Source organism: Erythrolamprus reginae, chromosome 9 (assembly GCF_031021105.1).
Source record: "Erythrolamprus reginae isolate rEryReg1 chromosome 9, rEryReg1.hap1, whole genome shotgun sequence".
Lineage (NCBI taxonomy): Eukaryota > Metazoa > Chordata > Lepidosauria > Squamata > Dipsadidae > Erythrolamprus > Erythrolamprus reginae.
The window spans coordinates 28,633,533-28,705,621 of NC_091958.1; positions in this window are offsets into that span (position 1 = coordinate 28,633,533).

The following is a 72,089-nucleotide window of genomic DNA, read 5'->3' on the forward strand; positions in this document are numbered from 1 at the left end:
ACAGTAACGCTAACCCTAACCTATTCCTAACCCTAACCCTAACCCTCATCCTAACCCTAACCCTAACCCTCACCCCAACCCTAACCCTAACTTAAACCCAAACGCTAACACTAACATTAAGGCTAACGCTAACACTAACGCTAACCCTAACGCTAACCCTAACCCTAACCCATAAACCTAACCCTAAAACTAACCCTAAACTAATACTAACACTAACACTAACACTAACACTAACCTTACCCTAACCCTAACCCTAACCCTAACCCTGAGCTTACCCTAACCCTAACCCTAACCCTAAAACTAAGCTTACCCTAACCCTAACCCTAACCCAAACCCAAACCCTAACCCTAATGCTAACCCTAACCCTAACAGTAACGCTAACCCTAACCTATTCCTAACCCTAACCCTAACCCTAACCCTAAACCCAAGTTTACCCTAACCCTAACCCTAACCCTTACCCTAACCCTAACGCTAATCCTAACGCTAACCCTAACCCTAACCCTAAGCTTACCCTAACCCTATCCCTAAACCCAAGTTTACCCTAACCCAAACCCTAACCCTAACCCAAACCCTAACGCTAAAGCTAACGCTAACGCTAACCCTAACCCTGAGCTTACCCTAACCCAAATGCTAACCCTAACCCTAACCCTATCCCTAAGCTTACCCTAACCCTATCCCTAACCCTAAGTTTACCCTAACCCTAACCCTAACACTTACCCTAACCCCTAACCCTAACCCCTAACCCTAACCCTAACCCTAGCCCGAACCCTAACCCGAACCCTAACCCGAAACCTAAGCTTCCCCTAACCCTAACCCTAACCCAAATGCTAACCCTAACCGTAACATTAACCCTAACCCTTACCATAAACCTAACTTTACCCTAACCCTAACCCAAACTCAAACTCAAACCCAAACTCAAACCCAAATGCTAACGCTAACGCTAACGCTAACCCTAACGCTAACCCTAACCCTAACCATAACCCTTACCCTAAACCCTAACCCTTACCCCAACCCTAACCTTAACACTAACCCTAATAAGAACACTAACCGTAACCCTAACCCTAACGCTAAGTTTACCCTAACCCTAACCCTAACCTTAACACTAACCCTAATAATAAACCTAACCCTAACCCTAAGCTTACTCTAACCCTAACCCCTAACCCTAACACTAACCTTAACACTAACCCTAATAATAACCCTAACCCTAACCCTAACCCCTAACCCCTATCACTTAACCCGAACCCTAACCCGAGCCCGAGCCCGAACCCTGACCCTAACCCTTACCCTAACCCTATCCCTAACCCTAAGTTTACCCTAACCCTAACCCTAACCCTTACCCTAACCCTAACGCTAATCCTAACGCTAACCCTAACCCTAGCCCTAAGCTTACCCTAACCCTATCCCTAAACCTAAGTTTACCCTAACCCTAACCCTAACCCAAACCCTAACGCTAACGCTAACCCTAACCCTAACGCTAACCCTAACCCTGAGCTTACCCTAACCCAAATGCTAACCCTAACCCTAACCCTATCCCTAAGCTTACCCTAACCCTATCCCTAACCCTAAGTTTACCCTAACCCTAACCCTAACATTAACACTAACACTTACCCTAAACCCTAACCCTAACCCCTAACCCTAACCCTAACCCTAGCCCGAACCCTAACCCGAACCCTAACCCGAAACCTAAGCTTCCCCTAACCCTAACCCTAATGCTAACCCTAACCCTGACCCTGACCCTAACCCTAACCGTAAGCTTACCCTAAACCTAACCCAAATGCTAACCCTAACCGTAACATTAACCCTAACCCTTACCATAAACCTAACTTTACCCTAACCCTAACCCAAACTCAAACTCAAACCCAAACGCTAACGCTAACGCTAACCCTAACCCTAACCCTAACGCTAACCCTAACCATAACCCTTACCCTAAACCCTAACCCTTACCCCAACCCTAACCTTAACACTAACCCTAATAAGAACACTAACCGTAACCCTAACCCTAACGCTAAGTTTACCCTAACCCTAACCCTAACCTTAACACTAACCCTAATAATAAACCTAACCCTAACCCTAAGCTTACTCTAACCCTAACCCTAACCCTAACCCTAACCATAACCCTAACCCTAAACCTAAGCTTCCCTTTACCCTAACCCTAACCCATATGCTAACCCTAACACTGACCCTGATCCTGACCCTGACCCTCAACCTGACCCTGACCCTGACCCTAACCCTAACCGTAAGCTTACCCTAACCCTAACCCAAATGCTAACCCTAACCGTAACTTTAACGCTAACCCTTACCATAAACCTAACTTTACCCTGTACTACTTCTTAAAGTGATAAGACAAACCCATTTCATTTTGTCCCTCCTTTTGCATCCTTTCTTTGATGATTCTATTCCACCATTTGGTGAGCTGTCTGTGGCAATTCTGTTAAATAGCAAGTTGGCTGTGGCCACTGGGCCATTATGACTTGGCCCCAATGAATTGTCCTAGAACTTTCTCACCCCTTCCTGCTTTCCTGGGGTGAATTTTTGTTTTCATAACAGCTGCCATATATTTTCTGGAAGGTTGTTTCTGTACTGCCCTACACCACCTTCCATTGGCCAACGTGTACTCGTTAAAGAGAGGATATCTCTTTCAAGCAAAGAACTTCTTGTTAAATCTCCCCCTTTCTTATAAAAGACGCTGTGTCTTTTGAGGGGGGCACCAGGGAGACCAGAGAAGTTGATCCACTCAACCAAATTGATTCCATGCCATGATGCACTCACCAGGCAGAAGAGAAGGGGGAGACTGCCCTGACTTCCTATGGAGGGGACATGGAATGAGTAGAATCTACTTGAGGGGTGGGTCAAATTCAGAATCTCCCTGAAAGCTTTTCACTCTGGTTCTTTCTTGGTGGAAATCTGGCTCCTGCTGAGTATTGAAGGCTATCTTCGAGACCACTTTCTGCCACACAACTCCCACTGACCGGTAAGATCCCACAGATTGGTCTCCTCCAGCTAAACAGTGGAGGCTGGTGGGCCCACGGGAGAGAGCCTTCTCTGTGGCTGCCTTGGATCTCTGGAACCAACTACCTCCGAAAAGCAGTTAAGATCTGGCTTTTCCAGCAGTTCTGGGGCCGTGGATTTCGTGGTTATAACCAGGGAGATCTGACCATGGAATGACAGTATGGATTTTAAATTGTTTTAATGCTTAAGATGTTTTTAATATTTTATTCTGTTGATAAGCAGCCCAGAGTCCTTTGGGAGTTGGGCGGCATATAAATTTAATAACATAAATAAAGAAATAAATATTCCCATCTCTCCAATCCAGATGTTTCTTCTCAGCCTTCCCCTTTGTGTAAAGTGACCAGATTTTACATTGTTAAAGAGGGACACCATTGACCTGGGGTGGGGGGGGGGGGTCTTAATTAAAAATTTGCTTTATATGGAGCAAAAAAAAAATCTGTGCGATGGGGCGGCTGCGGGGAGCAGAGGAAGCGGAGGGCTAGAGGGGAAAGTGGCAGGGAAATGGGGCAGCTCCGGTGTTCCCCGCCTCAAGTGCAAGCAAAAGGAGGTGGGGAATTCTGGCGGGGGCGGCAAGCAAATGGCAGATCCCGACGGTGACAGTTACAAGGCAAGGGAATCCCTGCGGCAATAAGACAACGCACACACAGAAGGAGCCCACGCACCCGGGCTCGGGTTCGTAAGGTGAAAATGGTTCTTAAGAAGAGGCAAACAAATCTTAAACAACGGGTTCGTATCTCAAAAAGTTCGTATGAAGAGGCATTCGTAAGACGAAGTATCGCTGTATGTGTATATTGTTGTAGGGAGAAAAATAAAATAAAAAATTCAAAATGAAAATATACAGACTTTTTGCAAGGGGGGAATTCAAAGAAGCAGAACTTGGTGTGGGGGCTGGAGCTGGGTCTCAGCCTTCCTAGCAAAGAAGTCCCCCCCCCTTCATTTTTACTTGTCTGATTGAACAGAAACCGCAGCTGGAAAGCTTTCCGCACAACACACACACAGCCTGTGTCCCAGGAAAGATGCCAGGAATGGAGGAAGACGAAGGGCTGTGGTTGCCTGGCAGGAGGACAGCTTCAGCCCCCCTGAAGATGGGTATGTGTGCGTGGGGGGGTGTTGGCATCAGCCTGTGCAGGAAGCCTGGCCTGTGGTGCAGAAAAAGAGTGGGCCCAGGGCAGAGGCGGAGAGCCCAGTCGGGGCTGATGCGGCTCCACCTATGAGTGATGTGGGGAGGCTGGCAGGCGGGATGGAAGTGAGCAGAGACCTAAACAAGCAAAGAGACTGGCAGGCAACTCAGCCCAGGCGCCAAGAAACCTCCTAAGAAGCCATTCAGATGATTCAAGGAGGCTCCAGCTTAATGATTTTTTTTTTAAAAAAAGGCTATTGAAGTTCTTCCCGAGATGTTCTTCTTGGCATTTCCAAGACTTTTGCCTGAGGTTAAGGAGGCCTTTCTCTAGGAGCTTGTGGGAGCCCCCTTTTCCCAAATCACACATGTTTTATGGACAGGGCAATCTCTCCCAAACTCAGCTGGCTTCATTGGCTGCACGGCAAGGATGCACAGATAGCAATAGCAATAACACTTATCTACTGCTTCGTAGTGCTTTTACCACCCTCTCTAAGCGGTTTACAGAATCAGCCTCTTGCCCCCAACAATCCTGGGTCCTCATTTTACCCACTTTGGAAGGATGGAAGGCTGAGTTCAACCTTGAGCTGGTGGTGAGATTTGGACTGCTGAACTGTAGCTGGCAGTAAGCTGAAGTAGTCTGAAATAAGCTGCACTCTAAATACTGCACCATCATGGCTAAATCAGGGGTAGGCAAAGTTGGCTCTTCTATGACATGTGAACTTCAACTCCCAAAATTCCTGAGCCCACTTTGCCTACCCCTGGGCTAGATGATGGATGGATGGATGGATCATAAAAGTCCAATTAATAAATAAATAATAAAAGTCCAATAAATAAATAAATAAATAAATAATTTGCTTGCCTGCTGAAATTCAGGAACCGTCTTCACTGCACCTCAGCATCTGATGGACATTCCTTCAAAGAGAGAGGAACAGTGGTTGCAGGAACGGAACATGGCCAGTCTACATATGTCTCTACCTAGGATCCAACTCATAAGCTCCTGATTGTGAGGCAAGATCCCCACCGCTAGGCCAGGCACCTTCTCCTCCTTGTTGATCCACATTTCCACATCTCCAAGTGGATGCTGGAAAAGGTTGACCCTCCTGCCAAAGTGACATTGGCTCTACTAAGAAATCACTCAAGCGATCCCAGGTTAGAGTGAGGATGATCTTTCCAAACAAGATTGCTTCCCTGTGTATATTTTATCTGCCCAGGCAATTCTCTTCTGCTGAAAACAAAACAAACCTCACTTTAAAGAGGCTACAGCACGAAGGAGATCCTTCCCTTGGCCTGAGTTACAGAGGAAAACTATGGAGGCAATAAGGAACTACAATAATGAATTTTACAAAAAATGGGGAAGTTGGTACAAATGGCTCAAACAGAAAAAAATACATAAAAAACCTAATGGAAAAGTAAAACTAGACACTTCTTCCTTTCTTACCCAAACATAATGAAAATATACTGTAGAAACACTGCACCATAAATCGATGGAACATAAAACCCCTAAAAACGAAGTCGTACCTTCCTCAGAAATACCCAAAATGAATATAGATATAGTATGCAGAACTAAAGAAAATAAATACACAATTCCACCTACTAGACATAAATACTTAACATCAGGTCACTCGATAGTGATAGTCAATAATAAGATTGACAACTTATGCCTTTACTATTGAAACTGAACGTTTTATATGCTTTAAGCTGATTTGTCTATCTATTTTTCCTCCTTTCTTTTTTTTCTTTGTGTTTTGTTTGTTTTGACTGTTTTCATATGTAGAAACTTAATAAAGATTTTTTTAAAAAAAGGAACTACAAGTGCCGGGATGCCTATCAGCCTTCTAGGGCCCTTGTTTCTTCAATAGTGGGAAAATATTTGTAATGAAGGATCTACTTCATGATATTAGGAGACCTTGAAGGTATTCTAGTGCAGCTCTCTGATCAAGCAGGAGACCCTCTACCAGGGGTCTCCAAACTCCATCACTTTAAGACTTGTGGATTTCAACTCCCAGAATTCCACAAGTCTCAAAGTGGCAGAGTTTGGAGACCCTTGCCCTATACCATTCTGGACAAATGGCTCTCCACTGTCTCTTCTTTAAAAATTCCAAACCTCTTTTATAAAATCCAGACAGAAATTTTATCAATAGCTTGAAAACAAAAAATAGGATGGACAAGTATTTTGAAATTAACATAAAAGAATTAGAGATAAGGTGGTAGAAACCTGTTTGAAAAGAGAAATGGTGGCAGCATTAGATAAATTATGTAACACAGACTTAAAGGAGTTAAGATTAATAAGAACATTGGAAAGTGTGAAAAATAGATGCAATTTCTTATTACTTTTATATTTCTTGTGTATTGTTTTTTCTTCTTTTTTCCATCTTAGATTACAGTAGTCTTTCTTTTTATTTTAGATAGAGATTGGCTGTTAGACTGCTAGTTTATTATATAAGATGTTTTTATATATGCATCGTTAGATATTGACTTATGTGTGTATTCTTAAATATGATTGATAATGATGATATATGTGTTTCCATTTATGTATGTTTTAAGGTGGAAAGCTCTGGTTGAAGTTTGTTATTTGTTGTCTTGCCTTTAGGTGTTTCTCCAAATAGGTCAACTCCTTCTTTTCTGTGACAGACGCTCAAATATTGCTCTCAGGTCACCCCTAAACTTTCTCTGTTAGACTAGACCCCCAATTCCTGCAACTGTTTTTCACTAATAACAACAATAACAACAACACAAGAGTTGGAAGGGACCTTGGAGGTCTTCTAGTCCAACCCCCTGCTTAGGCAGGAAACCTCACACTACTTCAGACAGATGGTTATCTAACATCTGCTTAAAAACTTCCAGTGTTGGGGCATCCACAACTTCTGGAGGCAACTTCTGTTCCACTGATCAACCATTCTGACTGTCGGGAAATTTCTCCTTAGTTCTAAGGTCTCTCGAATGGTTTAGTTGCCACCCATTGCTTCTTTTTCTACCCTCAGGTGCTTTGGAGAATAGCCTGACTCCCTCTTCTTTGTGGCAGCACCTGAGATATTGGAAGACTGCTATCATGTCTCCCTTGGTCCTTGTTTTCATTAAACTAACAGGCTCAAATTCAATCCCAACAAGACGGAGTGGCTGTGGGTACTGCCTCAGACAATTCCATCTGTCCGTTCATTACCCGGGGGGGAATTGCTGACCCCCTCAGAGAGGGTTCACAACTTGGGCGTCCTCCTTGATCCACAGCTGACTTTAGAACACCATATTTTTGCTGTGGCGAAGGGGGCGTTTGCTCAGGTTTGCCTGATGCGCCAGTTGTGGCCCTATCTGGACAGGGAGTCTTTCCTCATGGTCATTCATGCCCTTATCACCTCGAGGTTCGACTACTGCAATGCTCCCTACATGGGGCTACCTTTGAAGAGTGTTCGGAAACTTCAAATCGTCCAAAATGCAGCCGGGCGAGCAGTTATGGGCCTTCCAAGGCATACCCATATTTCTTCAGCACTCCGCAGACTGCATTGGCTGCCGATTAGTTTCCGGATACAATTCAAAATGTTGGTTATGACCTACAAAGCCCTACATGGCATTGGATGGCCTTCTGTCATATGAGTCCCAGCGACTGGTTAGCTCCCACAGGGTTGGCCTTCTCCAGGTCCCATCAACTAGACAATGTTGTTTGGCGGGACCTAGGGGAAGAGCCTTCTCTGTGGGGGGGCCGGCTCTCTGGAATCAGCTCCCCCTGGAGATTCGTACTGCCCCAACCCTCCTCGCCTTATGTAAAAGCTTAAAGACCTATTTATGCCGCTAGGCCTGGGGCCATTAGACCCGCACCCCCTCGCCGACAAGTGTAATATGTTTTGCTGTGTGAATGAGAATGAATGATTTTAAATCTTACTAGTTTTTTAAAAGTTTTTTAGTATAAACTGGATTCTTAAATATGTATATGGTATGTTGTTTTTGACATGTTGTGAGCTGCCCTGAGTCCTCGGAGAGGGATGGCATACAAATCCAATCAATCAATCAATCAATCAATCATCAATCAATCAACTAGCCATGCCCAGTTTCTGCAACTGTTCATATGTTTGAGCCTCCAGTCCCCTAATCATCTTTGTCGCTCTTCTCTGCACTTTTTCTAGAGTCTCAGCATCCTTTTTGCATCGCTGTGACCACAACTGAATGCAGTATTCCAAATGCGGCCTTACCAAGGCCTTATAAAGTGGTATTAACCATTCGCGTGGTCTTTTTTTTTCAAATAGAAAATTTATTTTTCTCCAACATAGAATAAAAAACAAAACATAAGCACAAACACTAAAACAATGCTTAAAGTAAAACATATATAAAAATTTTCTTTTTCTATTAATCATTCAGTGGAGGCTTATTTTCTTCCATTATAAAAAACATTCTATAGGAATTTATGTAATATTATCAATATAAAGAAAACCTCAAAAAACCTCAAAAAACAACAATCTTTTTCTCACCTTACATTGAAAAATTACATTACATCAGTATAAATAATATCAAACTCTATATTGTACCCATCTTAATTCAAACTTTCATTTCTACATTAGATTAATTAATTAATTAGATTAAACGCTGATGATACCCAGCTGTACATCTCCACCCCATGTCCAGTCAACAAAGCAGTGGAAGTGATGTGCCAGTGCCTGGAGGCTGTTAGGGTCTGGATGGATGTCAACAGACTCAAACTCAACCCTGATAAGATGGAGTGGCTGTGGGTTTTGCCTCCCAAGGACAATTCCATCTGTCCATCCATAAACTTGGGGGAGGAATTACTGAACCCCTCAGAGAGGGTATGCAACTTGGGCGTCCTCCTCGATCCACAGCTTACATTAGAGAACCATCTTTCAGCTGTGGCGAGGGGGGAGTTTGCCCAGGTTTGCCTGGTGCACCAGTTGCGGCTCTACTTGGACTGGGACTCACTGCTCACAGTCACTCATGCCCTCATCACCTCAAGGCTCGACTAATGTAATGCTTTCTACATGGGGGCTACCTTTGAAGAGTGTTCGGAAACTTCAGATCGTGCAGAATGCAGCTGCAAGAGCAATCATGGGCTTCCCCAGGTATTCCCATGTTACACCAACACTTCGCAGTTTGCATTGGTTGCCGATCAGTTTCCGGTCACAATTCAAAGTGTTGGTTATGACCTATAAAGCCCTTCATGGCATCGGACCAGAATATCTCTGGGACCACCTTCTGCCGCATGAATCCCAGCGACCGGTCAGGTTTATTTATTTATTTATTATTATGTATTTATTTTATTTATTTATTATTTGGATTTGTATGCCGCCCCTCTCCGAAGACTCGGGGCGGCTCACAACAAGTGAAAACAAATCATAAATAATCCAATTAATTAAAATATTTAAAGATTTAAAAAGCCCCATATACTAACAGACACACACACAAGCATACCATGTATAAATTAAACGTGCCCAGGGGGAGATGTTTAATTTCCCCATGCCTGACGGCAAAGGTGGGTTTTGAGGAGTTTACGGAAGGCAGGAAGAGTAGGGGCAGTTCTGATCTCCGGGGGGAGTTGGTTCCAGAGAGCCGGTGCCGCCACAGAGAAGGCTCTTCCCCTGGGGCCCACCAACCGACATTGTTTAGTTGACGGGACCCGGAGAAGGCCCACTCTGTGGGACCTAATCGGTCGCTGGGATTCGTGCGGCATGAGGCGGTCTCGGAGATATTCTGGTCCGATGCCATGAAGGGCTTTAAAGGTCATAACCAACACTTTGAATTGTGACCGGAAACTGATCGGCAGCCAATGCAGACTGCGGAGTGATGGTGAGACATGGGCATACCTGGGTAAGCCCATGACTGCTCTCGCAGCTGCATTCTGCACGATCTGAAGTTTCCGAACACTTTTCAAAGGTAGCCCCATGTAGAGAGCATTACAGTAGTCGAACCTCGAGGTGATGAGGGCATGAGTGACTGTGAGCAATGAGTCCCAGTCCAGATAGGGCCGCAACTGGTGCACCAGGCGAAACTGGGCAAACGCCCCCCTCGCCACAGCTGAGAGATGGTTTTCTAATGTGAGCTGTGGATCGAGGAGGACGCCCAAGTTGCGGACCCTCTCTGAGGGGGTCAGTAATTCCCCCCCCCCAGGGTAATGGACGGACAGATGGAATTGTCCTTGGGAGGCAAAACCCACAGCCACTCCATCTTATCCGGGTTGAGCTTGAATCTGTTGACACCCATCCAAGCCCCAACAGCCTCCAGGCACCGGCACATCACTTCCACCGCTTCGTTGACTGGGCATGGGGTGGAGATGTAAAGCTGGGTATCATCGGCATATTGATGATACCTCACCCCATGTCCTTGGATGATCTCACCCAGCGGTTTCATGTAGATGTTAAATAGCAAGGGGGGGGAGGACCGACCCCTGAGGCACCCCACAAGGGAGAGACCTCGGAGCCGACCTCTGACCCCCCACTAACACCGACTGCGACCGGCCAGAGAGGTAGGAGGAGAACCACTGAAGAATAGTGCCTCCCACCCCCAACCCCTCCAACTGGTGCAGAAGGATACCATGGTCGATGGTATCGAAAGCCACTGAGAGATCGAGGAGCACCAGTACAGAGGATAAACCCCTGTCCCGGGCCCGCCAGAGATCATCCATCAACGCGACCGAAGCGGTTTCCGTGCTGTAACAGGGCCTGAAACCCGACTGCTGGGGACCTAGATAATCGGCTTCTTCCAAGGACCGCTGGAGCTGGAGTGCCACCACCTTCTTGACAACCTTCCCCATAAAGGGAAGGTTGGAGACTGGACGATAGTTGTTAAGTACAGCTGGGTCCAGGGAAGGCTTCTTGAGGAGGGGGCGCACGAGTGCTTCTTTATAGAGTGTTGGAAAAACTCCCCTCCCCAAGGAAGCGTTGGTAATCTCCTGGGCCCAGCTCCGTGTCACCTCCCTGCTGGCCGAGACCAACCAGGAGGGACACGGATCCAGTAGACAGGTGGCGGAACTCACAGCTCCAATGGCCTTGTCCACTTCATCAGGTGTCACCAGATCAAACTCTTCCCAGACAGGTGGACAAGTACGTGCTCCAGTCACCTCGACTGACTCGTTGTCAGTCAACTCTGTATTACAATTGGAGTCGAGATCGGCCCGGATCTGAGCGACTTTATCAGCGAAAAACGTGTTAAAATCCTCGGCACTGCTCTGCAAGGGCTCCCCAGCTCCCCCCTGGTTAAGAAGGGAGCGGGTCACCCTAAACAGAGCGGCCGGGTGGGATTCCGCTGATGCAATCAAGGCGGCATGGTACGCGCATCTTGCTGCCTTGAGCGCCACTTTGTAAGTCTTAATAAAAGCTCATACAAGTGTTCGATCAGATTCAGACCTACTCTTCCTCCATCGCTTCTCTAGACGTCTCTTTTGGCGTTTCAACTACCAGAGCTCCTCGTTGAACCATGGAGCTCTACGGGGTCTAGCGCCACGGAGAGGTCGCAAAGGCGCAATCCGGTCAAGAGTCTCCACTGCAGCCTTGTTCCAGGCCTCCGCAAGAGACTCCGCCGAACTGTGGGCGAGTGCCTCTGGAATAACCCCAAGCGCCGTCTGAAAGCCCTCTGGGTCCATCAGGCGTCTGGGGCGGAACATCTTAATTGGTTCCGCCTCCCTGCGGGGAAGGATTGGAGCCAGGAAGTCAAGCCATAGTAGGAAATGGTCTGACCATGACAAAGGCAATTCTTCTAAGCCCCTTAGTCTCGGACCATTACTCAATTGCCCGGAAAGGAATACCATGTCAGGTGCGTGCCCTCCCTCGTGAGTCGGACCCTGTACTACTTGAGTCAGGTCCATGGCTGTCATGGTGGCCATGAACTCCTGTGCCAACCCAGAGGTTTCACCGAGTGACGGCAGGTTGAAGTCCCCCAGGACAATAAGTCCGGGGAACTCCACCGCCAACCCGGCTACCTCCTCGAGTAGCACAGGCAGGGCTTTTGACACGCAGCTGGGAGGCAGGTACGTGAGAAATAAGCCCACCTGAACCCCTAAGTCCAACTTCATCAAGAGAGACTCGCAACCTGCAATTTCCGGAGCAATGAGTCTACGTAGGCAAAGGCTCTCCCTGGCTATAATAGCCACTCCTCCCCCCCTTCCCTGGGGTCGAGGTTGATGCCATATCTGAAACCCGGCTGGGCAGATTTCAGAGAGAGGAACACCTCCCTCTGGGCCCAGCCAGGTTTCAGTAATACATGCCAGGTCGGCCTCCTCATCCAGGATCAAATCCCGGATGAGGAGAGCTTTATGTACCACCGACCTGGCATTGAGCAGCAGCAACCTGAGCCCAGGGCCAGAGTTACACTCATCACCAGTACCCAAGATTGGGCTCACAGAGCCAGAACAAGGGATCGTTATTAAGCAACGATCCCTCGTTCCCCTGGAACGGCTAACTCTGTCCACAGAGTTGGCCTTCTCCGGGTCCCGTTGGCGAAACAATGTTGTCTGGCGGGACCCAGGGGAAGAGTCTTCTCTGTGGCAGCCCTGACCCTCTGGAATCAACTGCCCCCGGAGATTAGGACTGCCCTCCCCTCCTTGCCTTTCACAAACTCCTCAAAACCCCCCTCTGTCGTCAGGCATGGGGAAATTTCTGTTTTATGTATGGTCCGTATGAGATGTATGATTGTTTTTATATTAAGGGTTTTAAATTGTTTTTAAGTCTTGGATTTGTACTGTTTTTTGTTGTGAGCTGCTCCGAGTCTTCGGAGAGGGGCGGCATAAAAATCTAATAAATAAATAAAATAAATACATAAAATAAATACATAAATTCAATATCATCTTATCCAATAATTACTGGAGCTTCTAGATATATCTAAAATAGAACAAAAGTACTTCTTATCATATATCACATAAACTATATTAGAAAATTCTATATGTTTAAATTCTTATTAATAAATGGATTTGTGTCGTATCATTATATAGTGCTACCACCAATTCCTATCTTGCAATCTGGCTAACAATATTTAATTCAATTTTCATATCTCATCTTTCCCCTGAGTAACTAAGTATAATATTTATTTAGCTTTTAAATTTCCCCCAAATTTTATAATAATCAGAGTCTTGTTTATCTTTCATTTTCAAAGTCAATCTATTCATTTCTGCAGTTTACAAGTTTCCTCAAAACTTCCCTTTGTATTGGTAGCCTATTCAATTTCCAGTTTTGTGCATACACAATCCTTGCAGCCATAACTATATGTATAATTAAGTATGTCTCTTCTTTATCAAAGTTTATCAAAGTAAAATACCTAGAAGGTATATCTCTGGCTTTAATTCAATAGTCTTGTTCAAAATCTTCTGGATCCAATGTTGAATTTGAATCCAATATTTACATGCTTCTGGACAAGTCCACCACATATGGTAAAAAGAACCTGGTAATTCACCACATTTCCAACATTTCATCGATAAATTCTTAAACATTTTAGCTAACCTTTCTGGAGATATATACCATCTGTAAAACATCTTATACATATTTTCCTTAAATGCTGTTGACATTGTCATTTTATAGTTTCTTCCCCATAGTTGCTGCCAACTGTCTCTATCTAATGAAAAGGCTATATTTCTCATCTATTTTATCATTGTATCCTTCACCCGATCTAGATTCTCTCCCTCTGTTCATGCAGCCTAGAACTGTGTTGGCTTTTTTGGCAGCTGCTGCAAGCGGCTGGCTCATATTTAAATGGTTGTCCACTAGGACAAATCTTAGCCTTCAATCCCCTCCTCATCTTTGTTGCACTTCTCTGCATTCTTTTTAGCATCTTATTTTGTACTGTGAGGACCAGATATCTCTAAAGATGAGATTTTAGCCAGAGAAGAAGCTACTAGACTTCTTGCCACTGGAGACCAAAGTGTCCTTCTGCCTACAATCCCTTCATCTTGGACTCTAAAAGGTTGCGACACCCTCACAGGCCTGGGATAAGCAAACATCTGCTTCTCCTGACCTCTTCTCAAATGTCTTTGGATGAGTGGAGGCCCCACCCTTGAGGTCCCAGCCAAGGGCGATGTGAAGACTGCACAGGGCATTCATTGGCGAAAGAAGGGAGCCCATTCAGAGATGAGGCATTGCGTACTTGGCTGCTTTCCCAATGCCTAGCAGAGCTCAAGCTTTCTAGAATCTAGAAGCGTGCAGAATTTCAGAAAAGAGTTTTGGGGAGGAGGGGTGGGAAAAGAAAAGTGGAGCAACATCCAAAATGCATTTTCTTGCTCTGAAAGTATACATAGAATAATAAGGTTGGAAGGGACCTTGAGGGTCATCTAGTCCAACCCCCCTGCCCTAGCAGGCGACCCTACACCATTTCTGACAGGCGGCAGTGCAGTCTCTTCTTGAAAGCTTCCAGGGATGAAGCTCCCACAACTTCTAAAGGCAACTTCTGTTCCATGGGTTCATTGTTCTCACTTGTCAGAAAGTTCCTCCTTAGTTCTAGCTTGAATCTCTCCTTGTTCAGTTTTCATCTATTATTCCTCAAGCCTTCTGGTGTTTTGGAAAAACCCCTTCTTCTCTGTGGCAGCCCTTCAAAGATTGGAAGACTGTTCTCGTGTCTCCCCTGGTCCTTCTCTTCACTAGACTAGCCAGGCCCAGTTCCTGCAACTGTTCATCGCACGTCTGAGCCTCCAGTCCCCTAATCTTTTTTGTTCTTCTTCTCTGCACTTTTTCTAGAGTCTCAACTTCTTTTTACAGAGTGGTATTAGTACCTCCCTTGATCTTGATTGGATCCCTCTATTAATGCAATTTAGAATTGCATTGGCGTTTTTGCTACCACCACACACTGCTGGCTCCTATTTAATTGGTTGTCCACTAAGACTCCAAGATCCCTCTCACAGATTATTTATTTATTTATTTATCTTCTTAGACTCAGGGCGGCTTACAACATGTTAGCAATAGCACTTTTTTTTAAACAGAGCTAGGCTATTACCGCCACAATCCAGGTCCTCATTTTACCCACCTCGGAAGGATGGAAGGCTGAGTCAACCTTGAGTCGGTGATGAGATTTGAACCGCTGACCTTCAGATCTACAAGTCAGCTTCAGTGGCCTGCAGTACAGCACTCTACCTGCTGCGCCACCCTGGCTCAATTCCCAGTTCCTGCTATTAAGCCTGGTTTTTCCCAATCTACATGTGGACTTTGTTTTTTCTTGCCTAAGTGTCAGGTTCTGGAACAGTAGAGACCCACATCATCAACCAGTTTTGAAACTCAGAACTGGGATCAAGGGAATTGCAAGGCAAGGAGATCGCTCTAGATCACTCAGAAAAGTGAGCCAAACTGCAAAAGAGGGGGGGACTGTTCTTTGAAGACGACCTGGCTGCTCTCCAGCTCACCTTTTTCCCAGGACGAAGAGCCAAAGCTGCATACCAAGCGTTGTGTCGAGCTGCCCAGAGCTGTCCGCAGGTCTCCAGTTCCCAGGCCCAAGCAAAGTCCGAGCCCCCATTGGACTGCACAATGGCCTCTGCAGAGGGAGACGGGAATTAAACCCCCCTTGGTCCGACTGATGCTGGTCTATAGGGTGATTCCACCCTGATCTACGGAATCAGACAGGCAGTCTTCGACTTACGACCATTTTGTTTAGTGACCGTTCAGTCACAACGGCACTGCAAAAAGTGGCTTGTGAGCTTGATGGCTGTTCTGGGCCCTACAGGAGGGTCCCAGGATCAAAGTTTGGATGCTCGGCCAATGGCGTAGGACAGGGGGGCCGGACTTTCCTTGGTCTGCTCTCCCCCCCCCCGTCCCTGTGCATGCACACTGGCCTCAGTGGAGCCTGGGACGTGAAAAGGAAATATGACATACAGCAGAGGTCCCCAACCGCCGGTCCGCGGACCGGGACCGGGCCGTTGGGGTTTTCCAGCCGGTCCGCGGCGTCGGAGACCCAAAGCCCATGTGGAGGAAGACGGAGCCAAGCGGGGCCACCCGGAGACCTTTTCCCGTCTTCTTCTCCTCGCTCGCTCCCCTCATAGCCAGCAGCCCCGCTCGCGGGGGGATGCCCGTTCGTAGCTACCAGCCCGCCAAGCGTCGAGGGGGCTTCCGAGGCTGAAGGGAAGAGCCGGAATGCCCTTCCCGGGTTTAGATTGCTTGCTGTTGGGGGAAACGGAGGAGGCGGCGGCGGCGGTGGGGCGCGATCGCCTACTTTCTGGAGCGAGGAGAAAAGAACCGCCGCCTCCTCCGTTTCCCCCAACAGCAAGCAATCTAAACCCGGGAAGGGCATTCCGGCTCTTCCCTTCAGCCTCGGAAGCCCCCTCGACGCTTGGCGGGCTGGTAGCTACGAACGGGCATCCCCCCGCGAGCGGGGCTGCTGGCTGTGAGGGGAGCGAGCGAGGAGAAGAAGACGGGAAAAGGTCTCCGGGTGGCCCCGCTTGGCTCCGTCTTCCTCCACGCAGGATGGGCTTTGGGTCTCCGACGCCCTCGCCCGTTCCCTCAGGAGCGATGAGTGGGACGTCTTCTTCTCCTCGCTCGCTCCCCTCATAACCATCCCTCCAGCGTCGAGGGGGCTTCCGAGGCTGAAGGGAAGAGCCGGAATGCCCTTCCCGGGTTTAGATTGCTTGCTGTTGGGGAAAACGGAGGAGGCGGCGGCGGCGGTGGGGCGCGATCGCCTACTTTCTGGAGCGAGGAGAAAAGAACCGCCGCCTCCTCCGTTTTCCCCAACAGCAAGCAATCTAAACCCGGGAAGGGCATTCCGGCTCTTCCCTTCAGCCTCGGAAGCCCCCTCGACGCTTGGCGGGCTGGTAGCTACGAACGGGCATCCCCCCGCGAGCGGGGCTGCTGGCTGTGAGGGGAGCGAGCGAGGAGAAGAAGACGGGAAAAGGTCTCCGGGTGGCCCCGCTTGGCTCCGTCTCCCTCCACACAGGATGGGCTTTGGGTCTCCGACGCCCTCGCCCGTTCCCTCAGGAGCGATGAGTGGGACGTCTTCTTCTCCTCGCTCGCTCCCCTCATAACCATCCCTCCAGCGTCGAGGGGGCTTCTGAGGCTGAAGGGAAGCGCCGGAATGCCCTTCCCGCGTTTAGATTGCTTGCCGTTGGGGGAAACGGAGGAGGCGGCGGCGGTGGGGCGCGATCGCCAAGTTTCTGGAGCAGATAGGCTTTGAGTTTTTGGCTGGGGGGGGAGAAGTAGGACCTTCCTAAGTTCCCCCCCCAGTCAAAATCACAAAGCCAGGCAGCCCCCAGCCGCCAAAGGAGCCTCCTCATTCTCCCTGCCCTGTGGAGAAGTGTGGAGGGCTGCGTCACTAAGCTCCACCCCTCCATAACCCCACCCCCATATGACCAAAGCCCCCCCCACCGGGCCGTAGAAAACTCGTCTAACTTAAAGCCGGTCCCTGGTGCTAAAAAGGTTGGGGACCTCTGACATACAGGACTCCCTACACAGAAGCACCCGGGTCCCTCCATCGCCCAGCCCCACGCAGAACAAGTCCATGTATGTAATTCTCATATATGAACTGAATAAACAAATTCTCGCAGCCAACCCACACTCAGTAAAAGACCTTGGAATAATAATATCAAACGACCTAAGTGCTAAAGCCCACTGCAACAATATCGCCCAAAAGGCTTCCAGAGTTGTTAACCTGATCCTACGTAGCTTCTGCTCTGGCAATCTTACACTACTGACTAGAGCCTACAAAACTTATGCCAGACCCATTCTCGAATACAGCTCATCTGTCTGGAACCCACACCACATCTCAGACATCAACACTCTCGAAAACGTCCAAAGATATTTCACCAGAAGAGCCCTTCACTCCTCCACTCGAAACAGAATATCCTACGAAAATAGACTAACTATCCTGGGTCTTGAAAGCTTAGAACTACGGCGCCTAAAACATGATTTAAGTATTGCCCACAAGATCATATGCTGCAACGTCCTTCCGGTCAACGACTACTTCAGCTTCAACCGCAACAACACAAGAGCACACAACAGATTCAAACTTAATAGTAACCGCTCCAAACTTGACTGTAAAAAATATGACTTTAACAATCGAGTTGTTGGAATAACCATTGGGAAAGAATCATATAAAACACAAGCATACGCCGATGATATGACTTTTATCATTGAAAATCCATTGACGACATTACCAATCTTGATAGCTACAATAGAAGAGTATGGTAAGGTAGCTGGTTTAAAAATTAACAAAAATAAGACACAACTTATAGTTAAAAATATGACAAAAATGCAGGAAAGAAGATTAGAAATTATTTCAGAAATGAAGATAGTTAAAAAAGTAAAGTACTTAGGAATATGGATCACAGCCAAAACGATATCATTAAAAAATGATAATTATATCAAAGTAATTGAAGAAATTAAAAAAGATTTAGAAATATGGAATAATCTGAAAATATCTTTCCCGGGAAGAATAGCAACTATTAAGATGAATGTTCTACCAAAGATATTGTTTCTGTTTCAAGTAATACCTATAAATCCAGGGGGGAAATTTTTAAAAGACTTAATAACAATTGTTAAAAAATTCTTGTGGCAGGGCAAGAAGGTGAGAATAAAGTTAAGTATCTTAGAAGATATTAAAGAAAGGGGTGGATTTGCTCTACCTAATTGGAAATTTTACTATAAAGCAGCTGCACTATCTTGGATCAAGGAGTGGATAACTTTAGAAAATAGAAGAATATTAACTCTGGAAGGGCATGATCTGATGCTTGGATGGCATGCTTTCCTCTGGTATGACAAAGAAAAAACACATTCATATTTTCAAAGACACACAATAAGAAAGTATTTAATAGAAGTATGGAAAGATATTAAGAAAAATCACTTCTTAAATGTACCAGACTGGATATCCCCACTAGAGGCGATATCCCATCCTAATCTCATATCGGATAGGAAAATACCAAAGTATAAACAATTACTTGATGAACAAATGAATTTAAAAACAAGAGATAAACTTTAAGAGGAAGGATTTAAAATAGATTGGTGGCAATATATACAGATACAGTCGAAGTTTCAAAAAGATAGCAAAGTATATATATTTAACAAGAGTAAAAACTTTTTGAGTAGTTTATTGATTACAAATTTAAAGAAATTAATTGGGAAAGCATATAAATATATGATAGAACATAAAAATATAGATTTAACTCTCAAAGACAACATGATTACTTGGTGTAAAAATTTCGGCAAAGAGTTCGATCTAGAGACTTGGGAGAAAGTTTGGATAACAAATTGGAAGATGACAAACTCAGTTTCTTTAAAAGAAAACCAAATTAAGATGTTTTACCGATGGCATCTCCCACCGAATAGAATTGCTAAGATGTATCCAAATACCTCCCCAAATTGTTGGAAATGTAAAAGTGAAATAGGTTCTTATTATCATCAATGGTGGACATGTAATAAAGTCTGGACATATTGGAGAATGATAGAAAAAATGATAAAAGAAATTACATTATATGAAATAGAAAAATCCCCTGAATTTTATCTCCTAGGCACAGCTAAACAGAAATATAAAAAAGATTTTTTTTTTCTGGTTGTACATATTTTAACAGCCGCTAGGATAGTTTATGCACAAAATTGGAAAGGGGAAGATATCCCCCCAAAAGAGTATGTAGTGAAAAAAATTCTGGATTGTGCAGAGATGGATATGATGACGAGAAGGCTGAATGATCAAGAAGAATCTGATTTTTATATTATTTGGGATAAAATTTATACATGGATAGATAAGAATAAAGTTGAAAATAAGGTAATGAAAACGGTATGAATATAATTAAATGTTATTGATATTTTTTGTTGTTTTTAGTGTTGTTGCCTTCTCTATTTTATCAATTTAACTTTATGTCTATTAGAATATGTAAACAAAGTTCTTCTTTTCAATTAGAATATTAGTTTGATTTAAAGATTTAAGGTTTTATCCTTTTTTCTGTATTAAAAATTGACTTCAAGAAAAGAGGGGTAATTGTAACCCCTAATATGTGTTTAAATGTTTGTAAGTTTGTATGTCTTTTTTATTGAAAATTAATAAAGTTTATTTTAAAAAAACAACAATCGAGTTGTTGAAGCGTGGAACTCATTACCGGACTCAATAGTGTCAACTCCCAACCCCCAACATTTCTCCCTTAGACTCTCCACGATTGACCTCTCCAGGTTCCTAAGAGGCCAGTAAGGGGCGTATATAAGTGCACTGATGTGCCTATCGTCCCCTGTCCAATTGTCTTTCCTTATCTCATATATCATATATATTCTCTCCTTATCTATCTATCTATCTATCTATCTATCTATCTATCTATCTATCTATCTATCTATCTATCTATTATATATATATATATCATATATATTCTCTCCGTATCTCTTACATCATATATATTCTCTTCTTTTTTAATTTCTATCTTTATATATATTACTTAATGTCTATTCTCTTCCATATGTATTGTATATTGGACAAAGAATAAATAAATGAAAAATAAAATACAGTTGTCATTGAGCCTGCCCTCTATGGTTAGAAGCCATGATGGTCATACAGTAGTCAATTTTACAACCCTTTATTTTACAAAAGAATCACTTACTCAAAGGCAACAATCGAAAGTGTCCTTGCTACTTTCAAAGCCTAAGTGAACATCCCAAAATGCTCCATTCCACATAGCAGTCTTCACCCTCCTCCCTGCAGACTAAGCATAGAAACATAGAAGACTGACGGCAGAAAAAAAACTCATGATCCATCTAGTCTACCCTTATACTATTTTTTTGTATTTTATCTTAGGATGGATATATGTTTATCCCAGGCATGTTTAAATTCAGTTACTGTGGATTTACCAACCACGTCTGCTGGAAGTTTGTTCCAAAGATCTACTACTCTACTACTACCCGGTTACAGCACGGAAACTGCTTTGGTCGCGCTGATGGATTATCTCTGGCAGGGGCTTCTCCTCTGTCCTGATGCTTCTTGACCTCTCAGCGGCTTTCAATACAATCGACCATGGTATCCTTGTGCGCCGGCTGGAGGGATTGGGAGTGGGAGGCACTGTCCTTCAGAGGTTCTCCTCCTACCTCTCCGGGCAGTCGCAGTCGGTGTTAGTGGGGGGTCAGAGGTCGATCTCTAGGTCTCTCCCTTGTGGGGTACCTCAGGGGTCGGTCCTCTCCCCCCTGCTATTTAATATCTACATGAAACCGCTGGGTGAGATCATCCAGGGGCATGGGGTGAGGTATTATCAGCCACGATATTCTTCAGCCACCACAAGCAACACTAAACCACAACCCACTCTATCTTCAAAAGACACACCTATGCAAAGCTGCTTTAGGGTATATACTTTGGTCAACCAATCAGATTACTTTACAATCTGCACATTCATCGTGACTGAAGAGTTTTACATTGTTAAAGTCGTTACAATGATTACAGCTCTTCTCTCTGCAATTTGGAATATTACGTCAGGTAGGGCCCGATCCTGACCAACTCTGGATGGGCTGTTCCTGCTATGGAGACTTTGATGGCTCTGTTATTGTTTCTCCTCCTCCTTTTTCTTATTTTCTTCAAAAAGAGACAATAAAAACCAGATGAATAGTAGACAAAGGGAGAAGTACAGATTACAAAGTCCACGTGGGCTTCTTGGGAAAGACTGTTAGCTTCTTCCCCTTCCTTGTCTTGCAGGACGAAGGGAATGGCAGCAAAACCGCCAATTTAATCCCAGTTGGAATGACTATTCAGTGCAGGGCAGGAACCGACACTACCCGCACGAGCGTCGCTGGCAGGAAAATTCCAGGAATGTGGCACAACGGGAGCAGCACTGGAGCTCAAGACACGCTGGAAATAACCAGCCTAGCACCAGCGTGCATCAAAAACGCCACTATGAGGAGTACGGCAGAGCATGCTGTTACCAGGGACCTGTGGAATACAGGTGAGGGGCTAAGCAGGCCATTCGGCTAGTCCGTGTGGCATCTGCAGGAGTCAGCATGCCAAAAGCAAGGAATGGTGGTTTTCACAAAGATCATGGAAGGGAGATTGCAGGGACTACTAGAACTGTAGGGTTGGGTTAGGCTCTCCCTACCCTCTTACCACAGCAATACTCCAAAGGGTATCCTTTGAGTACTAGGAATAATTGTGGGAGGTAAATATGTCTAGCCCAGTGATGCTGAACCTATGGCAGGGGTGCCACAGATGGCACGTGGAGCCATATCTATTGGCATGAGAGCCGTTGCCCTAGCTCAGCTCCAATGTGCATGTGTGCGCCAGACAGCTGATTTTTGACTTACACAGAGGCTCTGGGAGGGCGTTTTTGGTTTCCAGAGGGATGGGGAGGGCCTTTTTACCCTGCCTTGGATCCAGGGATGCCTTTGGAACCTGGGGAGGATGAAACACGAGCCTACTGGGCCCACCAGAAGTTGGGAAACAGGCCGTTTCCGGCCTCCAGAGGGCCACCGATGGGCAGGAGTAGCTGTTTTCGTCTTCTCCAGGCATTGAATTATAGGTGTGGGCATTCATGCGTGTGTAATTGCGCATGCACACTCTCTTTGGCACTCGGGGGGAAAAAAGGTTCACCATCACTGGTCAAGCCTATGGATGTGGCTCATTAAAAGAGATCCAGCTTAGAAATAAGGAGAAATTTCCTGACAGCGAAAGCAATTAAGCAGTCAAATAACTTGTCCGCTGGGGTTATGGGTGCTCCATCGGTAGAGGCTTTCAAAAATAAGATGAACAACCATTTGACTGGGATGGTATAAGGCTTCTGCCTTGACCCGGGGTTGGACCAGAAGATCTCTAAGGTCCTTTCAACCCTATGAATCTATGATGTCTCACAACCTTTCTTTCTCCAGGACAGAGTTGCTCTTCATTTTTTCTTAACAATCTTGCATATTCCTTCATCGGAGGGATCTCTGCACCACTCAGCCACCTTCTAGGTGTGCATTGTGAGTGTTGCCCCTTCTTTGTAAGCGTGTGTGATATCATGACCCACAATACAAAGTGTGTAGGCTTGTGCTCCAACTCTGCCATTCTCCATCTTCTTTCCTTCCTCTGGTCCCTAGATACTGCTGAAGTGGGCTGATAGTCTTGTAAGCATGTCTGATAGTCTTGTTCTCTTCCATTCCTTTGGCACCAGAGGGAGTGAAGCATCCCAAGATCTAGATAGGGTCATTTGCCTCTTCTGTTGAACTGAATGCTTTGACTTCTTCTTTCTCCTCTAGATACCATTATGAACCAAAAAGGCAAAGATTGGGTGAATTCCGTGCCCAAAGTTACCAAGATTATAGGAGCACGTCCAATGATAGAGCTCCCCCAGGTTATCGTGGCCAAGGGACATCAGGCCATTACCGACCTTTCCATCAAGGGCAACCACCACGTCTATATTAAATTTTTAAGCTGCTTTATTTTAGATTAAAAAATGAGTTTTTTCAACAATTGGAATTTCTGTGTCTCTTTCCACCCCACTCCATCCAGCAGTGGTCCCTGAGGTAGCTGATGCTTTTTGGTTTGTATTCTCCCCCTTCAACCCAGTCCTAGTTTGGGATGCGGGCCTTTGCTTCCAGCCATCGCTTCATTCAAGGGTTCCTTTCTACATCTACCTGTCACCTACATTTACTTCCTTCACTCCTGAGTTCCTTCCCCCTGCGAGCTTCCCCAACACCAATCTGGCCTATAGTTGCGTTGAAGCAGATTTGGGATTTAGAATTCCAGCTGTCACTCGCTGCTCCAGCTGAAGGCCCACACATTTATTCCTGCCAGATGCCGTCTGCGGCCGCGAGAGCAATCATGGGCCTTCCCAGATACACCCATGTCTCATCAACACTCCGCAGCCTGCACTGGCTGCCGATCAGTTTTTGGTCACAATTCAAAGTGTTGGTTATGACCTATAAAACCCTACATGGCATCTCACCGGAATACCTCCGGGACCGTCTTCTGCCGCACGAATCCAAGCGGCCGATTAGGTCCCACAGAGTTGGCCTTCTCCAGGTTCCGTCAACTAAACAATGTCGTCTGGCGGGACCCAGGGGAAGAGCCTTCTTTGTGGTGACCCTGCAAACGGCCATAAATGCCAGGCCAGTTAACTAACATTCAGGCAGAAGCCTGGGGAGGAGACTAGATTACTATCAGAGTTGGAAGGGACCTTAGAGGTCATCTAGTCCAACCTCCGTCCCCCACTCAAGCAGGAGACCCTCCACCAGGGATGGCGAACCTTTTTTTTGCTCGGGTGTCAAAAAGGATGTGCGCATGCGCAATAGCCCACACCCATAATGCATTGCCCTCTCCCCCCACATGCACATACAATACGCGCAATAGAGCTTGTGTGCCCTCAGATACAGCTCCACGTACCCCCTGTTCCACCCATGCCATAGGTTCGCCATCACGGCCGTACACCATTTCGGACAAATGGCCGTCCAGTCTCCCCTTGAAAGTCTCAAGTGTTGGAGCTCTCACAACCTCCACAGGCAACTTCTCTTCCACTGGCTGATCGCTCTCACCGTCAGAAAGTCCCTCCTTATTTCCAGGCTGAATCTCTCCTTGGTCAGCTTCCATCCGTGATTCCTCGTCTGGACTTCTGGTGCCTTGGAAAACAGACTGACCCCCTCCTCTCTGGGGCAGCCCTGCAAATATTGGAACACCGTTATCCTGTGTCCCCTGGTCCTCCTCTTCCAGACTAGCCAGGCCCGGTTCCCTCAACTGCTCTTCCTCTGATTTAGCCTCCAGTTCTCTAATCATCCTGGTTGCTCTCATCTGCGCTTTCTCCAGAGTTTCAATTTCCTTTTTGTAGTATGGTGACCAAAACTGGATGCAGTACTCAAGGTGTAGCTTTACTAAGGCTTGACCATCAGGCGTTCAGAACTGAATCGTAACTGTGCCCCTGGGAATGTCTGTCATAACTTCAAATGGCCACTAAGCACTTGTCAGAAAAATATGTGACAGACAGACAGACAGACAGACAGACAGACCAACATAGATACATTCGCTATACAGTAGTTTCCATATATACATCAACGCATAATACCTGGAGAATAAATCAATGGCATACACATTTCCCAATCAATCAAAATTCAATCACCTATTTTTAACACCCAGTCTTGCTATTATTCATCAGTCTGTTTCTTTCTTTTCTCCACCCTCCCCTCTCTCTATCTCCCTCTCCTCTATCTATCCCTCTCCTCCTTGCTTTCTCCCCAGATCACATAGAATCAATTCCAGATCTGATCTCCTGATACTTTTCCTCGACACTTTGTTTGTAGCAGAATCGCCGGCTTTGGGAAGAACATAAAAGCTGCCCAAAGAGGACACCCTGCATTTTCTTTCAACATCTTCCGGTGCAAATTGGGTGCTCTGTGGTGGAGCTCCATTTTCTCTACCCCACTACGTTCCCCGCCCCCCGGTCTGGAAAGAAGCCCATCCCTGGAAGCATCTATTTGCTCACTCACGCTAGACCAATGCGATACTCTTTGTATGTCACAACAAGCAAATCTGCATCCATTGGCTACGCCAAGGGTCCCCAAACTTGGCAACTTTAAGACTTATGGACTTCAACTCCCAGAATTCTCCAGCCAGCTATGCTGGCTGGAGAATTCTGGGAGTTGAAGTCCACAAGTCTTAAAGTTGCCAAGTTTGAAGACCTCTGGGCTACGCCATTGTGTCTCTTTCCTGAATGGGTATTGCCCATGGTGGAACTGAGATGAAAAGGGCAGAATTAGACAACGAAAATTGGGCAAATGAACTTGGGATTGTTTTTGGTAGAAACAAGGGATGGATTTCTCCAAGAGGACCTAACTTTGTGGTCTTTGGAGCCAACCGAGGAACAAGAGGAAAAACTACAGGCAGCTGATAAAACAAACAAAACAACCCAGAAGGGCCTAGAATGGCAAAATGACCATGTGTAAGATTTAGTATGTGTTCAACTCATTGCACAGTCAAGAAAGATAAAATATGAAGTGGCAGATTATTAGATAGATGTTCATGTGGTTGAAGCACAGAAAAACATAGCTTTGTGTGTACATCTGGATGTCCTCCTGGTGTTGTGATGGTCAGATTGGGCTCACAATTTAGGAGCAGACTGAGTTCACTTTCAAAGAATTCCTAAAAGTTGCACCTGGAGGAGGCAGGACTGGAGTAATACTGGCCTCGTTACCTAGTTTATTTTCCTAAGTACCAGAACAGGAGTAGGCATCCTGCCTTGATTACTTTTATAATGAGCTCCGGGCAGTATACTCCCCACCCCCTCCGAATGATCTTTTGAGGTGTGGCTGAGAAGGAGTGACTGGCCCCAAGTGACCCAGCCAGATGTGATGCTAAGAGGGGAACTAGAAATCCAGTCTGCTGCTTTCAAAGCCAACATTTGAAACTTAGACCAGATGGATGGTCTACCACGTCAGTTGACTCTAACCTCACTGAGAAATGGGATTTAGAACTTGGAACCCAGGGATGATGGCAGTTGGAGGAGGGGGCTTCCTATTGGTCCACTTGAGTAGCCCCCACCTGACAGGTTTCAGTTGTTACTAAGGGAATGGAGCAGTTTGAATTTAGCCAAAGAGAAGAGCAGACATACTTCATACATGGCTCTTCATTAGTTAGTCTAATTCAAGGTTTCAGGTCAATTCTGCGTTCCTGTATTGGAAAGGCTAGCAAAGAAATTTCTTTTTATTAGTGTCCTTGTTTTTTGAAATAGTAGGAAGTTATAGGTATATAGGTAGAGGGTTATAGATATATAGCGAGAGGGAATTTGGGGTTGGGTGGGTGGATAGTTAGGGTCATCTAAAGGGGCTGAGGTTTGGAGTAGGTTGACAAAGTTCTTGTTGTTTGTTTTCTTGTTTTGAAATAGTAAGTAGTAAACTAGAGGGAATTTGGGACTTGGTGGCAGTGGAGGGTGAGTAGTTAAATTAGGAAGATAATCGAAGGTTCATCGAAAGTAAAGCCAAAAAATGAACGAATGGCTCAGGATGTTCAAAATACCGAAGGTTCAGCAAAGCAAAGCAAAGGTAAACGGTCAGACAAAATCCTGGAATAGGGTTGGGCAATTAATTTTGCCACGGGGCCGCATGAGAAATTGGGATGGTTTTAGCAGTCCGGACTCAGTTCTACCCAATACTGTATATATGCTATTGCTATAAAAGAAAGAAAGAGGAAGGAAGGAAGGAAGGAAGGAAGGAAAGAGAGAGAGAGAGAGAAAGGATGGGAGGGAGGGAGGGAGAGAGAGGAAGGAGGGAAGGAAGGAAAGACGGACGAAAGAAAGAAATTGGAAGAAAGGAAGGAAAGAGAAAGAGAGAGAAAGGGAGGGAGGTACGGGAGAGAGGAAGGAGGGAAGGAAGGAAGGAAAGAGAGAGAGAGAGAGAGAAAGGACGGGAGGGAGGGAGGGAGAGAGAGGAAGGAGGGAAGGAAGGAAAGAAGGACGAAAGAAAGAAATTGGAAGAAAGGAAGGAAAGAGAAAGAGAGAGAAAGGGAGGGAGGGAGGTACGGGAGAGAGGAAGGAGGGAAGGAAGGAAAGGAGAGAGAAAGGAAGGAAGAAAGGAAGGGTGGGAGGGAGGGGAGAGAAAGGAAGGAAGGAAGGGAGAGAGAGAGAGACAAAGGAAGGAGGGAGGGAGAGAGAGAGAAAGAAAAGAAGGATGGAAAGAAGGACGGAAGGAAGGAAAGGAAGAAAGAAAGAAAGAAAGAAAGAAAGAAAGAAACTTTGGGGCAACCATGACCTTGTATCCCTGAGTCTACACAACCTTAGGGTTAAGCAACCCAACCTTTGGGCGAGCGTCATCTGCAGACACCTGCGCCCCTATTCCAACGTTCGCGTGTGCCTATGCGTGCAAAAAGTCCTCCTGCTCTTGGCTCCCTTTTCACCTCTCCGTATGGTTCCTCCCGCAACTTCCCGCTTTGAAGAGAATGGACCGGTCAGCGATTAAGTCTGCCCGGGAGGAGGGAGGGATCAACACAGTGGCAGAGCCGGCCGCTCCTCCCTTCCCCGAACCAGCGCCGCTTCTCTCTCTTGGTGGCTCCTGCGGACTGGAAGTCGCCGTGCTGCGCCTTAAATGGACTTCACACTCCGGGAGCGAAGCTTCAGCCGTGCAAAGGGCCAGGCGGGGGTGGGGGTGCGGGGCGAGGTGGGCGGGGGCTGGGAAACCGGCAGGAAAAGGTGGCTGGAGAAAAGTTATCCCGGCCTTAAAACACCCGCGAGGGCTCCCTGCGTTGCCCGAGCGTCTGCTAACCAAAACGCCAGAAATCGAAGGTCAACGCTTAGCCAAAGTCCTAGAAATCAAAGGTCAGCGCTTAACCAAACTCCCAGAAAGCAAAGGTCAGTTCATAATCCAATGTCAAAAAAAGGAAGGTTAAGCTGCCAATCAAAATCCAGAAAAATAAGGCTAAGCAGTTAGCCCAAAGCCACAAAAACAACAATAGGCAGGTAGCCCAAAGTCACAAAAACAAAGCTGAGCATTTAAGCAAAACTCAATATATCAAATTTCAACCATTAGCCAAAATCCAAGAAAGCAAAGGTCAGCACTTAGCCAAAATTGAATAACTCAAAGCTCAGCAGTCAACCAAAAGTGAAGAAGTCACAGCTCAGCAGTCAACCAAAAGTCAAGAACAGAAAGAAAGACAGGATGAAATGGAACAGATAACTACTGGTGTAGGCACGGTGGCTGATTTTCATCAAAACCGTGCTGATTTTAACCAAGGTTCACATATATGTGTTAATAACATGGCCGTGTGTGTTTATGTGAATAATTGAACCTTGGTTAAAATCAACTCCATATTATGGCTAGAACTTTCATTCAAGAACTTCATTCTTTAGGCACTTTGGCTGTCCTTATTAGAAATAGGAAGCTAAGAAGGATTGGATAGGATTACCTATGTGGAAGAGCATTTTTTAAAAACCCAAAAGCTTTTCCCACTCAACATAGGAAGAAAAGGTTGGAGTGAGTTTTGAGAGTTGCTTAACTATCTTTCACACCAGTGAGAGGCCTGTGAATGGCGGGAGCTTTCCTGCTAAAGAGGGATGCAAAAGGGTTCGTGATCGTTTTTATGTCCAATATTTTACATCTCTGACATTCAGAATAGAAAGACAAAAAGCATCTATTATAATAATAATAATAATAATAATAATAATAATAATAATAATAATAATAATAATAATAATTTTAAAAAATTACATCTCTTTTAGAAAGTGAAATGCATATTTCTTGGTTTTATTCATGAGAGGGATGTCTAATTCCATTCGTTTAGGGCAGTGATGGTAAACCTTTTTCTCCTTGGGTGCCGAAAGAGGGAGCATGCATGCTATCGCTCATGCGTGAGTGCCCACACCCATAATTAAATACACGGGGAGGGCAAAACAGCTTCTCCTGCCCCCCAGAGGCCCTGTGGAGGCCGTAAACGGCCTGAGTCCCAACTTCTGGTGGTCGCAGTAGCCTCTTGCTTCATCTTCCCCAGGCTCTTTGTAGCCAAAGGAGGGTAAAAACGTCCTCATCCATCCCCCCGGGGCCTCTCGGGAAGCCAAATATGCCCTCCCAGAGCCTCTGTGTGAGCCAAATATCAGCTGGCTGGCACATACATGCACATTGGAGCTGAGCTAGGGCAATGGCTCGTGTGCCAACAGATATGCCATCACTGGTTTAGGGAGTCTCATTATCACAAAAATGGGCCGCGATGGCTCAGTGGTTAAAGACGCTGGGTTTGTCAGCTGGACAGCTGACAGCTTGGGTTCGAGACCCGCATAGCACCTAATGGGAGAGCTCCCGTTACTTGCCTCAGCTCCTCTGCCCACCAAGCAGTTCGAAAGCATGCAAATGTGAGTAGATGAGTAAGTACCACTCTGGTGAGAAGGTGCCTCTGACATATAGCCAGGCAGGCCACACGTGCACAGACATTGTTTTCGGACAATGCTGCCTCCCTCGGTTAAAAAGGGAGATGAGCATCTCCCCTTTAGAGTCGGTCCCGACAGAACAGAGTAAATCTTGTGCTGCAGTTAATTATCATAAAGATGGAGAGCCCTGTTTGAAGGGGCAAAGGAATCGCCTGGAAATTCCAGGCAGCAAAATGTAAGTTTCTCACCACCCTTGTTTTTTATTTTGGTCTTTTCCTTCCGTTTCCTTATTGACATATCTGTGACTTTCCAGCCTGTGCTCTTTCATGAGGGATGCTGTCTCCTCTTGTCTTTTTACAGCCCAAAGGTGCCGAGGAAAAACCGGTTCCCATGGAGGAAGAGGATGAACTGGACCAAGCTACATTCAGAATTGTGAGTCTTCTCTAGGCACAAAAAGGGGGGAAAATCAAAGAGGGCTGGTCATCCACCCTACAAAATTTCCCTTTGACTCACGAGAGCAGCAGCTATTTAATTACAAAATCTGCTTACGTCTTCAGACTTCAGACTTTCTTTAGGACAGAACCAAATAAAACAGGAAGACGTACGATTACAATTGACCCCAGAATTTATGTTTGTTAAGTGGGAAATTAGCTAAGTGAGTTTTGCCCCCATTTTACGACCTTTCTTGCTACAGTTGCTAAGTGAATCGCTGCAGTTAGAAACGTGGTTGTTAAGGGAACCGCAATGACCACAGGACTCTCCTACCGCCATCAATAGGAAGCGGTTGCCAAGCGTCCGAATGTAGATCGCAGGACCCTCTGGATGCTGAGGAGGGTCATCGGTCCTTAGTTGAGAAATCTGACATGCTGCCGAGCCAAACACCGGTCCTTGGCGTTTCCATCTCGACAGACAGTGACTTTTCCCACCACCAGTTTATCTCTCAAACAGGAGAATCAGAGATTGGCTGAGAGGGGATTGGAAAAGGAGATTCTCCCTGCAAGAAGGAGGAACCTTCCACTCAAAGGTTGTCCTCTCTGCAGCATGTTTGACTTGTCTCGGGAACAAAGAAAACTCTGGTGGCTGCCATCTTAGAAGGGGGCCCACAGCAGATCCCCTCCCCCAAATTCAAGCCCCCCCCCCCCCCCCGCCCAGCCTCCAAAGGTTTTCCTAAGTCAGGGTCTCTCTTCACTCGGCCTTTCTTCTGATGTGCGATTAATGCAGAACTTTGTTTTTTCTGTCCTCCAAGTGCAAAAAGCTGATGAAGCCGGTGAAAAAGTCACTGAAGAAGTTGGACAAACCAGACAAAGGACTTTCGGACCAAGAGCTGCTGGAGCAAACCCGGACTTGCCTACTTAATATCGGGGACCACATTATGGAGTGTGTGAAAATCCATATTGAACCAGATGTTTTGGACACATGGAAAACGTGAGCCCCACCCTCCCTCTCTCATGTTGCAGTCAAACCTAGGGGTCAGGAGTCTTTTTGAGTTTGGAGGTATAGGGAAGAAGAGGCTGAACCTGGGGATGGAATTAAAAGAGGAATCAGCCAAGAATCTCTACATAGCCACAAACAAACTAAGTCCAATTCCTGCTGAAATGCCACAAAGGAGATGCAGTCTCCAATTGTGCTGAATTCCTGTAAATTCATATTTTAGTCCAAACTGCCAGAAAACCACGGTACAGGCATCGGCAGTAGTTAAGAGAAGTGGCAGACTGGTTCATGCCATGCTTAGACCAAGATCTGCAGACTTTGGGAATCTTCGTGACTCAAGTTTGAAGCAAGACATTTTAGGAAGTAGAAGGAGTGTAAGAGGGGATTTTTGGCCCCAGAATAAAATACCCCTCCATCCTTGTTTGTTTGGGGCATCACTTTTCCCCGGCATGAAAAGTTTGGGCTTTTGGCCCAGTTCCTGTAGAGAAAATTTAAATGTATGTCTCTCTCCTTTCAGGAATCTATGGATTTATGTTTCGAAATTTATCGAATTTAACACCCAGAAATTGTACAAATTATACAAAAAGGCAAGCAGAAAGCGAGACCGGGAGCAGGAGGTAAGAACAGAGGCGTGTGTTTGTGTATGTTTGTGTTGTGCGGAAGAATGGAAGGGATCACAAATAGAGAAGGAAGGAAGGGGAACATCTTGCGCGGAAGAAAACCCCAGCAACTAGAGGAATTCTGCCTGAGATTTTTAGGTGGGATTGTGCTCTTTTCCTTGTCTTTCTCTTTTCTTTCTCTTCATCAAACCTTGATAGTGAAGACATCTTTGGTCACAAAGGAAGAGGTGGAGGATGGAAAACCTATTCTTTCTGTTTGTGTCTTTAATCCGTCCCTCTAGAAGAGGCCCTCTCCAGCTCAATCCCTCCTCCCCAGCCCCTGGTTTATAAGACCCCAACCATTGTTACTGCTGGCCTTTTGAGTTCTCTGACGATGTTGTCTTTCTGCTCGGCAGGAACCGAAGAAGAAGAAGCAGAAGGAGGAAGAGGAAGAAACGCAGCTTCACCCGGAAATTCCAGGGCCCAGCAAAGCTAGTGCCAGGTCTCTTGGCACCCTTCACCCCCTTCGCCCAAAGCCGCAGCCGCCAGGTCCTCCTCACTCAGCCAGGATGCACGGAGATGCCTACAGACAATACAACCAGCCACCTGGGGAACATTTCAGCCGCACAGGTGAGAGGTTTTCAGTCTGGTGCCTCTTTGCCTATTTACACTGTAGCTATCTCCAGGGCCGCCATCAGGGATTTTGGGGCCCAATACAGCCTAAGTGCCTGCCCTCCCCCGCCATTTTAAAACTACTGCCCCCCAAATCCCGTGCCATGCCACCATGGCCACACACCCTGGGCAAGCCCTCCTCCGGCCCTCTGAGGTCAAACACAGCCCTGATGTGGCCCTCAATGCAATTGAGTTTGACACCCCTGGCCTAGAGGCTAAATCCTATGACCAAGGGCTAAGAGAAGGAGTATGTTTAGCTCAACTAATAGAAAGCTGAGGGGGAATATAATAGTAGTTTCCCAATCCTTAAAGGGCTGCCACAGAGCAGATGGCATCTATTTATTCTCCATGCCACCTGAAGATAGTACAAGAAGCAATGGGTGGAACCTCACCAAGAAGAAATGCAATCTGGAAATAAGGAAAAACCTGGGACTGGGCGGCATAGAAATAAATAAATAAATAAATAAATAAATAAATAAATAAATAAATAAATAAATAAATAAATAAATAAATAAATAAATAAATCCCTTCTTTTTTATTAAAAGAAATTAATACCGTATATACTCGAATATAACTCGATATTTTCAGCACAAAAATGTGCTGAAAAATCCAACCTCGACTTATACTAGAGTCACTGACTTTCACTGACCTGAAAACTGTCTCAAAGCTCCAATGTGAAAGGCAGGGAGGAAAGAAACCTCATGGCTGGCAACAGGAGGTTTTTTTTTCTTTCTGCTCTTGCTACCCCTGAGCTGCCTGATTGGCAGCAGGCTGAACCAATCACAGCTCCTTCTCTACACAGAAAGGAGGCACTGAGAGAGCTATCTGATTGGCAGCAAGCTGTACCAATCACAGCTCCTCCTCTACAGGAAGCACTGGGGGAAGGGGCGGGAGGGTTGAAGAGACTTTTAGAAGGAAGGAACCAAGGCTTTCTCTTCTGATCAAGCCAGCAACAATATTTTACAAGTAAATAAAATGTACAAGTAAAATGTAAGTTACCCATTTAAATTTGATTAACAGGATAGGTTATTTTGTAAGAAAATGTTGCTTAAAGTGGGGATAACTGTGTAATTAAACTTTTTCTTCCAACTATACTTATCCTACCCAAGAGGATTGTTAACGCTGACTTGTATAAAACAATACAAAGGTTAGGATAATATAATAGTATGAATTTTGTCATTAATCATTTGTTCTACGTAATTAATATGAATAGATTTACCTATATCATGTAGAAGAAAGATTTTACAGTTAATGATTGAGTAACCGCCAATTGTTATTTACTGATCTATTGAGATAGTAATAATGATTTTAACTTATGAAACACGTTTTAAATGGAAAATCTGAATATTTATCACATGGAAGTTTGATTTAAGCAATTGTTTTGAAAGAATATATGAAATTCCAATTATTAAGAAAATTATAATGATATTGTAATGAAGATTAAGATAACAGGTTTTAAGATTAAGATAACATTCCTAAAGATATTTTAAGAGGTTTTTGGAATTAAAAAAAAAGAAAGATTTTGGAAGGGGAGGAAGAAAGATGCAATAAATGAAAAACATTTTGGAAGGGAAAAAGTTATATAATATAATAATAACAGGGTTGGAAGGGACCTTGGAGGTCTTCTGGTCTAACCCCTTGCCTAGGCAGGAAACCCTACACTACTTCAGACAAATGGGTATCTAACATCTTCTTTAAAACTTCCAGTGTTGGAGCATTCACAACTTTTGGTGGCAGGCTGTTCCACAGATTCATTGTTCCAACTGTCAGGAATTTTCTCCTTAGTTCTAAGTTGCTTCTCTCCTTGTTTAGTTTCCACCCATTGCTTCTTGTTCTGCCCTCAGATGCTTTGGAGAATAGGTTGACTCTTTCTTCTTTGTGGCAAACTCTGAGATATTGGAAGAATGCTATCATGTCTCCCATGGTTCATTTTTTCTTTAAATTAGATATACCCAGTTCCTGCAACCGTTCTTCATATGTTTTTTTATTCTCCTACAAAAACAATTTTAAGAAGCTACAATAGAAGAATATTCCACTTTTATAAGTTACCAATAGCCACTGTATTTTCCACCCTGGACTTATATTCAAGTCAATAAGTTTTCCCAGTTTTTGTGGCAAAAGTAGGTGCCTCGGCTTATAATTGGGTCAGGAGTCTTTTTGAGTTTGGAGGTATAGGGAAGAAGAGGCTGAACATGGGGATGGAATTAAAAGAGGAATCAGCCAAGAATCTCTACATAGCCACAAACAAAGTCCAATTCCTGCTGAAATGCCGCAAAGGAGATGCAGTATCCTTTGTGGCATTACTTAATTAATTAAATAAATAAATAAATCCCTTACTTTTTTTAATTAAAATAAATTAATGCCGGTAATTAAAAAAACCCAAAATCCATTACTATTAAAACTAAAACAACCAGCAAAACTATTAATAAAAACAGGTGAGGGCTGGGGGTTTTTCTCTGTTATTATTTAAGTGCTTTTACCATATGCTTTAAATCAAGAATCACCTCTCTCTCTGTTTCTCTCACTTTCCTGTCATTCTCTGCCTCAATCATTTTCTCATTTCTCTTTTTTTCTCCCTTTTTTCTATCATTTCTCTCTCTCTTCCTTCCACTCTTCTCTCTCTTTCTTCCTCTCTCATCTCTCTTTCTTTCTTTCTCTCTTTCTCTATCTTGCTTTCTTCCTCTCTCTCACTCCCTCTCTCATCTCTTTCTTTCTCTTTCTCTATTTTGCTTTCTTCCTGTCTCACTCTCTTCCTTCCTCTCATCTCTCTCTCTTTCTTTCTTTCTCTCTCTTTCTCTCTTTATCCCCCTCTTGCTCTCTCTCTTTTTCTCACTTTCCCTCTCTTGTTTTCTTTCTCTCTGTCTCTTGCTTTCTCTCTCTCACTCTTTCTTGTTTTCTTTCTCTCAGCCTTTCTCTCTCTCATTCTCTCTCTCTTGCTATCACTTTCTCTCCCCCCTCTTTTTCTCTCTCTCTCTTTCTCTCTATCTGTCTTTCGTTCTCCGGAGGCTAGCGAAAGTGATTTTCAATGTCGGGCGCACGGGCTGGCGCACGCTCTCCCCATCGCCTTGCCAGCCCGCCCGGAACATTCAAAGTAAGAAAAACCTTCGCTCTTACTTTGAATGTTCCGGGCGGGCTGGCAGGCCGATGGGGAGAGCGTGTGCCGGCCCGTGCGCCCAACATTGAAAATCGCCTTCGCCGGCCCCCGCTGTGAGAACGCCTGCCCCGCCTCTCCTGCAGCGGAGGAGCAAGAGAGGCGGATCGGGCGTGCGTGCGAGGGGCAGTGGCAAGTATCCAGGGGCGCGAGAGGGCTAGAGGTGCGGGGGGGGCGGCCGCTGCTTCGTGCGCGCCCTTAGAAAAGGGTGCTCGGTGGGGCGTTTTGGTGTGCGCTGGCGCAGCCTACAGGGAACGGTGCTGGCCACAATGACTACTGCGGGCGCCAGGGGGCCAGCACACGGTGGCGGGCCAAAACCGCCCCCCCCATTTTTCAATTTGGCTGGGCCCCTGATGCCAGTACCAGTAGTACTGGCCTATCGGCGGCCCTGGCTATCTCTCTCTAGAAGTTACTATACAAAAAAAAAAAAATCACAATTCTCTACCTACTATTCTCAGTTACAATACTCAGGTACAAGTCTCCAGCCACGATATTCTTCAGCCACCACAAGCAACACTAAACCACAACCCGCTGTATCTTCAAAAGACACACCTATGCAAAGCTGCTTTAGGGTATATACTTTGGTCAACCAATCAGATTACTTTACAATCTGCACATTCATCGTGACTGAAGAGTTTTACATTGTTAAAGTCATTACAATGATTACAGCTCTTCTCTCTGCAATTTGGAATATTACGTCAGGTAGGGCCCGATCCTGACCAACTCTGGATGGGCTGTTCCTGCTATGGAGACTTTGATGGCTCTGTTATTGTTTCCCCTCCTCCTTTTTCTTATTTTCTTCAAAAAGAGACAATAAAAACCAGATGAATAGTAGACAAAGGGAGAAGTACAGATTACAAAGTCCACGTGGGCTTCTTGGGAAAGACTGCTAGCTTCTTCCCCTTCCTTGTCTTGCAGGACGAAGGGAATGGCAGCAAAACCGCCAATTTAATCCCAGTTGGAATGTCTATTCAGTGCAGGGCAGGAACCGACACTACCCGCACGAGCGTCGCTGGCAGGAAAATACCAGGAATGTGGCACAACGGGAGCAGCACTGGAGCTCAAGACACGCTGGAAATAACCAGCCTAGCACCAGCGTGCGTCAAAAGCGCCACTATGAGGAGTACGGCAGAGCGTGCTGTTACCAGGGACCTGTGGAATACAGGTGAGGGGCTAAGCAGGCCATTCGGCTAGTCCGTGTGGCATCTGCAGGAGTCAGCATGCCAAAAGCAAGGAATGGTGGTTGTCACAAAGATCATGGAAGGGAGATTGCAGGGACTACTAGAACTGTAGGGTTGGGTTAGGCTCTCCCTACCCTCTTACAACAGCAATACTCCAAAGAGTATTCTTTGAGTACCAGGAATAGTTGTGGGAGGTAAATGTCTAGCCCAGTGATGCTGAACCTATGGCAGGGGTGCCACAGATGGCACGTGGAGCCATATCTATTGGCATGAGAGCCGTTGCCCTATGTGCATGTGTGCACCGGACAGCTGATTTTTGACTTACACAGAGTCTCTGGGAGGGCGTTTTTGGTTTCCAGAGGGATGGGGAAGACCTTTTTACCCTGCCTTGGATCCAGGGATGCTTGTGGAACCTGGGGAGGATGAAACACGAGCCTACTGGGCCCACCAGAAGTTGGGAAACAGGCCGTTTCCAGCCTCCAGAGGGCCACCAATGGGCAGGAGAAGCTGTTTTCGCCCTCTCCAGGCATTGAATTATAGGTGTGGGCATTCATGCGTGTGTGATTGCGCATGCACACTCTCTTTTGGCACTCGGGCGGAAAAAAGGTTCACCATCACTGGTCTAGCCTATGGATGTGGCTCATTAAAAGAGATCCAGCTTAGAAATAAGGAGAAATTTCCTGACAGCGAAAGCAATTAAGCAGTCAAATAACTTGTCCGCTGGGGTTATGGGTGCTCCATCGGTAGAGGCTTTCAAAAATAAGATGAACAGCCATTTGACTGGCATGGTATAAGGCTTCTGCCTTGACCAGGGGTTGGACCAGAAGATCTCTAAGGTCCTTTCAACCCTATGAATCTATGATGTGTCACAACCTTTCTTTCATTTTTTCTTAACAATCTTGCATATTCCTTCATCGGAGGGATCTCTGCACCACTCAGCCACCTTCTAGGTGTGCATTGTGAGTGTTGCCCCTTCTTTGTAAGCGTGTGTGATATCATGACCCACAATACAAAGTGTGTAGGCTTGTGCTCCAACTCTGCCATTCTCCATCTTCTTTCCTTCCTCTGGTGTCTAGATACTGCTGAAGTGGGTTGATAGTCTTGTAAGCATGTCTGATAGTCTTGTTCTCTTCCATTCCTTTGGCACCAGAGGGAGTGAAGCATCCCAAGATCTAGATAGGGTCATTTGCCTCTTCTGTTGAACTGAATGCTTTGAATTCTTCTTCTTTCTCCTCTAGATACCCTTTTGAACCAAAAAAGCAAAGATTGGGTGAATTCCGTGCCCAAAGTTACCAAGATTATAGGAGCACGTCCAATGATAGAGCTCCCCCAGGTTATCGTGGCCAAGGGACATCAGGCCATTACCGACCTTTCCATCAAGGGCAACCACCACGTCTGTATTAAATTTTTAAGATGCTTTATTTTAGATTGTTGTAGATTAAAAAATGAGTTTTTTCAACAATTGGAATTTCTGTGTCTCTTTCCACCCCACTCCATCCAGCAGTGGTCCCTGAGGTAGCTGATGCTTTTTGGTTTGTATTCTCCCCCTTCAACCCAGTCCTAGTTTGGGACGCGGGCCTTTGCTTCCAGCCATCGCTTCATTCAAGGGTTCCTTTCTACATCTACCTGTCACCTACATTTACCTCCTTCACTCCTGAGTTCCTTCCCCCTGCGAGCTTCCCCAACACCAATCTGGCCTATAGTTGGGTTGAAGCAGACTTGGGATTTTGAATTCCAGCTGTCACTCGCTGCTCCAGCCGAAGGCCCACACATTTATTCCTGCCAGATGCCGTCTGCGAGGTAGGGGGAAGTGGGATGAGGCCTGGCTTGGAGAAGATTGGCATCCTGATGGATGGTCGTAATGCGGAGCGAGGTCGGGCAGGCCTTAGCTCCGGCAGCTGTGGCCTCTAATTGAGATCTGGCCTTGGACACCGTTCGTAGTTGGCCCAGCCCTCCCAAATGAATCCCTGGCCTTTCCTTGACCAGGCTGGCTTTTTCAAGCCTTCCTTTTGGAGCCTGTCGAATGGCCAAGGGATCGTGGCCGCGACATCAGGCTACAGACATAAGGCTTCATTCAGGAGCTCCGGCTTTCTATCGACCGCTGCCTTAATCCACGCCAATAAAAGGGCGCTCCTCGTCTCACCATTGGCAGTCATTAAGCGAATGGCACAGTTGTTAAGCGAAGTTGTTAAGAGAAGAAGTGGAAGTGATGTGCCAGTGCCTGGAGGCTGTTGGGGTCTGGATGGGTGTGAACAGACTCAAACCCAACCCTGACAAGACGGAGTGGCTGTGGGTTTTGCCTCCCAAGGACGATTCCATCTGTCCGTCCATTACCCTGGGGGGGAATTATTGACCCCCTCAGAGAGTGTCCGCAACATTACAGCACCATCTATGAGCTGTGGTGAGGAGGGCGTTTGCCCAGGTTCTCCTGGTGCACCAGTTGCGGCCCTACATGGACAGGGAGTCACTGCTCACAGTCACTCATGCCCTCATCACCTCGAGATTGGACTACTGCAACGCTCTCTACATGGGGCTACCTTTGAAAAGTGTTCAGAAACTTCAGATTGTGCAGAATGCGGCCGCGAGAGCAATCATGGGCCTTCCCAGATACACCCATGTCTCATCAACACTCCGCAGCCTGCACTGGCTGCCGATCAGTTTTTGGTCACAATTCAAAGTGTTGGTTATGACCTATAAAACCCTACATGGCATCTGACCGGAATAACTCCGGGACCGTCTACTGCCGCACGAATCCAAGCGGCCGATTAGGTCCCACAGAGTTGGCCTTCTCCAGGTTCCGTCAACTAAACAATGTCGTCTGGCGGGACCCAGGGGAAGAGCCTTCTTTGTGGTGGCTCCGGCCCTCTGGAACCAACTCCCCCCAGAGATCAGAACTGCCCCCCCACCTCACCTTTCGTTAGTTGTTGAAAACTCACCTTTGCCGCCAGGCATGGGGAAATGGACACCTCCCCCAACTACTTGGCTTATGTATGGTTTGATTGGTTTGTGTGATTATTTTATTATAAGCGTTTTTAAATTGTGTTTTTGAATATTGGATTTGTACATTGTTTATTATTGTTATGAGCCGCCATGAGTTTTCGGAGAGGGGCGGCATACAAATCTAATAAATTATTATTATTATTAAGTGAACCAATTGTTTGCTAGGGGCCAATTTTGCTGAAAATCTGAAGTAAATGCTTTTTTAAAAAACTAAACCTTGTAAAACATGGTCACGTAACTGTGAGACCCTGCAAACGGCCATAAATGCCAGGCCAGTTAACTAACATTCAGGCAGAAGCCTGGGGAGGAGACTAGATTACTATCAGAGTTGGAAGGGACCTTAGAGGTCATCTAGTCCAACCTCCGTCCCCCACTCAAGCAGGAGACCCTCCACCAGGGATGGCGAACCTTTTTTTTGCTCGGGTGTCAAAAAGGATGTGCGCATGCGCAATAGCCCACACCCATAATGCATTGCCCTCTCCCCCCACATGCACACACAATACGCGCACTAGAGCTTGTGTGCCCTCAGATACAGCTCCACGTGCCCCCTGTTCCACCCATGCCATAGGTTCGCCATCACGGCCCTACACCATTTCGGACAAATGGCCGTCCAGTCTCCCCTTGAAAGTCTCAAGTGTTGGAGCTCTCACAACCTCCACAGGCAACTTCTCTTCCACTGGCTGATCGCTCTCACCGTCAGAAAGTCCCTCCTTATTTCCAGGTTGAATCTCTCCTTGGTCAACTTCCATCCGTGATTCCTCGTCTGGACTTCTGGTGCCTTGGAAAACAGCCTGACCCCCTCCTCTCTGGGGCAGCCCTGCAAATATTGGAACACCGTTATCCTGTGTCCCCTGGTTCTCCTCTTCACCAGACTAGCCAGGCCCGGTTCCCTCAAATGCTCTTCCTCTGATTTAGCCTCCAGTTCTCTAATCATCCTGGTTGCTCTCATCTGCGCTTTCTCCAGAGTTTCAATTTCCTTTTTGTAGTATGGTGACCAAAACTGGATGCAGTACTCAAGGTGTAGCTTTACTAAGGCTTGACCATCAGGCGTTCAGAACTGAATCGTAACTGTGCCCCTGGGAATGTCTGTCATAACTTCAAATGGCCACTAAGCACTTGTCAGAAAAATATGTGACAGACAGACAGACAGACCAACATAGATACATTCGCTATAGTTTCCATATATACATCAACGCATAATACCTGGAGAATAAATCAATGGCATACACATTTCCCAATCAATCAAAATTCAATCACCTATTTTTAACACCCAGTCTTGCTATTATTCATCAGTCTGTTTCTTTCTTTTCTCCACCCTCCCCTCTCTCTATCTCCCTCTCCTCTATCTATCCCTCTCCTCCTTGCTTTCTCCCCAGATCACATAGAATCAATTCCAGATCTGATCTCCTGATACTTTTCCTCGACACTTTGTTTGTAGCAGAATCGCCGGCTTTGGGAAGAACATAAAAGCTGCCCAAAGAGGACACCCTGCATTTTCTTTCAACATCTTCCGGTGCAAATTGGGTGCTCTGTGGTGGAGCTCCATTTTCTCTACCCCACTACGTTCCCCGCCCCCCCGCCCCCCGGTCTGGAAAGAAGCCCTTCCCTGGAAGCATCTATTTGCTCACTCACGCTAGACCAATGCGATACTCTTTGTATGTCACAACAAGCAAATCTGCATCCATTGGCTACGCCAAGGGTCCCCAAACTTGGCAACTTTAAGACTTGTGGACTTCAACTCCCAGAATTCTCCAGCCAGCTATGCTGGCTGGAGAATTCTGGCAGTTGAAGTCCACAAGTCTTAAAGTTGCCAAGTTTGAAGACCTCTGGGCTACGCCATTGTGTCTCTTTCCTGAATGGGTATTGCCCATGGTGGAACTGAGATGAAAAGGGCAGAATTAGACAACGAAAATTGGGCAAATGAACTTGGGATTGTTTTTGGTAGAAACAAGGGATGGATTTCTCCAAGAGGACCTAACTTTGTGGTCTTTGGAGCCAACCGAGGAACAAGAGGAAAAACTACAGGCAGCTGATAAAACAAACAAAACAACCCAGAAGGGCCTAGAATGGCAAAATGACCATGTGTAAGATTTAGTATGTGTTCAACTCATTGCACAGTCAAGAAAGATAAAATATGAAGTGGCAGATTATTAGATAGATGTTCATGTGGTTGAAGCACAGAAAAACATAGCTTTGTGTGTACATCTCGATGTCCTCCTGGTGTTGTGATGGTCAGATTGGGCTCACAATTTAGGAGCAGACTGAGCTCACTTTCAAAGAATTCCTAAAAGTTGCACCTGGAGGAGGCAGGACTGGAGTAATACTGGCCTCGTTACCTAGTTTATTTTCCTAAGTACCAGAACAGGAGTAGGCATCCTGCCTTGATTACTTTTATAATGAGCTCCGGGCAGTATACTCTCCCCCCCCTCCGAATGATCTTTTGAGGTGTGGCTGAGAAGGAGTGACTGGCCCCAAGTGACCCAGCCAGATGTGATGCTAAGAGGGGAACTAGAAATCCAGTCTGCTGCTTTCAAAGCCAACATTTGAAACTTAGACCAGATGGATGGTCTACCACGTCAGTTGACTCTAACCTCACTGAGAAATGGGATTTAGAACTTGGAACCCAGGGATGATGGCAGTTGGAGGAGGGGGCTTCCTATTGGTCCACTTGAGTAGCCCCCACCTGACAGGTTTCAGTTGTTACTAAGGGAATGGAGCAGTTTGAATTTAGCCAAAGAGAAGAGCAGACATACTTCATACATGGCTCTTCATTAGTTAGTCTAATTCAAGGTTTCAGGTCAATTCTGCGTTCCTGTATTGGAAAGGCTAGCAAAGAAATTTCTTTTTATTAGTGTCCTTGTTTTTTGAAATAGTAGGAAGTTATAGGTATATAGGTAGAGGGTTATAGATATATAGCGAGAGGGAATTTGGGGTTGGGTGGGTGGATAGTTAGGGTCATCTAAAGGGGCTGAGGTTTGGAGTAGGTTGACAAAGTTCTTGTTGTTTGTTTTCTTGTTTTGAAATAGTAAGTAGTAAACTAGAGGGAATTTGGGACTTGGTGGCAGTGGAGGGTGAGTAGTTAAATTAGGAAGATAATCGAAGGTTCATCGAAAGTAAAGCCAAAAAATGAACGAATGGCTCAGGATGTTCAAAATACCGAAGGTTCAGCAAAGCAAAGCAAAGGTAAACGGTCAGACAAAATCCTGGAATAGGGTTGGGCAATTAATTTTGCCACGGGGCCGCATGAGAAATTGGGATGGTTTTAGCAGTCCGGACTCAGTTCTACCCAATACTGTATATATGCTATTGCTATAAAAGAAAGAAAGAAAGAGGAAGGAAGGAAGGAAGGAAGGAAGGAAGGAAGGAAAGAGAGAGAGAGAGAGAAAGGATGGGAGGGAGGGAGGGAGAGAGAGGAAGGAGGGAAGGAAGGAAAGACGGACGAAAGAAAGAAATTGGAAGAAAGGAAGGAAAGAGAAAGAGAGAGAAAGGGAGGGAGGTACGGGAGAGAGGAAGGAGGGAAGGAAGGAAGGAAAGAGAGAGAGAGAGAGAAAGGACGGGAGGGAGGGAGGGAGAGAGAGGAAGGAGGGAAGGAAGGAAAGAAGGACGAAAGAAAGAAATTGGAAGAAAGGAAGGAAAGAGAAAGAGAGAGAAAGGGAGGGAGGGAGGTACGGGAGAGAGAAAGGAGGGAAGGAAGGAAAGGAGAGAGAAAGGAAGGAAGAAAGGAAGGGTGGCAGGGAGGGGAGAGAAAGGAAGGAAGGAAGGGAGAGAGAGAGAGACAAAGGAAGGAGGGAGGGAGAGAGAGAGAAAGAAAAGAAGGATGGAAAGAAGGACGGAAGGAAGGAAAGGAAGAAAGAAAGAAAGAAAGAAACTTTGGGGCAACCATAACCTTGTATCCCTGAGTCTACACAACCTTAGGGTTAAGCAACCCAACCTTTGGGCGAGCGTCATCTGCAGACACCTGCGCCCCTATTCCAACGTTCGCGTGTGCCTATGCGTGCAAAAAGTCCTCCTGCTCTTGGCTCCCTTTTCACCTCTCCGTATGGTTCCTCCCGCAACTTCCCGCTTTGAAGAGAAGGGACCGGTCAGCGATTAAGTCTGCCCGGGAGGAGGGAGGGATCAACACAGTGGCAGAGCCGGCCGCTCCTCCCTTCCCCGAACCAGCGCCGCTTCTCTCTCTTGGTGGCTCCTGCGGACTGGAAGTCGCCGTGCTGCGCCTTAAATGGACTTCACACTCCGGGAGCGAAGCTTCAGCCGTGCAAAGGGCCAGGCGGGGGTGGGGGTGCGGGGCGAGGTGGGCGGGGGCTGGGAAACCGGCAGGAAAAGGTGGCTGGAGAAAAGTTATCCCGGCCTTAAAACACCCGCGAGGGCTCCCTGCGTTGCCCGAGCGTCTGCTAACCAAAACGCCAGAAATCGAAGGTCAACGCTTAGCCAAAGTCCTAGAAATCAAAGGTCAGCGCTTAACCAAACTCCCAGAAAGCAAAGGTCAGTTCATAATCCAATGTCAAAAAAAGGAAGGTTAAGCTGCCAATCAAAATCCAGAAAAATAAGGCTAAGCAGTTAGCCCAAAGCCACAAAAACAACAATAGGCAGGTAGCCCAAAGTCACAAAAACAAAGCTGAGCATTTAAGCAAAACTCAATATATCAAATTTCAACCATTAGCCAAAATCCAAGAAAGCAAAGGTCAGCACTTAGCCAAAATTGAATAACTCAAAGCTCAGCAGTCAACCAAAAGTGAAGAAGTCACAGCTCAGCAGTCAACCAAAAGTCAAGAACAGAAAGAAAGACAGGATGAAATGGAACAGATAACTACTGGTGTAGGCACGGTGGCTGATTTTCATCAAAACCGTGCTGATTTTAACCAAGGTTCACATATATGTGTTAATAACATGGCCGTGTGTGTTTATGTGAATAATTGAACCTTGGTTAAAATCAACTCCATATTATGGCTAGAACTTTCATTCAAGAACTTCATTCTTTAGGCACTTTGGCTGTCCTTATTAGAACTAGGAAGCTAAGAAGGATTGGATAGGATTACCTATGTGGAAGAGCATTTTTTAAAAACCCAAAAGCTTTTCCCACTCAACATAGGAAGAAAAGGTTGGAGTGAGTTTTGAGAGTTGCTTAACTATCTTTCAAAAATGTCCACCAGTGAGAGGCCTGTGAATGGCGGGAGCTTTCCTGCTAAAGAGGGATGCAAAAGGGTTCGTGATCGTTTTTATGTCCAATATTTTACATCTCTGACATTCAGAATAGAAAGACAAAAAGCATCTATTATAATAATAATAATAATAATAATAATAATAATAATAATAATAATTATTATAATAATAATAATAATAATAATAATAATAATAATAATAATAATAATTTTAAAAAATTACATCTCTTTTAGAAAGTGAAATGCATATTTCTTGGTTTTATTCATGAGAGGGATGTCTAATTCCATTCGTTTAGGGCAGTGATGGTAAACCTTTTTCTCCTTGGGTGCCGAAAGAGGGAGCATGCATGCTATCGCTCATGCGTGAGTGCCCACACCCATAATTCAATACACGGGGAGGGCAAAACAGCTTCTCCTGCCCCCCAGAGGCCCTGTGGAGGCCGTAAACGGCCTGAGTCCCAACTTCTGGTGGTCGCAGTAGCCTCTTGCTTCATCTTCCCCAGGCTCTTTGTAGCCAAAGGAGGGTAAAAACGTCCTCATCCATCCCCCCGGGGCCTCTCGGGAAGCCAAATATGCCCTCCCAGAGCCTCTGTGTGAGCCAAATATCAGCTGGCTGGCACATACATGCACATTGGAGCTGAGCTAGGGCAATGGCTCGTGTGCCAACAGATATGCCATCACTGGTTTAGGGAGTCTCATTATCACAAAAATGGGCCGCGATGGCTCAGTGGTTAAAGACGCTGGGTTTGTCAGCTGGACAGCTGACAGCTTGGGTTCGAGACCCGCATAGCACCTAATGGGAGAGCTCCCGTTACTTGCCTCAGCTCCTCTGCCCACCAAGCAGTTCGAAAGCATGCAAATGTGAGTAGATGAGTAAGTACCACTCTGGTGAGAAGGTGCCTCTGACATATAGCCAGGCAGGCCACACGTGCACAGACATTGTTTTCGGACAATGCTGCCTCCCTCGGTTAAAAAGGGAGATGAGCATCTCCCCTTTAGAGTCGGTCCCGACAGAACAGAGTAAATCTTGTGCTGCAGTTAATTATCATAAAGATGGAGAGCCCTGTTTGAAGGGGCAAAGGAATCGCCTGGAAATTCCAGGCAGCAAAATGTAAGTTTCTCACCACCCTTGTTTTTTATTTTGGTCTTTTCCTTCCGTTTCCTTATTGACATATCTGTGACTTTCCAGCCTGTGCTCTTTCATGAGGGATGCTGTCTCCTCTTGTCTTTTTACAGCCCAAAGGTGCCGAGGAAAAACCGGTTCCCATGGAGGAAGAGGATGAACTGGACCAAGCTACATTCAGAATTGTGAGTCTTCTCTAGGCACAAAAAGGGGGGAAAATCAAAGAGGGCTGGTCATCCACCCTACAAAATTTCCCTTTGACTCACGAGAGCAGCAGCTATTTAATTACAAAATCTGCTTACGTCTTCAGACTTCAGACTTTCTTTAGGACAGAACCAAATAAAACAGGAAGACGTACGATTACAATTGACCCCAGAATTTATGTTTGTTAAGTGGGAAATTAGCTAAGTGAGTTTTGCCCCCATTTTACGACCTTTCTTGCTACAGTTGCTAAGTGAATCGCTGCAGTTAGAAACGTGGTTGTTAAGGGAACCGCAATGACCACAGGACTCTCCTACCGCCATCAATAGGAAGCGGTTGCCAAGCGTCCGAATGTAGATCGCAGGACCCTCTGGATGCTGAGGAGGGTCATCGGTCCTTAGTTGAGAAATCTGACATGCTGCCGAGCCAAACACCGGTCCTTGGCGTTTCCATCTCGACAGACAGTGACTTTTCCCACCACCAGTTTATCTCTCAAACAGGAGAATCAGAGATTGGCTGAGAGGGGATTGGAAAAGGAGATTCTCCCTGCAAGAAGGAGGAACCTTCCACTCAAAGGTTGTCCTCTCTGCAGCATGTTTGACTTGTCTCGGGAACAAAGAAAACTCTGGTGGCTGCCATCTTAGAAGGGGGCCCACAGCAGATCCCCTCCCCCAAATTCAAGCCCCCCCCCCCCCGCCCAGCCTCCAAAGGTTTTCCTAAGTCAGGGTCTCTCTTCACTCAGCCTTTCTTCTGATGTGCGATTAATGCAGAACTTTGTTTTTTCTGTCCTCCAAGTGCAAAAAGCTGATGAAGCCGGTGAAAAAGTCACTGAAGAAGTTGGACAAACCAGACAAAGGACTTTCGGACCAAGAGCTGCTGGAGCAAACCCGGACTTGCCTACTTAATATCGGGGACCACATTATGGAGTGTGTGAAAATCCATATTGAACCAGATGTTTTGGACACATGGAAAACGTGAGCCCCACCCTCCCTCTCTCATGTTGCAGTCAAACCTAGGGGTCAGGAGTCTTTTTGAGTTTGGAGGTATAGGGAAGAAGAGGCTGAACCTGGGGATGGAATTAAAAGAGGAATCAGCCAAGAATCTCTACATAGCCACAAACAAACTAAGTCCAATTCCTGCTGAAATGCCACAAAGGAGATGCAGTCTCCAATTGTGCTGAATTCCTGTAAATTCATATTTTAGTCCAAACTGCCAGAAAACCACGGTACAGGCATCGGCAGTAGTTAAGAGAAGTGGCAGACTGGTTCATGCCATGCTTAGACCAAGATCTGCAGACTTTGGGAATCTTCGTGACTCAAGTTTGAAGCAAGACATTTTAGGAAGTAGAAGGAGTGTAAGAGGGGATTTTTGGCCCCAGAATAAAATACCCCTCCATCCTTGTTTGTTTGGGGCATCACTTTTCCCCGGCATGAAAAGTTTGGGCTTTTGGCCCAGTTCCTGTAGAGAAAATTTAAATGTATGTCTCTCTCCTTTCAGGAATCTATGGATTTATGTTTCGAAATTTATCGAATTTAACACCCAGAAATTGTACAAATTATACAAAAAGGCAAGCAGAAAGCGAGACCGGGAGCAGGAGGTAAGAACAGAGGCGTGTGTTTGTGTATGTTTGTGTTGTGCGGAAGAATGGAAGGGATCACAAATAGAGAAGGAAGGAAGGGGAACATCTTGCGCGGAAGAAAACCCCAGCAACTAGAGGAATTCTGCCTGAGATTTTTAGGTGGGATTGTGCTCTTTTCCTTGTCTTTCTCTTTTCTTTCTCTTCATCAAACCTTGATAGTGAAGACATCTTTGGTCACAAAGGAAGAGGTGGAGGATGGAAAACCTATTCTTTCTGTTTGTGTCTTTAATCCGTCCCTCTAGAAGAGGCCCTCTCCAGCTCAATCCCTCCTCCCCAGCCCCTGGTTTATAAGACCCCAACCATTGTTACTGCTGGCCTTTTGAGTTCTCTGACGATGTTGTCTTTCTGCTCGGCAGGAACCGAAGAAGAAGAAGCAGAAGGAGGAAGAGGAAGAAACGCAGCTTCACCCGGAAATTCCAGGGCCCAGCAAAGCTAGTGCCAGGTCTCTTGGCACCCTTCACCCCCTTCGCCCAAAGCCGCAGCCGCCAGGTCCTCCTCACTCAGCCAGGATGCACGGAGATGCCTACAGACAATACAACCAGCCACCTGGGGAACATTTCAGCCGCACAGGTGAGAGGTTTTCAGTCTGGTGCCTCTTTGCCTATTTACACTGTAGCTATCTCCAGGGCCGCCATCAGGGATTTTGGGGCCCAATACAGCCTAAGTGCCTGCCCTCCCCCGCCATTTTAAAACTACTGCCCCCCAAATCCCGTGCCATGCCACCATGGCCACACACCCTGGGCAAGCCCTCCTCCGGCCCTCTGAGGTCAAACACAGCCCTGATGTGGCCCTCAATGCAATTGAGTTTGACACCCCTGGCCTAGAGGCTAAATCCTATGACCAAGGGCTAAGAGAAGGAGTATGTTTAGCTCAACTAATAGAAAGCTGAGGGGGAATATAATAGTAGTTTCCCAATCCTTAAAGGGCTGCCACAGAGCAGATGGCATCTATTTATTCTCCATGCCACCTGAAGATAGTACAAGAAGCAATGGGTGGAACCTCACCAAGAAGAAATGCAATCTGGAAATAAGGAAAAACCTGGGACTGGGCGGCATAGAAATAAATAAATAAATAAATAAATAAATAAATAAATAAATAAATAAATCCCTTCTTTTTTATTAAAAGAAATTAATACCGTATATACTCGAATATAACTCGATATTTTCAGCACAAAAATGTGCTGAAAAATCCAACCTCGACTTATACTAGAGTCACTGACTTTCACTGACCTGAAAACTGTCTCAAAGCTCCAATGTGAAAGGCAGGGAGGAAAGAAACCTCATGGCTGGCAACAGGAGGGTTTTTTTTCTTTCTGCTCTTGCTACCCCTGAGCTGCCTGATTGGCAGCAGGCTGAACCAATCACAGCTCCTTCTCTACACAGAAAGGAGGCACTGAGAGAGCTATCTGATTGGCAGCAAGCTGTACCAATCACAGCTCCTCCTCTACAGGAAGCACTGGGGGAAGGGGCGGGAGGGTTGAAGAGACTTTTAGAAGGAAGGAACCAAGGCTTTCTCTTCTGATCAAGCCAGCAACAATATTTTACAAGTAAATAAAATGTACAAGTAAAATGTAAGTTACCCATTTAAATTTGATTAACAGGATAGGTTATTTTGTAAGAAAATGTTGCTTAAAGTGGGGATAACTCTGTGTAATTAAACTTTTTCTTCCAACTATACTTATCCTACCCAAGAGGATTGTTAACGCTGACTTGTATAAAACAATACAAAGGTTAGGATAATATAATAGTATGAATTTTGTCATTAATCATTTGTTCTACGTAATTAATATGAATAGATTTACCTATATCATGTAGAAGAAAGATTTTACAGTTAATGATTGAGTAACCGCCAATTGTTATTTACTGATCTATTGAGATAGTAATAATGATTTTAACTTATGAAACACGTTTTAAATGGAAAATCTGAATATTTATCACATGGAAGTTTGATTTAAGCAATTGTTTTGAAAGAATATATGAAATTCCAATTATTAAGAAAATTATAATGATATTGTAATGAAGATTAAGATAACAGGTTTTAAGATTAAGATAACATTCCTAAAGATATTTTAAGAGGTTTTTGGAATTAAAAAAAAAGAAAGATTTTGGAAGGGGAGGAAGAAAGATGCAATAAATGAAAAACATTTTGGAAGGGAAAAAGTTATATAATATAATAATAACAGGGTTGGAAGGGACCTTGGAGGTCTTCTGGTCTAACCCCTTGCCTAGGCAGGAAACCCTACACTACTTCAGACAAATGGGTATCTAACATCTTCTTTAAAACTTCCAGTGTTGGAGCATTCACAACTTTTGGTGGCAGGCTGTTCCACAGATTCATTGTTCCAACTGTCAGGAATTTTCTCCTTAGTTCTAAGTTGCTTCTCTCCTTGTTTAGTTTCCACCCATTGCTTCTTGTTCTGCCCTCAGATGCTTTGGAGAATAGGTTGACTCTTTCTTCTTTGTGGCAAACTCTGAGATATTGGAAGAATGCTATCATGTCTCCCATGGTTCATTTTTTCTTTAAATTAGATATACCCAGTTCCTGCAACCGTTCTTCATATGTTTTTTTATTCTCCTACAAAAACAATTTTAAGAAGCTACAATAGAAGAATATTCCACTTTTATAAGTTACCAATAGCCACTGTATTTTCCACCCTGGACTTATATTCAAGTCAATAAGTTTTCCCAGTTTTTGTGGCAAAAGTAGGTGCCTCGGCTTATAATTGGGTCAGGAGTCTTTTTGAGTTTGGAGGTATAGGGAAGAAGAGGCTGAACATGGGGATGGAATTAAAAGAGGAATCAGCCAAGAATCTCTACATAGCCACAAACAAAGTCCAATTCCTGCTGAAATGCCGCAAAGGAGATGCAGTATCCTTTGTGGCATTACTTAATTAATTAAATAAATAAATAAATCCCTTACTTTTTTTAATTAAAATAAATTAATGCCGGTAATTAAAAAAAACCAAAATCCATTACTATTAAAACTAAAACAACCAGCAAAACTATTAATAAAAACAGGTGAGGGCTGGGGGTTTTTCTCTGTTATTATTTAAGTGCTTTTACCATATGCTTTAAATCAAGAATCACCTCTCTCTCTGTTTCTCTCACTTTCCTGTCATTCTCTGCCTCAATCATTTTCTCATTTCTCTTTTTTTCTCCCTTTTTTCTATCATTTCTCTCTCTCTTCCTTCCACTCTTCTCTCTCTCTTTCTTCCTCTCTCATCTCTCTTTCTTTCTTTCTCTCTTTCTCTATCTTGCTTTCTTCCTCTCTCTCACTCCCTCTCTCATCTCTTTCTTTCTCTTTCTCTATTTTGCTTTCTTCCTGTCTCACTCTCTTCCTTCCTCTCATCTCTCTCTCTTTCTTTCTTTCTCTCTCTTTCTCTCTTTATCCCCCTCTTGCTCTCTCTCTTTTTCTCACTTTCCCTCTCTTGTTTTCTTTCTCTCTGTCTCTTGCTTTCTCTCTCTCACTCTTTCTTGTTTTCTTTCTCTCAGCCTTTCTCTCTCTCATTCTCTCTCTCTTGCTATCACTTTCTCTCCCCCCTCTTTTTCTCTCTCTCTCTTTCTCTCTATCTGTCTTTCGTTCTCCGGAGGCTAGCGAAAGTGATTTTCAATGTCGGGCGCACGGGCTGGCGCACGCTCTCCCCATCGCCTTGCCAGCCCGCCCGGAACATTCAAAGTAAGAAAAACCTTCGCTCTTACTTTGAATGTTCCGGGCGGGCTGGCAGGCCGATGGGGAGAGCGTGTGCCGGCCCGTGCGCCCAACATTGAAAATCGCCTTCGCCGGCCCCCGCTGTGAGAACGCCTGCCCCGCCTCTCCTGCAGCGGAGGAGCAAGAGAGGCGGATCGGGCGTGCGTGCGAGGGGCAGTGGCAAGTATCCAGGGGCGCGAGAGGGCTAGAGGTGCGGGGGGGGCGGCCGCTACTTCGTGCGCGCCCTTAGAAAAGGGTGCTCGGTGGGGCGTTTTGGTGTGCGCTGGCGCAGCCTACAGGGAACGGTGCTGGCCACAATGACTACTGCGGGCGCCAGGGGGCCGGCACACGGTGGCGGGCCAAAACCGCCCCCCCCCATTTTTCAATTTGGCTGGGCCCCTGATGCCAGTACCAGTAGTACTGGCCTATCGGCGGCCCTGGCTATCTCTCTCTAGAAGTTACTATACAAAAAAAAAAAAATCACAATTCTCTACCTACTATTCTCAGTTACAATACTCAGGTACAAGTCTCCAGCCACGATATTCTTCAGCCACCACAAGCAACACTAAACCACAACCCGCTGTATCTTCAAAAGACACACCTATGCAAAGCTGCTTTAGGGTATATACTTTGGTCAACCAATCAGATTACTTTACAATCTGCACATTCATCGTGACTGAAGAGTTTTACATTGTTAAAGTCATTACAATGATTACAGCTCTTCTCTCTGCAATTTGGAATATTACGTCAGGTAGGGCCCGATCCTGACCAACTCTGGATGGGCTGTTCCTGCTATGGAGACTTTGATGGCTCTGTTATTGTTTCCCCTCCTCCTTTTTCTTATTTTCTTCAAAAAGAGACAATAAAAACCAGATGAATAGTAGACAAAGGGAGAAGTACAGATTACAAAGTCCACGTGGGCTTCTTGGGAAAGACTGCTAGCTTCTTCCCCTTCCTTGTCTTGCAGGACGAAGGGAATGGCAGCAAAACCGCCAATTTAATCCCAGTTGGAATGTCTATTCAGTGCAGGGCAGGAACCGACACTACCCGCACGAGCGTCGCTGGCAGGAAAATACCAGGAATGTGGCACAACGGGAGCAGCACTGGAGCTCAAGACACGCTGGAAATAACCAGCCTAGCACCAGCATGCGTCAAAAGCGCCACTATGAGGAGTACGGCAGAGCGTGCTGTTACCAGGGACCTGTGGAATACAGGTGAGGGGCTAAGCAGGCCATTCGGCTAGTCCGTGTGGCATCTGCAGGAGTCAGCATGCCAAAAGCAAGGAATGGTGGTTGTCACAAAGATCATGGAAGGGAGATTGCAGGGACTACTAGAACTGTAGGGTTGGGTTAGGCTCTCCCTACCCTCTTACAACAGCAATACTCCAAAGAGTATTCTTTGAGTACCAGGAATAGTTGTGGGAGGTAAATGTCTAGCCCAGTGATGCTGAACCTATGGCAGGGGTGCCACAGATGGCACGTGGAGCCATATCTATTGGCATGAGAGCCGTTGCCCTATGTGCATGTGTGCACCGGACAGCTGATTTTTGACTTACACAGAGTCTCTGGGAGGGCGTTTTTGGTTTCCAGAGGGATGGGGAAGACCTTTTTACCCTGCCTTGGATCCAGGGATGCTTGTGGAACCTGGGGAGGATGAAACACGAGCCTACTGGGCCCACCAGAAGTTGGGAAACAGGCCGTTTCCAGCCTCCAGAGGGCCACCAATGGGCAGGAGAAGCTGTTTTCGCCCTCTCCAGGCATTGAATTATAGGTGTGGGCATTCATGCGTGTGTGATTGCGCATGCACACTCTCTTTTGGCACTCGGGCGGAAAAAAGGTTCACCATCACTGGTCTAGCCTATGGATGTGGCTCATTAAAAGAGATCCAGCTTAGAAATAAGGAGAAATTTCCTGACAGCGAAAGCAATTAAGCAGTCAAATAACTTGTCCGCTGGGGTTATGGGTGCTCCATCGGTAGAGGCTTTCAAAAATAAGATGAACAGCCATTTGACTGGCATGGTATAAGGCTTCTGCCTTGACCAGGGGTTGGACCAGAAGATCTCTAAGGTCCTTTCAACCCTATGAATCTATGATGTGTCACAACCTTTCTTTCATTTTTTCTTAACAATCTTGCATATTCCTTCATCGGAGGGATCTCTGCACCACTCAGCCACCTTCTAGGTGTGCATTGTGAGTGTTGCCCCTTCTTTGTAAGCGTGTGTGATATCATGACCCACAATACAAAGTGTGTAGGCTTGTGCTCCAACTCTGCCATTCTCCATCTTCTTTCCTTCCTCTGGTGTCTAGATACTGCTGAAGTGGGTTGATAGTCTTGTAAGCATGTCTGATAGTCTTGTTCTCTTCCATTCCTTTGGCACCAGAGGGAGTGAAGCATCCCAAGATCTAGATAGGGTCATTTGCCTCTTCTGTTGAACTGAATGCTTTGAATTCTTCTTCTTTCTCCTCTAGATACCCTTTTGAACCAAAAAAGCAAAGATTGGGTGAATTCCGTGCCCAAAGTTACCAAGATTATAGGAGCACGTCCAATGATAGAGCTCCCCCAGGTTATCGTGGCCAAGGGACATCAGGCCATTACCGACCTTTCCATCAAGGGCAACCACCACGTCTGTATTAAATTTTTAAGATGCTTTATTTTAGATTGTTGTAGATTAAAAAATGAGTTTTTTCAACAATTTGAATTTCTGTGTCTCTTTCCACCCCACTCCATCCAGCAGTGGTCCCTGAGGTAGCTGATGCTTTTTGGTTTGTATTCTCCCCCTTCAACCCAGTCCTAGTTTGGGACGCGGGCCTTTGCTTCCAGCCATCGCTTCATTCAAGGGTTCCTTTCTACATCTACCTGTCACCTACATTTACCTCCTTCACTCCTGAGTTCCTTCCCCCTGCGAGCTTCCCCAACACCAATCTGGCCTATAGTTGGGTTGAAGCAGACTTGGGATTTTGAATTCCAGCTGTCACTCGCTGCTCCAGCCGAAGGCCCACACATTTATTCCTGCCAGATGCCGTCTGCGAGGTAGGGGGAAGTGGGATGAGGCCTGGCTTGGAGAAGATTGGCATCCTGATGGATGGTCGTAATGCGGAGCGAGGTCGGGCAGGCCTTAGCTCCGGCAGCTGTGGCCTCTAATTGAGATCTGGCCTTGGACACCGTTCGTAGTTGGCCCAGCCCTCCCAAATGAATCCCTGGCCTTTCCTTGACCAGGCTGGCTTTTTCAAGCCTTCCTTTTGGAGCCTGTCGAATGGCCAAGGGATCGTGGCCGCAACATTAGGCTACAGACATAAGGCTTCATTCAGGAGCCCCGGCTTTCTATCGATCGCTGCCTTAATCCACGCCAATAAAAGGGCGCTCAACTGCTCTTCCTCTGATTTAGCCTCCAGTTCTCTAATCATCCTGGTTGCTCTCATCTGCGCTTTCTCCAGAGTTTCAATTTCCTTTTTGTAGTATGGTGACCAAAACTGGATGCAGTACTCAAGGTGTAGCTTTACTAAGGCTTGACCATCAGGCGTTCAGAACTGAATCGTAACTGTGCCCCTGGGAATGTCTGTCATAACTTCAAATGGCCACTAAGCACTTGTCAGAAAAATATGTGACAGACAGACAGACAGACAGACCAACATAGATACATTCGCTATACAGTAGTTTCCATATATACATCAACGCATAATACCTGGAGAATAAATCAATGGCATACACATTTCCCAATCAATCAAAATTCAATCACCTATTTTTAACACCCAGTCTTGCTATTATTCATCAGTCTGTTTCTTTCTTTTCTCCACCCTCCCCTCTCTCTATCTCCCTCTCCTCTATCTATCCCTCTCCTACTTGCTTTCTCCCCAGATCACATAGAATCAATTCCAGATCTGATCTCCTGATACTTTTCCTCGACACTTTGTTTGTAGCAGAATCGCCGGCTTTGGGAAGAACATAAAAGCTGCCCAAAGAGGACACCCTGCATTTTCTTTCAACATCTTCCGGTGCAAATTGGGTGCTCTGTGGTGGAGCTCCATTTTCTCTACCCCACTACGTTCCCCGCCCCCCGCCCCCCGGTCTGGAAAGAAGCCCATCCCTGGAAGCATCTATTTGCTCACTCACGCTAGACCAATGCGATACTCTTTGTATGTCACAACAAGCAAATCTGCATCCATTGGCTACGCCAAGGGTCCCCAAACTTGGCAACTTTAAGACTTGTGGACTTCAACTCCCAGAATTCTCCAGCCAGCTATGCTGGCTGGAGAATTCTGGGAGTTGAAGTCCACAAGTCTTAAAGTTGCCAAGTTTGAAGACCTCTGGGCTACGCCATTGTGTCTCTTTCCTGAATGGGCATTGCCCATGGTGGAACTGAGATGAAAAGGGCAGAATTAGACAACGAAAATTGGGCAAATGAACTTGGGATTGTTTTTGGTAGAAACAAGGGATGGATTTCTCCAAGAGGACCTAACTTTGTGGTCTTTGGAGCCAACCGAGGAACAAGAGGAAAAACTACAGGCAGCTGATAAAACAAACAAAACAACCCAGAAGGGCCTAGAATGGCAAAATGACCATGTGTAAGATTTAGTATGTGTTCAACTCATTGCACAGTCAAGAAAGATAAAATATGAAGTGGCAGATTATTAGATAGATGTTCATGTGGTTGAAGCACAGAAAAACATAGCTTTGTGTGTACATCTGGATGTCCTCCTGGTGTTGTGATGGTCAGATTGGGCTCACAATTTAGGAGCAGACTGAGTTCACTTTCAAAGAATTCCTAAAAGTTGCACCTGGAGGAGGCAGGACTGGAGTAATACTGGCCTCGTTACCTAGTTTATTTTCCTAAGTACCAGAACAGGAGTAGGCATCCTGCCTTGATTACTTTTATAATGAGCTCCGGGCAGTATACTCTCCCCCCCCTCCGAATGATCTTTTGAGGTGTGGCTGAGAAGGAGTGACTGGCCCCAAGTGACCCAGCCAGATGTGATGCTAAGAGGGGAACTAGAAATCCAGTCTGCTGCTTTCAAAGCCAACATTTGAAACTTAGACCAGATGGATGGTCTACCACGTCAGTTGACTCTAACCTCACTGAGAAATGGGATTTAGAACTTGGAACCCAGGGATGATGGCAGTTGGAGGAGGGGGCTTCCTATTGGTCCACTTGAGTAGCCCCCACCTGACAGGTTTCAGTTGTTACTAAGGGAATGGAGCAGTTTGAATTTAGCCAAAGAGAAGAGCAGACATACTTCATACATGGCTCTTCATTAGTTAGTCTAATTCAAGGTTTCAGGTCAATTCTGCGTTCCTGTATTGGAAAGGCTAGCAAAGAAATTTCTTTTTATTAGTGTCCTTGTTTTTTGAAATAGTAGGAAGTTATAGGTATATAGGTAGAGGGTTATAGATATATAGCGAGAGGGAATTTGGGGTTGGGTGGGTGGATAGTTAGGGTCATCTAAAGGGGCTGAGGTTTGGAGTAGGTTGACAAAGTTCTTGTTGTTTGTTTTCTTGTTTTGAAATAGTAAGTAGTAAACTAGAGGGAATTTGGGACTTGGTGGCAGTGGAGGGTGAGTAGTTAAATTAGGAAGATAATCGAAGGTTCATCGAAAGTAAAGCCAAAAAATGAACGAATGGCTCAGGATGTTCAAAATACCGAAGGTTCAGCAAAGCAAAGCAAAGGTAAACAGTCAGACAAAATCCTGGAATAGGGTTGGGCAATTAATTTTGCCACGGGGCCGCATGAGAAATTGGGATGGTTTTAGCAGTCCGGACTCAGTTCTACCCAATACTGTATATATGCTATTGCTATAAAAGAAAGAAAGAAAGAGGAAGGAAGGAAGGAAGGAGAGAGAGAGAGAGAAAGGACGGGAGGGAGGGAGAGAGAGGAAGGAGGGAAGGAAGGAAAGAAGGACGAAAGAAAGAAATTGGAAGAAAAGAAGGAAAGAGAAAGAGAGAGAAAGGGAGGGAGGGAGGTACGGGAGAGAGGAAAGAGGGAAGGAAGGAAAGAAGGAGAGAGAAAGGAAGGAAGAAAGGAAGGGTGGGAAGGAGGGGAGAGAAAGGAAGGAAGGGAGAGAGAGAGACAAAGGAAGGGAGGGAGAGAGAGAGAAAGAAAAGAAGGATGGAAAGAAGGACAGAAGGAAGGAAAGAAAGAAAGAAAGAAAGAAAGAAAGAACCTTTGGGGCAACCATGACCTTGTATCCCTGAGTCTACACAACCTTAGGGTTAAGCAACCCAACCCTTGGGCGAGCGTCATCTGCAGACACCTGCGCCCCTATTCCAACGTTCGCGTGTACCTATGCGTGCAAAAAGTCCTCCTGCTCTTGGCTCCCTTTTCACCTCTCCGTATGGTTCCTCCCGCAACTTCCCGCTTTGAAGAGAAGGGACCGGTCAGCGATTAAGTCTGCCCGGGAGGAGGGAGGGATCAACACAGTGGCAGAGCCGGCCGCTCCTCCCTTCCCCGAACCAGCGCCGCTTCTCTCTCTTGGTGGCTCCTGCGGACTGGAAGTCGCCGTGCTGCGCCTTAAATGGACTTCACACTCCGGGAGCGAAGCTTCAGCCGTGCAAAGGGCCAGGCGGGGGTGGGGGTGCGGGGCGAGGTGGGCGGGGGCTGGGACACCGGCAGGAAAAGGTGGCTGGAGAAAAGTTATCCCGGCCTTAAAACACCCGCGAGGGCTCCCTGCGTTGCCCGAGCGTCTGCTAACCAAAACGCCAGAAATCAAAGGTCAACGCTTAGCCAAAGTCCTAGAAATCAAAGGTCAGCACTTAGCCAAACTCCCAGAAAGCAAAGGTCAGTTCATAATCCAAAGTCAAAAAAAGGAAGGTTGAGCTGCCAATCAAAATCCAGAAAAATAAGGCTAAGCAGTTAGCCCAAAGCCACAAAAACAACAATAGGCAGGTAGCCCAAAGTCACAAAAACAAAGCTGAGCATTTAAGCAAAACTCAATATATCAAATTTCAACCATTAGCCAAAATCCAAGAAAGCAAAGGTCAGCACTTAGCCAAAATTGAATAACTCAAAGCTCAGCAGTCAACCAAAAGTGAAGAAGTCACAGCTCAGCAGTCAACCAAAAGTCAAGAACAGGAAGAAAGACAGGATGAAATGGAACAGATAACTACTGGTGTAGGCATGGTGGCTGATTTTCATCAAAACCGTGCTGATTTTAACCAAGGTTCACATATATGTGTTAATAACATGGCCGTGTGTGTTTATGTGAATAATTGAACCTTGGTTAAAATCAACTCCATATTATGGCTAGAACTTTCATTCAAGAACTTCATTCTTTAGGCACTTTGGCTGTCCTTATTAGAACTAGGAAGCTAAGAAGGATTGGATAGGGTTACCTATGTGGAAGAGCATTTTTTAAAAACCGAAAAGCTTTTCCCACTCAACATAGGAAGAAAAGGTTGGAGTGAGTTTTGAGAGTTGCTTAACTATCTTTCAAAAATGTCCACCAGTGAGAGGCCTGTGAATGGCGGGAGCTTTCCTGCTAAAGAGGGATGCAAAAGGGTTCGTGATCGTTTTTATGTCCAATATTTTACATCTCTGACATTCAGAATAGAAAGACAAAAAGCATCTATTATAATAATAATAATAATAATAATAATAATAATAATAATAATAATAATTTTAAAAAATTACATCTCTTTTAGAAAGTGAAATGCATATTTCTTGGTTTTATTCATGAGAGGGATATCTAATTCCATTCGTTTAGGGCAGTGATGGTAAACCTTTTTCTCCTTGGGTGCCGAAAGAGGGAGCATGCATGCTATCGCTCATGCGTGAGTGCCCACACCCATAATTCAATACACGGGGAGGGCAAAACAGCTTCTCCTGCCCCCCAGAGGCCCTGTGGAGGCCGTAAACGGCCTGAGTCCCAACTTCTGGTGGTCGCAGTAGCCTCTTGCTTCATCCTCCCCAGGCTCTTTGTAGCCAAAGGAGGGTAAAAACGTCCTCATCCATCCCCCCGGGGCCTCTCGGGAAGCCAAATATGCCCTCCCAGAGCCTCTGTGTGAGCCAAATATCAGCTGGCTGGCACATACATGCACATTGGAGCTGAGCTAGGGCAATGGCTCGTGTGCCAACAGATATGCCATCACTGGTTTAGGGAGTCTCATTATCACAAAAATGGGCCGCGATGGCTCAGTGGTTAAAGACGCTGGGTTTGTCAGCTGGACAGCTGACAGCTTGGGTTCGAGACCCGCATAGCACCTAATGGGAGAGCTCCCGTTACTTGCCTCAGCTCCTCTGCCCACCAAGCAGTTCGAAAGCATGCAAATGTGAGTAGATGAGTAAGTACCACTCTGGTGAGAAGGTGCCTCTGACATATAGCCAGGCAGGCCACACGTGCACAGACATTGTTTTCGGACAATGCTGCCTCCCTCGGTTAAAAAGGGAGATGAGCATCTCCCCTTTAGAGTCGGTCCCGACAGAACAGAGCAAATCTTGTGCTGCAGTTAATTATCATAAAGATGGAGAGCCCTGTTTGAAGGGGCAAAGGAATCGCCTGGAAATTCCAGGCAGCAAAATGTAAGTTTCTCACCACCCTTGTTTTTTATTTTGGTCTTTTCCTTCCGTTTCCTTATTGACATATCTGTGACTTTCCAGCCTGTGCTCTTTCATGAGGGATGCTGTCTCCTCTTGTCTTTTTACAGCCCAAAGGTGCCGAGGAAAAACCGGTTCCCATGGAGGAAGAGGATGAACTGGACCAAGCTACATTCAGAATTGTGAGTCTTCTCTAGGCACAAAAAGGGGGGGAAATCAAAGAGGGCTGGTCATCCACCCTACAAAATTTCCCTTTGACTCACGAGAGCAGCAGCTATTTAATTACAAAATCTGCTTACGTCTTCAGACTTCAGACTTTCTTTAGGACAGAACCAAATAAAACAGGAAGACGTACGATTACAATTGACCCCAGAATTTATGTTTGTTAAGTGGGAAATTAGCTAAGTGAGTTTTGCCCCCATTTTACGACCTTTCTTGCTACAGTTGCTAAGTGAATCGCTGCAGTTAGAAACGTGGTTGTTAAGGGAACCGCAATGACCACAGGACTCTCCTACCGCCATCAATAGGAAGCGGTTGCCAAGCGTCCGAATGTAGATCGCAGGACCCTCTGGATGCTGAGGAGGGTCATCGGTCCTTAGTTGAGAAAGCTGACACGCTGCCGAGCCAAACACCGGTCCTTGGCGTTTCCATCTCGACAGACAGTGACTTTTCCCACCACCAGTTTATCTCTCAAACAGGAGAATCAGAGATTGGCTGAGAGGGGATTGGAAAAGGAGATTCTCCCTGCAAGAAGGAGGAACCTTCCACTCAAAGGTTGTCCTCTCTGCAGCATGTTTGACTTGTCTCGGGAACAAAGAAAATAGGCGTTGATTGCTTACCTGAACGCCTCTTCTCGTACGGTGAGCGGGTACAGCAGTCACATGGGTTGCTCATGTCCAATCCGGTGGAACTGAGCCTAGTATTAAAAAAGCTTGCCGGATCCGCCCCTTCCCCAGAATTCGCGAATCCATAGACTAGGCTCAGTTGTGAAGCTCTGTAGTGTTCAACTCTCATTGTTAGAGGAAGAAAGGTATAGAAAGGTAAAGAAGACACATACAAGGGCGGGAAGTGACTGCTGTACCCGCTCACCGTACGAGAAGAGGCGTTCAGGTAAGCAATCAACGCCTATTCTCCGTACTGAAGGAGCGGGTCCAGCAGTCACATGGGACATACCCAATAGATGGTCCCTAGGGTGGGATTAGCTTGCTATCGTGAGAGATAACGGATTGGAGTACCCTTCTGCCGAAGGCAGCGTCCGCTGAAGCATAAGAATCAATTTTGTAGTGCCTGATGAAGGAATTTGGCGAGGCCCAAGTGGCTGCTTTGCAGACCTCCTCCAACGGGGCTTGAGTCGCCCAAGCGGCCGAGGTGGCTGCGCTCCTGGTGGAATGCGCAGTGATGTTCCTTGGAACTGAGAGGGAGGCCGACTCATAGGCCTTAGATATAGTCCCTCTGATCCAACGGCCTATTACTGTTGAAGACACTTTGGCCCCCATGACTCTGGGATGATAGGCTACAAAAAGTGCTTCTGACCTCCGAAAGGGTCCTGTGCGTTGGATATATATTCTCAGCGCTCTGGTGAGATCCAGGGTGTGCCATCTAATTGCCAAGGGATGGTCTCGTTGGAGGCAGAAGGAAGGTAGGACAATATCCTGAGATCTGTGGAACATGGAACTGACCTTGGGTAAGAAGGTGGGGTCCAGTCGCAAGACTACCTTGTCCTGATGGAATTGACAAAGGTCCTGCCTGATTGAGAGGGCAGCCAGCTCCGAAATGCGTCGGGCAGAGGTAATAGCCACCAGGAAAGCTACCTTAAAGGATAGGTACCTGAGGGACGCCGATTTTAGGGGTTCGTATGGTGCCTGCGTGAGGGAATGGAGAACCCGTGGCAAATCCCAGGATGGATACCTGTGGACCTTGGAAGGTCTGAGGTTGGCTATGCCCTTGAGGAATTCCTGAACTTCAGGGAGGGATCGGAGAGGCTGTCTGCGGGGACCCCCTAGGACAGATGAAATGGCTGCCAGATGACGCCGGAGGGTGCTGGTGGAAAGTCCTTTATGGAAGCCTTGCATAAGGAAGGAAATAATTCTGTGTATGGGGATGCACAGAGGGGAGAGACCTTCCTGTAGACACCACTGGTGAAACTTGGACCACGTGTGGTCGTAGATTCGATTGGTCGAGCCCCTTCTGGCCTTTAAAATGACCTCCACTGAATCGGGGTCATGCCCACGCAGTTCTAAATCTCTCCTGATAACAGCCAAGCGGTGAGGTGGAACCACTCCGGGTCTGGATGGAAAGAGGCCCCCTGCCGCAGCATATCCCCCGAAACGGGGAGTCGCCAAGGGTCCTGGACGGACAGCTGTTGGAGGTCCGCGAACCAGGGCCGGCGGGGCCAATGAGGGGCGATTAAGATTACTCGGGCCCTCTCGGTGAGGACCTTGTGAATCACGTCCGGGAGGATTGGGATTGGAGGAAATGCGTAGAGTAGGCCTGGAGGCCATGGACTCCGGAGGGCATTGATTGCTTCCGCTCCCGGGGATGGAAATCTGGAATAGAAGCGAGGGAGTTGGGCGTTCGCATTGGTCGCGAAGAGATCCAGAACTGGTAGGCCGAATCTGAGGGTGATTTGATGGAACAGGTCTTGATGGAGGTTCCACTCTCCTGGGTCTATCGTTGCTCGGGATAGCCAATCCGCCTGGACGTTGAGACTCCCCGAGATGTGATCGGCTAGGAGCGACTGGAGATGTTTTTCCGCCCAAAGGCCCAACTTGAGGGCCTCCCTCATGAGAGCCTTGGATCTCGTGCCCCCCTGTCTGCAGATATGGCTTTTTGTGGCAATGTTGTCGGTGAGAATGAGAACGTGCCGGTTGGGAATGCGAGGAGAGAAATGCTTCAGAGCCAGGGAAACGGCTCTTAACTCTAGCCAATTGATTGGCCTGGAAGCTTCCTCCGGGGACCACGTGCCCTGGGCTATCATCCCCTGGGCGTGGGCGCCCCATCCCGATAGACTGGCATCTGTGGTGATGACAAATTGATCCGGGCACCTGAACGGGGATCCTCTGTCCATGGCCGGAGACTTCCACCACTTGAAGGATCTGCGAACACTCAGTGGGATGACAATGCGTCGATTTGAGTTGCTGTGCCCCGATCTCTGAAAAGGCAACAGAAGCCACTGGAGTTCCCTAGCATGAAGGCGAGCCCAGGGAATGATGCCTATGCATGACACCATCTTCCCCAAAAGGGAAGATAGAGTAACTATGGATACTGAAGGATTAGATAAAATGTTAGAAATTAACTCCACTATACTGAGTTTTCTCTCGGGAGAGAGAAAAACCTGGGAAGATTTTGAATCAATAATGGATCCCAGGTGAGGAATGGAAGTGGAAGGTTGGAGGTGACTTTTTTCAAAGTTGATGGAAAACCCATGGTCCTGAAGGACTGACATGGTGACAGAAAGGTCTGATTTCACTCTCTCTAGGGAGTTCCCATGAATTAAGATATCATCAAGATAACATAAAATGAGGATGGGAGACGCCCGGATATAGGCCGCCAGGGACCCCAAGAGCTTTGTAAAGACCCGAGGGGCCGAGGAGAGGCCAAATGGCATCGCCCTATACTGGAAATGCCTGCCTTGAAAGGAAAAACGTAAAAATTTTCTGTGGCATTTGGCTATAGGAATGTGAAGGTAGGCCTCAGTGAGGTCTAAGGAGACCATGAAATCTCCCGAGTGAATGGCGGCCAAAATAGAAGACAAGGAGTGCATCTTAAACTTCCTATATTTGATGAATAGGTTTAGTTTCTTTAAATCCAAAATGGCTCTCCAACCTCCGGAAGACTTTGGAACCATAAATAGGATGGAGTAAAAACCTAGGCCCTTCTGACCGGAAGGGACCGGTTGAATGGCTCTAATGGACAATAGATGAGAAATGGCCTCCTCCATACGGTTACAATCTGAGGATGACCTGGGAGAAGGACAGGAAATAAAACGTTTAGGGGGAGGAGAAATAAATTCTAAAAGAAGGCCTGTTTGAACAGTGTCAATGACCCAAGGGTCCTTGGAGGTGAGACGCCAATTAGAAGCGAAATGAGCTAGGCGACCCCCTATGGGAATGGAGGAAAGATTACCATCTAGGTTTTTTTGAAGCCCTGTTAGAGGAAGCTCCCCTTTGGAAACGAAAACCTCTACCCCTGGGGTTCCTACCTTGGGAACGAAAGCGGGGGGAATACTGACCTGGAGATCTCTGATAGGAAGCCGCTTGATCTTGCTGGCGCCCTGGGCGACGAAAGGACTGCGTTTTGGTAACCTTTTTCGTGGTTGGACCCAAAACCTTCTTCTTGTCCGTGGTCTCCGTGAGGAGTGGATCCAGAAGATCACCGAAGAGAAGGTCGCGCTTTAAGGGGCCCTGGGATAACTGCCACTTTTGGCGAACTCCCGCTTGCCAAGGGCGAATCCATAGGAGTCTTCTTGCCGTTGTAGAAGCTGCAATAGACTTAGCAGAAAATCTAGTAGATTGCAAGGTGGCATCAGCCACGTACTGGGCAGCTGCAAAGACCTTGTTGAAGTCTTGTTGACCTCTCAAGTCATCGGGAGGAATGTGCTGTTGAAGTTGGCGAAGCCACAGCAGCATGGCTCTGGAGAAGAAGGAGGCCGCTGCAGAACTTTTAATGGCCCAGGAATCAGCGGAGAATCCTCTTTTGAGCATTTGCTCGATGCGCTTGTCCTCTGGACGGAGGACTTCCTCCGCCTCGCCTGGCACAGCCGCTGCCGAGTGAAGAATCTTGACAGGTTCATCTGGTTTGGGAAAAGATAGAAGCTCTTCATAGGAAGAGGAGAGTTTATACAACTTTCTGTCCTTGGTGGAGGGATTAAGGCCAGAGGCTGGAAAATCCCACTGTTTGAGTAAGGCATCTTTAAACAATTTAGGCATAGGAATTACCTCGTTATCCTCCTGTTCCTCTGTGAAGTAAGGTAAATTCTCCTCCGGGGGATCAGTGGAAGTGGAGGCTTGTTTCTCCTGGGCCGCTAATCCCGTAGAAATTCTAGCTTTGAGGAGGAGAGATTTGAATAGTTGAGAAGGAAATATAGTAATTGGAGGAGGGACCTTTATTTGGGATTCCTCATCCTCTGATAAGCCCTGAAAAGGGTCTTCATCCTCCTCTACATCCTCATATTCATCCTGGGAGGATTCTGAATCATCCTGAATAGGAGCTCTGACCGCTGGGGAAGAACCCAAGGGGCGGGAGGAACGAGAAGGAGGAAGAGGTAAAGGAAGCTCATTGATGGAGGAGAGTTTGGCATCAATGGCTTTGGACAACACAGCAAAAATAGATTGGAACTCAGGAGGTAAACTGGAAATATCAGCAGAAATGGCAGAAGAATCCCTAAAGGCCTGGGAGGATCCTGGCTGGGGGGAATCTTCAATAATATCTGGTTCCTCTGGACCTATGCCCCATAGGTTAGGTTGGGGTCTGTCTAGGTTTGGCTCATCCAGAGATAACACAGGGACCCCAGAAGGAGGCAGACTAGAGGCCTCTGGTGGGTCTTGACTACTGATTACTTGGGCCTGCACTTTCAAACGTTTTGCTGATTTGTCATGAATTTTTTGTAGGGCTAGGTCCCTTCTCTTCTCGGCCCTGGTGACCTTGGTCGAGGGGCGGGCCCCTGGAGAAGAGGAGGAAGAGGCCTGGGGGATACTAGTAATTTCATCGCCTGTAGGCCTGGCCTCTCTGGGACCTTTAGTTGTGCCTCTCTTGGGAAAAGTAGCCATAGTCTGACAATTAACAGAAGACAAGGCTGAGCCAATAACTAAATTATAAGGAGAAGATTTCAAGGACTTCCCAAGAGGAATGGATCCTGCTTCGAGGCCTCGAAGCTGCTGAAACGTGAGGACAATCTGGGCAAACCCAGAGTTCGTGCCCCCAAATCCAGCGGGGCCAGCCTCCCTAAACTTTGCAATTAAGTAAACCAAGGCACTCTGGTTGGAGGCTTAGCCGGTGGAGAATTTAGCCTGGGACCCCCAAGGCCCGCTCCCGGATCCACGCGGTGGACTGAGGCCTACGCGGCTGGCAGAAGGCCAACACGAGAGGCCTAGATTTTTAAAAAAGGGCGCGAAGGCCTTCGCGCCGAAAAAAATCGCTCCGTAGAATTTCTTAAGGGAAAAGCGATCGACTAAGTCCAGGAGACTAGAAGGCGTCTCACTCCGCAGGAGGTATTTTATAAGCCCTTAAATATTTGTATACAATAAATAGACAATAATTCAATGATAAATACTTGCACCAGGACCTCCAGGCCAAGGGATTAGAAGAATCCACAAGCGGCCGCAGGAATCGTAACCGGCAAAACCGCCGGGGGAAAACGAAACCGCAACTTCTCCCAAGGAAAAAAGCCGAGCCGCTTTTTTTCTTTTTTTCTTTTAAACGGCTGGCGCAATTAGTGCAAGTAATTAAATAAAGACAATAAATCTTACTACTTTTTTGAAGGAAAGATCGAAGGGAAGGTGTTAGAATGTTGAACGAGCTATCACAATACAACCGCAGGATATGCGAACTGAGCGAATTCTGGGGAAGGGGCGGATCCGGCAAGCTTTTTTAATACTAGGCTCAGTTCCACCGGATTGGACATGAGCAACCCATGTGACTGCTGGACCCGCTCCTTCAGTACGGAGAACTCTGGTGGCTGCCATCTTAGAAGGGGGCCCACAGCAGATCCCCTCCCCCAAATTCAAGCCCCCCCCCCCCCCCCGCCCAACCTCCAAAGGTTTTCCTAAGTCAGGGTCTCTCTTCACTCGGCCTTTCTTCTGATGTGCGATTAATGCAGAACTTTGTTTTTTCTGTCCTCCAAGTGCAAAAAGCTGATGAAGCCGGTGAAAAAGTCACTGAAGAAGTTGGACAAACCAGACAAAGGACTTTCGGACCAAGAGCTGCTGGAGCAAACCCGGACTTGCCTACTTAATATCGGGGACCACATTATGGAGTGTGTGAAAATCCATATTGAACCAGATGTTTTGGACACATGGAAAACGTGAGCCCCTCCCTCCCTCTCTCATGTTGCAGTCAAACCTAGGGGTCAGGAGTCTTTTTGAGTTTGGAGGTATAGGGAAGAAGAGGCTGAACCTGGGGATGGAATTAAAAGAGGAATCAGCCAAGAATCTCTACATAGCCACAAACAAACTAAGTCCAATTCCTGCTGAAATGCCACAAAGGAGATGCAGTCTCCAATTGTGCTGAATTCCTGTAAATTCATATTTTAGTCCAAACTGCCAGAAAACCACGGTACAGGCATCGGCAGTAGTTAAGAGAAGTGGCAGACTGGTTCATGCCATGCTTAGACCAAGATCTGCAGACTTTGGGAATCTTCGTGACTCAAGTTTGAAGCAAGACATTTTAGGAAGTAGAAGGAGTGTAAGAGGGGATTTTTGGCCCCAGAATAAAATACCCCTCCATCCTTGTTTGTTTGGGGCATCACTTTTCCCCGGCATGAAAAGTTTGGGCTTTTGGCCCAGTTCCTGTAGAGAAAATTTAAATGTATGTCTCTCTCCTTTCAGGAATCTATGGATTTATGTTTCGAAATTTATCGAATTTAACACCCAGAAATTGTACAAATTATACAAAAAGGCAAGCAGAAAGCGAGACCGGGAGCAGGAGGTAAGAACAGAGGCGTGTGTTTGTGTATGTTTGTGTTGTGCGGAAGAATGGAAGGGATCACAAATAGAGAAGGAAGGAAGGGGAACATCTTGCGCGGAAGAAAACCCCAGCAACTAGAGGAATTCTGCCTGAGATTTTTAGGTGGGATTGTGCTCTTTTCCTTGTCTTTCTCTTTTCTTTCTCTTCATCAAACCTTGATAGTGAAGACATCTTTGGTCACAAAGGAAGAGGTGGAGGATGGAAAACCTATTCTTTCTGTTTGTGTCTTTAATCCGTCCCTCTAGAAGAGGCCCTCTCCAGCTCAATCCCTCCTCCCCAGCCCCTGGTTTATAAGACCCCAACCATTGTTACTGCTGGCCTTTTGAGTTCTCTGACGATGTTGTCTTTCTGCTCGGCAGGAACCGAAGAAGAAGAAGCAGAAGGAGGAAGAGGAAGAAACGCAGCTTCACCCGGAAATTCCAGGGCCCAGCAAAGCTAGTGCCAGGTCTCTTGGCACCCTTCACCCCCTTCGCCCAAAGCCGCAGCCGCCAGGTCCTCCTCACTCAGCCAGGATGCACGGAGATGCCTACAGACAATACAACCAGCCACCTGGGGAACATTTCAGCCGCACAGGTGAGAGGTTTTCAGTCTGGTGCCTCTTTGCCTATTTACACTGTAGCTATCTCCAGGGCCGCCATCAGGGATTTTGGGGCCCAATACAGCCTAAGTGCCTGCCCTCCCCCGCCATTTTAAAACTACTGCCCCCCAAATCCCGTGCCATGCCACCATGGCCACACACCCTGGGCAAGCCCTCCTCCGGCCCTCTGAGGTCAAACACAGCCCTGATGTGGCCCTCAATGCAATTGAGTTTGACACCCCTGGCCTAGAGGCTAAATCCTATGACCAAGGGCTAAGAAAAGGAGTATGTTTAGCTCAACTAATAGAAAGCTGAGGGGGAATATAATAGTAGTTTCCCAATCCTTAAAGGGCTGCCACAGAGCAGATGGCATCTATTTATTCTCCATGCCACCTGAAGATAGTACAAGAAGCAATGGGTGGAACCTCACCAAGAAGAAATGCAATCTGGAAATAAGGAAAAACCTGGGACTGGGCGGCATAGAAATAAATAAATAAATAAATAAATAAATAAATAAATAAATAAATAAATAAATAAATAAATAAATCCCTTCTTTTTTATTAAAAGAAATTAATACCGTATATACTCGAATATAAGTCGATATTTTCAGCACAAAAATGTGCTGAAAAATCCAACCTCGACTTATACTAGAGTCACTGACTTTCACTGACCTGAAAACTGTCTCAAAGCTCCAATGTGAAAGGCAGGGAGGAAAGAAACCTCATGGCTGGCAACAGGAGGGTTTTTTTTCTTTCTGCTCTTGCTACCCCTGAGCTGCCTGATTGGCAGCAGGCTGAACCAATCACAGCTCCTTCTCTACACAGAAAGGATGCACTGAGAGAGCTATCTGATTGGCAGCAAGCTGTACCAATCACAGCTCCTCCTCTACAGGAAGCACTGGGGGAAGGGGCGGGAGGGTTGAAGAGACTTTTAGAAGGAAGGAACCAAGGCTTTCTCTTCTGATCAAGCCAGCAACAATATTTTACAAGTAAATAAAATGTACAAGTAAAATGTAAGTTACCCATTTAAATTTGATTAACAGGATAGGTTATTTTGTAAGAAAATGTTGCTTAAAGTGGGGATAACTCTGTGTAATTAAACTTTTTCTTCCAACTATACTTATCCTACCCAAGAGGATTGTTAACGCTGACTTGTATAAAACAATACAAAGGTTAGGATAATATAATAGTATGAATTTTGTCATTAATCATTTGTTCTACGTAATTAATATGAATAGATTTACCTATATCATGTAGAAGAAAGATTTTACAGTTAATGATTGAGTAACCGCCAATTGTTATTTACTGATCTATTGAGATAGTAATAATGATTTTAACTTATGAAACACGTTTTAAATGGAAAATCTGAATATTTATCACATGGAAGTTTGATTTAAGCAATTGTTTTGAAAGAATATATGAAATTCCAATTATTAAGAAAATTATAATGATATTGTAATGAAGATTAAGATAACAGGTTTTAAGATTAAGATAACATTCCTAAAGATATTTTAAGAGGTTTTTGGAATTAAAAAAAAAGAAAGATTTTGGAAGGGGAGGAAGAAAGATGCAATAAATGAAAAACATTTTGGAAGGGAAAAAGTTATATAATATAATAATAACAGGGTTGGAAGGGACCTTGGAGGTCTTCTGGTCTAACCCCTTGCCTAGGCAGGAAACCCTACACTACTTCAGACAAATGGGTATCTAACATCTTCTTAAAAACTTCCAGTGTTGGAGCATTCACAACTTTTGGTGGCAGGCTGTTCCACAGATTCATTGTTCCAACTGTCAGGAATTTTCTCCTTAGTTCTAAGTTGCTTCTCTCCTTGTTTAGTTTCCACCCATTGCTTCTTGTTCTGCCCTCAGATGCTTTGGAGAATAGGTTGACTCTTTCTTCTTTGTGGCAAACTCTGAGATATTGGAAGAATGCTATCATGTCTCCCATGGTTCCTTTTTTCTTTAAATTAGATATACCCAGTTCCTGCAACCGTTCTTCATATGTTTTTTTATTCTCCTACAAAAACAATTTTAAGAAGCTACAATAGAAGAATATTCCACTTTTATAAGTTACCAATAGCCACTGTATTTTCCACCCTGGACTTATATTCAAGTCAATAAGTTTTCCCAGTTTTTGTGGCAAAAGTAGGTGCCTCGGCTTATAATTGGGTCAGGAGTCTTTTTGAGTTTGGAGGTATAGGGAAGAAGAGGCTGAACATGGGGATGGAATTAAAAGAGGAATCAGCCAAGAATCTCTACATAGCCACAAACAAAGTCCAATTCCTGCTGAAATGCCGCAAAGGAGATGCAGTATCCTTTGTGGCATTAATTAATTAATTAATTAATTAAATAAATAAATAAATCCCTTACTTTTTTTAATTAAAATAAATTAATGCCGGTAATTAAAAAAACCCAAAATCCATTACTATTAAAACTAAAACAACCAGCAAAACTATTAATAAAAACAGGTGAGGGCTGGGGTTTTTTCTCTGTTATTATTTAAGTGCTTTTACCATATGCTTTAAATCAAGAATCACCTCTCTCTCTGTTTCTCTCACTTTCCTGTCATTCTCTGCCTCAATCATTTTCTCATTTCTCTTTTTTTCTCCCTTTTTTCTATAATTTCTCTCTCTCTTCCTTCCACTCTTCTCTCTCTCTTTCTTCCTCTCTCATCTCTCTTTCTTTCTTTCTCTCTTTCTCTATCTTGCTTTCTTCCTCTCTCTCACTCCCTCTCTCATCTCTTTCTTTCTCTTTCTCTATTTTGCTTTCTTCCTGTCTCACTCTCTTCCTTCCTCTCATCTCTCTCTCTTTCTTTCTTTCTTTCTCTCTCTTTCTCTCTTTATCCCCCTCTTGCTCTCTCTCTTTTTCTCACTTTCCCTCTCTTGTTTTCTTTCTCTCTGTCTCTTGCTTTCTCTCTCTCACTCTTTCTTGTTTTCTTTCTCTCAGCCTTTCTCTCTCTCATTCTCTCTCTCTTGCTATCACTTTCTCTCCCCCCTCTTTTTTTCTCTCTCTCTTTCTCACTTTCTCTCTATCTGTCTTTCGTTCTTCTGAGGCTAGCGAAAGTGATTTTCAATGTCGGGCGCACGGGCTGGCGCACGCTCTCCCCATCGCCTTGCCAGCCCGCCCGGAACATTCAAAGTAAGAAAAACCTTCGCTCTTACTTTGAATGTTCCGGGCGGGCTGGCAGGCCGATGGGGAGAGCGTGTGCCGGCCCGTGCGCCCAACATTGAAAATCGCCTTCGCCGGCCCCCGCTGTGAGAACGCCTGCCCCGCCTCTCCTGCAGCGGAGGAGCAAGAGAGGCGGATCGGGCGTGCGTGCGAGGGGCAGTGGCAAGTATCCAGGGGCGCGAGAGGGCTAGAGGTGCGGGGGGGGGGGCGCTGCTTCGTGCGCGCCCTTAGAAAAGGGTGCTCGGGGGGGCGTTTTGGTGTGCGCTGGCGCAGCCTACAGGGAACGGTGCTGGCCACAATGACTACTGCGGGCGCCAGGGGGCCTATCGGCGGCCCTGGCTATCTCTCTCTAGAAGTTACTATACAAAAAAAAAAAATCACAATTCTCTACCTACTATTCTCAGTTACAATACTCAGCTACAAGTCTCCAGCCACGATATTCTTCAGCCACCACAAGCAACACTAAACCACAACCCGCTGTATCTTCAAAAGACACACCTATG